The 68,632-nt window shown below is 33.7% G+C and overlaps 5 protein-coding genes and 1 long non-coding RNA gene across 7 annotated transcripts; all 6 read right to left on the bottom strand.

Annotated features, from left to right (window-relative positions):
* Positions 1-15,714: 15,714 nt before the first annotated feature.
* LOC128195474 (uncharacterized) lies at positions 15,715-19,705 on the bottom strand. The gene is made up of 3 exons (XR_008247059.1): positions 19,383-19,705; positions 19,179-19,290; positions 15,715-15,910 (listed from the first exon to the last, which is right to left on the bottom strand). It is a non-coding gene; the product is annotated as an uncharacterized LOC128195474 (long non-coding RNA).
* A 17,209-nt stretch (positions 19,706-36,914) lies between these two features.
* Positions 36,915-38,228, bottom strand: LOC108327305 (F-box/kelch-repeat protein At3g23880). The gene has a single exon (XM_017561022.1). It carries the CDS (start codon positions 38,226-38,228, stop codon positions 36,915-36,917), a length of 1,314 nt encoding a protein of 437 aa, XP_017416511.1.
* Positions 38,229-42,577: 4,349 nt separating this feature from the next.
* LOC108327306 (F-box/kelch-repeat protein At3g23880) lies at positions 42,578-43,923 on the bottom strand. Its single transcript, XM_017561024.1, has 2 exons — positions 43,905-43,923; positions 42,578-43,767 (listed from the first exon to the last, which is right to left on the bottom strand). The coding sequence occupies exons 1-2, from the start codon at positions 43,921-43,923 to the stop codon at positions 42,578-42,580; spliced, it is 1,209 nt and encodes a 402-aa protein (XP_017416513.1).
* A 1,118-nt stretch (positions 43,924-45,041) lies between these two features.
* Positions 45,042-45,830, bottom strand: LOC108327307 (protein BIG GRAIN 1-like B). Its single transcript, XM_017561025.2, has one exon. The coding sequence runs from the start codon at positions 45,828-45,830 to the stop codon at positions 45,144-45,146; it is 687 nt and encodes a 228-aa protein (XP_017416514.1). The 3' UTR covers positions 45,042-45,143.
* A 10,510-nt stretch (positions 45,831-56,340) lies between these two features.
* LOC108327308 (PRA1 family protein B4) lies at positions 56,341-57,251 on the bottom strand. The gene has a single exon (XM_017561026.2). The coding sequence runs from the start codon at positions 57,126-57,128 to the stop codon at positions 56,460-56,462; it is 669 nt and encodes a 222-aa protein (XP_017416515.1). The 5' UTR covers positions 57,129-57,251; the 3' UTR covers positions 56,341-56,459.
* A 7,201-nt stretch (positions 57,252-64,452) lies between these two features.
* LOC108328018 (uncharacterized) lies at positions 64,453-66,546 on the bottom strand. 2 transcript variants are annotated; one of them, XM_017561785.2, is made up of 4 exons: positions 66,328-66,546; positions 65,026-65,226; positions 64,885-64,943; positions 64,453-64,710 (listed from the first exon to the last, which is right to left on the bottom strand). In XM_017561785.2, exons 1-3 carry the CDS (start codon positions 66,436-66,438, stop codon positions 64,890-64,892), a joined length of 366 nt encoding a protein of 121 aa, XP_017417274.1. In that variant the 5' UTR covers positions 66,439-66,546; the 3' UTR covers positions 64,453-64,710; positions 64,885-64,889. The 2 variants fall into 2 exon arrangements, with proteins under 2 accessions (XP_017417274.1, XP_017417275.1); XM_017561786.2 differs by lacking the exon at positions 64,885-64,943 and having other exon boundaries at positions 66,328-66,531.
* Between the last annotated feature and the right edge of the window lie 2,086 nt (positions 66,547-68,632).

The raw sequence follows: 68,632 nt of genomic DNA, 5'->3' as shown, positions 1-68,632 counted from the left end.
TTGGTCTTACTTCCTGCAACTCTTCACTTATCCATATCTCTCAGCCTCTTTATTTTCTATGCTTATTTTTTGTTTTGTTATTATAGTAATATTTTTTAATTTTATCGTATTTTATTTTTTCTAAAATACATTCGTATAAAGTACATTCGTTTAAAATTTTGTTTATATTTCTTTTTATTTTTGAAATATAATATTTTATTATTAAAAGATGGTGTAAAATGGAAGTTGAAGAAAATGTGAGTGTCAAAGTATACTTTTCATCTTCATAGTTCTACTTTTCGCAGTAAGTTATAATATTATTAATAAACTTTTTTGCTGATAGCTTTTTTCAATCCTGCATTTATCTAACAGAACTTTCAAATAAATTATAGATTTAGATTGGAAAGAAGCTTGAGTATAAAATATTAATTTTAATATTAAATATTTTTAGCTATTGAATCATGTATTTAATTCCATTTCAAACATTTATTGAATATTTAAAAAATTTAAAACATATTTGAATATATGAAAAGAATAGAGATATATTATTGTGATGAATATGTATAAGAGTTATTTATTATAGTATTAATCACTAGTTAGATAAGTATTTTTAATGGCTAATACTCTAAGCACAAATGAATAATTTATAATAATATATGATGGATTCTCATTTATCTTTTAAATATAATTATTTTCTTCGCATGAGGTGAAAATCGTTTCATTGAGTTTTATCTTTCCTATGTCAAACATAAATAAATAAATAAATAAAAATATTTTAAAAATTGATTTTTAATTTATAAAAACTGTTAGCTATAATATTTGATAATAACTCAATTTTAAAAAATATAGTTTTTTTGGGCTACGTAGATAATAGTTACAATATAGGTGGGTAAGTAAAAAGGCTAAAGTAGTATATAAATCAATTCACAAAACCTTATGAAATATCTTTTACATATAATGTTTCCAAATCGATTGAAGATAAGTATTGTTAAATCTGATGTACCTTATCAACAAAATAATCATTTATGTATGTCTTAAATGAAGCTAATCATATTATTTTTGAAAGAAAAATTCTTTTTCCTTTTTCTTTCACAGTTTCCTGTCTATCTTGTTATTTTTTCACTCTTTTGCTATAAACTATATTCTAAAGTTTAAAAATATTATTGATTAGTTGTTCTTTTTAGAGTATAAATGTTATTTTTCCTTTACGTGTATCATTCTTTTATAAACTCTAGTTGTTTTTTTTATGAACGTGGACATGCTAAGCTGGCTGTTTATCCTGATGTTTCGTGATTACTCGTCCTCACGTAGAGGAGGGTAAGTCATGTGTGAGAACGGCAGGAGGTCCTAGTCTTTATGGTTAATTTGGACAGATAGGACTAACCTTAGGTGGTAACTGTTGAGGGTATCCCAATTACTACATCACCCGGGTGCACGAACGTTGTAGCTACACAGATTTTATACAGTCCGGACAGTCAGTCTAGTATTAGGCTTTGTATGAACGAATGATGAATTTATCTTGTTTGGTTGATTGTGTGAAATATATGTTTATACATGAATTAAATTACATAAGCTTACCCTATTTCCTGTCTTGTCATGTATTCCCATTCGTTCGTCTTTGTCATTGCGATGATCACCCTGTGGGTGGGAGCAGAAGGAGAAGAGTTGCTGGAAGAAGCATTGGAAGAGGCGTTGGAGGAAGATAACTTAGTAGAGGTAGAAGTTAAGACCGAGCAGTAGAACCGTTCAGTCAATAGTAGTCTGATAGTAAGGTGATCGCTCGATCACCTTTTCCCCTTTGCTTTTGTTTTGACCGTTCGGTATAGGTTTTTGTAAGCCGTTCGGTCAGAATTACTTATGTCGTTCGGTTTTTAATTTTTCTAGTCTTTCTGTAAGGCCGTTCGGCCACGAACGTATGTTCTCTTTAATGTAAGACTGATCTGTAATATTATTCAATGTAATTATTCTATTATATGGTTTTAGACTGTATTTTTGGGATGTTACATTAATGATATCAGAGCAGTTTTGTTCCTTAAAGAACACTGTAGGTTATGAGTACACTATGTTTTTGCTGTGTGCTCAACGTTCGTTAACGAGTATTTCAAAATCTTTGAATTAGGCTAATGATTACTTTCTCTACTTCTCAGAGAACTAATGGCACCGAGACCTCCTCCTCAACCTGTCGATCGGGATGCATCTGATAACACCAGGTTGCTAGAGTCAATGATAGAGACTCTACAACAACAGAACGCTGCTCTAGTACAACAAAACACGGTCGCTCTACAAAGCTTGGAGGCTACCAGAGCGAACGTTGAAGTAACCCAAAGACAATTGATGGAGATACTAGCAGCAACTCGGAATACAGCTAGAGCGTCCACTTCATTTGGGAATCATCCGAATGAGTGGAGTTTGGAGAGCTTTCTCCAACACTATCTTGCTAAGTTCAATGGGAAGTGCCTCCCTGATGAGGCCGACCAATGGCTACGGGACATGGAGAGGCTAGTCATTGGTGGACAGAGTATCTGCTGACTGAAGAGGCTAGTCATTGGTGGACTAGCATGAAGATGATCTTAGCGGACGACCAGACTCCCATCTCTTGGGAAGTTTTCAGAACTAAGTTTTATGAAGAGTATTTCCCTAATAACGTTCGTTTCGCTAAGGAAGTGGAGTTTCTTCAACTGGTGCAAGGCGGGATGTCCGTCTCGGAATATACCAGCAGGTTCAAACACATGGTTCGTTTCAACACCATAGCCGTTAGTGAGGAGTGGCAGTGTAGGAAGTTCGAGAATGGGCTGAGGAGTGATTTGAAGTTGTTGATCTCCAGCCTGTGTATTAAGTCATTTCCTGCCATGGTTGAGAGAGCCAAGGTATTGGAGAAGAACGTTGAAGAAGTGGAATAGCAGAAGAAGCAACAACAGACGGCTAGGGGACCGGTCTCGTCTAGAAGCAATATGAATTTGAGAAGGAATCCTTACGCTCGTCCAACACCACCATCTACTTCTGGTGGGTCTCAGTCACAATCCTTGGATGCTGCCGGTCGACTTGGACAGCAAGGGACCGTGACTTGTTTTCAGTGTGGACGACCACACTATCGATCGTCATGTCCTCAATTGGTGGGAGGAAAATTTTGCACTTGCTGTAGGAGGAACGGACATTTGGAGAGCGAGTGTAACATGGGAGGACAAGCGGTGATGAGGCCACCAAATGCTGGAAGAAATCAATCAAGGAGTGGTGGCCGAGCACAGGTGGTCGATCAGGTTTATGCTATAATAGGCATGGAAGCGGCAAGCTCAGGTACACTTCTCACCAGCACTTGCTTATTGTATGGACTGCCTTGCTATGCGTTGTTTTAATTGTTGTGAGAAGGAAGCTGTTTGATTTGGTGGTGTAAACACCAGCAATTGGGTTAGTTTAACCTATGAGATAGATGTTTATTATTATGTTAGTAAGAGTGTTATTTTCTAGAATTGACTAACTTACGAGATACTTCACGTGAATGGTGTGTCGACGTTCGATATCTATTAAGTTAGACCTTTCGGTAGCAAGAGGGTAGCCGAACGGTAATAGTAAACGTTTGGATTGTTGAGTCCTCCTGAAGAGGCGCCAAGGTTATCCACACAGAGTAAAGTTGAGTCTCTTTTGCACTAATGCCAAGTGTTAGATTAACATCAGTAACTTCTTACAGAGTAGCATTAGCGGAGTAGATGAAACTCAAGAATCAAAGTGGAACATTTGAGAGCATTGCTAGGAGTGTTAAGGATAAGGAGAGTTGTGTGAAGAATTGTTCGAAGTGTGAATTACTAGATGAGTAAAGTACAAATACTAGGGCGTGTGTAAGCAGTGATAAACCGAGAGTCGAGTTTAGTTGAGAGTTTCAGGGACTTAATATTATAAGTGAGGATACGAACGTTATTAGGGGCCTCAGTTGGAAGTAGAGAGTGAACCGTTTGGTAGAATCGATCGGAAGTGAGCAAAGAAAAGATTTTAAGTTAGGAACGGACAATATCTTGAAGATTCAGCTAAAAGATTGTGTCCTTTATAGTGAATTGAGAGATTGATTTTTAGAAAGGTCATCACCATCAATTTAGTAGTTAGGTTTATAAACAGAAGTAGCTCGGTTTATGTGTTATAGTGTAACATGTCAAAAGGTGAAGGAAGAGCTTCAGACACCGAATGGAAATGCTATAACATTACCATAAAATTCATCACTAACTTTCACGATCGGTCATACGGCTAAGATACTATTAGAGTTACTGAGAGTAGATTGACCAAGAATGTTTGCTTTATAGTCATTGATTTGAGAAGTTAATGATAAGGATTGGTTCAACTCTACAGCAGGGAAGTGGTTTGATTGCTTAGAATGCAATCTAGTAGCAATTCAGGTAGAGATTTTCAATTCATCTCTTGGTTTTGTGCAATCATTGAAGAGTAAGTTGGGCAACCAGTTGAAGACTTGTTCAGTTATCATTCTAGAGGAACGACCAGACGAAGAGAACGATTCAGACATTCGAAGATTTGTATGAACGACTGCTTTGAATCAATTAGGGGTCAGAGATGAAGTCTCGTTTTCTCCAATGACCAAGAAATCCAGTCTCTGCCTAAACCTAAGATATTGGATACTCTTCTTCAAAACACTCAGCAATTATCTATACTCTCTTCCTCCAACAGTAACAAACTTTTCCATTAAATCTTTTTCCCTTGGAAGACTTGTGACTCTTTCTAATAGTAACTTTTCTCGTTCGGTATTTATGTTACCGATCGGTTAACCTTTCAAAGCCATTATCTTCTTATTTAAATGTTAACAACCAATTCCTTACCTCAAAGTTCTTCTGTAGTTCACTCTCTTCTCTTAACCATTCAGCCTTACTCAAATATAATCGTTCGGTATAGTTGAAACCAGTCAGCATTGAAGATTTGCTAAGGACGTGCGTGTGGGCAGAGCCGTTTGTCCTAAGAAGCTGTTTCCCAAATTCATTGGCCTTACCAAATCCTAAGGAGAATCGAACCAGTTGCGTACGAGATAGCCTTGCCTCCTCAACTTTCCAACCTTCACCCCGTTTTCACGTATCTCAATTCTGGAAGTATATTGGAGACTTGTCTCATGTGCTAGAGCCAGAAGACGTTCGTATTCGTGGAGATGCAACCAGTGCGTATTGAAGATAGCCGAACCAAGTATTACAAGAGAAAAAGCCATCAAATTGGTGAGAGTGGTTTGGGACAAGAAGACGGGCGACTCTACATGGAAAGTGGAAGATGCAATGAGAGACTTGTACCCTCATCTATTTTCTGGTAAGTCTTAATTTTCGAGAACGAAAATTTTTGTAGTTAGGGGGAATGTTAGAGCCCATTTAAAACGCACTCAGGATTCGTTTTAGTGGAGTTCACGTGTCAAGAGGGGGGGCTCGACACTCAGATGACGGACGCCAGGTGTCAAGCGAAGAGGATCCAGAAATCAGATAGTGGAAGGCAGGTGTCGGCAAATGAGCGGACGCTCGTTTTTGACGTTGGAAGGAAAACTTTAAGTTTTCAGAAATCCACGCCATTCTCTGCATGCAACCTCTCCTCCAAACTCTGGAACTTCGTTTTCTCCTCCTTCTCTCTAAATCTCATTCATCTTTTCTCTACGAAATCACACCCTTTCTCTTCTCCAATCTTCGTTCAGCCACCTAGAAGCACTTCCGACATCAAGAGCTTCCAGATAAACTGTTCGGTTTGTGAAGCTGAGCTGGTAAGTCTTTCTTTTCACCCAGTCGTTCGTTTTCCTAGACATGCAAACCCAGTTTTGGTTTCATGTGTTGATCACCATTCTCCAAATGAGTGGTTCTAAGAGTGTTTTGGTTTTACTTGGTTTAGTTGGAAAATTGTCGAGCGTTGAGGGTAGAAGAACTGGTAGTGGTGAACTGTATTCTGCCTCTGTGAACGTCCGGTCACGCTCAAAGGTAAGGGAAGCTTATGTAATTTAATTTGTATGTTGCTATATTGCATGAACGTTCGTTGATTTGATGATTTAAAGTGAAATATGATTGTGCTATGTTATGATGTATGAAATATATGAAATTCTATGATATGGATGTATGAACTTATGTAAATAAATGTTGAGAAATTGAATTGAGATAAATGATTTCTAGGTATGAAATTTCCCCTATGAAAGTGTACGTTCGTCACTGAACGGTCCTTGACCGTTCGGTTTTTCTAGTGAACTTGGTTGGAATTGGATTCTTTCATTTGGGAAGAATCCTAGTTGAGGACGAACGTCTTCATTTCGTAATACTGTGCATGAGCGTTCGGCCAAGCATAATTGTTTCTTGGTATTCGGTTATGAACTTAAGTATATATATATATATATATATATATATATATATATATATATATATATATATATGTATTTGTATATTTTCATTTGTTCTTAAACACTACTCCAAATGGTATCTTATTATATTTATCAAGCCTTCTACTATAAGTTTAGTAGTGATCGGTCTTACACCAAGCGCTCATTCTCTTTTCTTTTTATAATCTATCTTGATGAAAATAGCGTTCGTCCAACTTCAATAGAGTTCTCTCTCTACCGTGTTCGGTCATTGACTGACATTCGATTTTCTTGATGTTAAACTCAAATAAGTTAAGTATTTATAAGTGTTCGGTTTATTCATGTGAATTCTTCTAAGTATTATTCCTTGGATGTCTTGAAGAGTCTGTATCCAATGGTTTCGGTCTAGAGTATTAGCACTTGGCATGGTCTTTTCGGTGTTTTGTTTGAGCTCACAAGGGTCAGTTCATTTAATTGGCCCACTTTATAATTAACGTTCGTTCCATTCGTTTCTTGCGATATCTATTGCACTCGGTTTCTTTCTCAACCTGATAGTAACCCTCCCAGCCTTAGTCTGTTCTGGAACGGGAGACCTCTCGGTCACACTCCAAGTGTTCGGTCTAGTTAAAGGTTAAAGTTTAACGTTCGGTATTTGGTACCCTTAGTGATCTTTGAACGAATGGTTTAATTGAGATGATTATTAATGAAAGATGAAGAGAATATGATATGGATGAAATGTTTTGGATTATGGACGAGCATTCTGGGGAGGAATGATTCATGAATGTATATTGGAATTGGTAAAGTATGAATGTGGGCATGCTAAGCTGGTGTTTCATCTTGATGTTCTGTGATTACTCGTCCTCACGTACAGGAGGGTAAGTCATGTGTGGGAACGACAGGAGGTCCTAGTCCTTATGGTTAATTTGGACAGATAGGACTAACCTCGGGTGGCAGCTGTTGAGGGTATCCCAATTACTACATCACCTGGGTGCACGAACGTCGTAGCTACACAGATTTCATACAGTCCGGACAGTCAGTCTAGTATTAGGCTTTGTATGAACGAATGATGAATTTATCTTGTTTGGTTGATTGTGTGAAATATATGTTTATACATGAATTAAATTACATAAGCTTACCCTATTTCCTATCTTGTCATGTATTCCCGTTCGTTCGTCTTTGTCATTGCGATGATCACCCTGTGGGTGGGAGTAGAAGGAGAAGAGTTGCTGGAAGAAGCATTGGAAGAGGTGCTAGAGGAAGATAACTTAGTAGAGGTAGAAGTTAAGACCGAGCAGTAGAACCGTTCGGTCAATAGTAGTCTGATAGTAAGGTGATCGCTCGATCACCTTTTCCCCTTTGCTTTTGTTTTGACCGTTCGGTATAGGCTTTTGTAAACTGTTCGGTCAGAATTACTTATGTCGTTCGGTTTTTAATTTTTCTAGTCTTTCTGTATGGCCGTTCGGCCACGAACGTATGTTCTCTTTAATGTAAGACTGATCTGTAATATTATTCAATGTAATTATTCTATTATATGGTTTTAGACTGTATTTTTGGGATGTTACAAGTTCTCGTTTTTTCAACTGTCTCAACTGGGTCCATATATTTGCAAATTGTCTCAATTTGGTTCAAATATTTAAAAAATTAAGCCAATTAAGTCATGTCCGTTAAGTTTCTACATACGGTGTTAAAATGCGATGACGTGTTCCACGTTGATGTAAAAGTGTTTTATTGTGTGAGTTTTTTTTTAAATTAAGAGTTTTTGACGTGACAAAATTTATTATGAGAATAAGGTTCGTTCCTTCTCCTTCACGGCTACTGTCTAGGCGAGCTTTGTGATGACGACGAATGAAGATGGTTCGAAGAGTTGCAAGGAGAAGGTGCATTGTTCTGGGTTTCTGCAATTTGAGATTTTTACGAATGGGGTTTTGTGTTTAGGGTTCTTTGTGGTTTCTGTTTTCTGATGCAGCGTTGGAGTTCACGATTTAGGGAAGGTGAAGGCGCGAATTGGGGCTGCACGATTCTAGGGTTTTTGTTTCTGATTTTGGGATGAACTGTGTTGATTTTCTAGGTTTACAAATTAAGAACCGCCAAGGAGAAAACATGATTTGCGCGAGATGATGGGGACACTAGATCGTTTCTACGTCGCTGCTGATTGCTTTACCTGGATTGAAGGAATAATAGAGGGAATAGTTGAAAATAATAGAAAAAAATGAGCATTAATTACTTTACCTGTATTGAAGGTAGATGAATAGTCAAAGGACATGTCGGCTACATTGTGGTGGTCTACACATAGAGTCTCTGATTGAAGACCAGAGAAACTTCTCAAATTCCTATACTCTTCTCTTCCATCAATCTATCTATATACTCCCACTCCCTCTACAGATCAGTCACTACCACGAGAATCCAAAAATGGAGCAAGATGAGAAAAACACAATGATTTGCGATATCGCGCTACAAGTCTTCGTCATCTCGATCGCCATCGTCTCCTTCCTCTGGATGCACTACATTCCCCAGCGCCTCTATGCCAAGCTCCGCCACCGTCCCCCAAACCCACACGTCGTCCAAGCAAAAAGCCATTTTGTCAAAGGCGCGCAACTTGTCTCGCAAGCCAGAAGATCCAAAAACGCCTCTGTCACAGTCTCCCTTGCAAACCTTAACAACATCACCATGATGTCTATGTTCATCCACTTCGAGATCGTACAAGGCTAGAAGCGGGGTTTTTCTTTGGGCACGGGCACGACCCCCAAAAAGGAATTGTCTTCCAAGCCCAACACAAAAGGCACTTCTTCAACTGTTGAGCCGGAAACCACCAGAAAATATCTGAATCCATCACCGGTCGCTACAACCAAACAAAACCCGGCCCGTTTGAGTCCCAAATTTGCGCCGGAGTTGGATGGGATACACTATTTTGAAACTATCTTGCCTTGTTATATGTCATCTTGTCTCTGATTCCTATTGATCCCCGAAATATCTGCATTTTAGGGCTTTTACGGTGATAAATAGAGGAGCGATGGTGAATAGAACAGGAACGATTTAGGTTCGCCATTTTGGGGTTTGTACGGTGCTGGATGTCAAAGAGAGGTTGATCATGATGATGGCTGATGAAGTTAACGGAGGATGACATGCTCTGTGGGTGAGGATGAATGAAGCTTCTAGGATTTTTTGAATGTTGCTTCCATAATTATTTTTTCTTAATTTACTAAATTGCATGTCATAATTTAATTATTTCCACGTAATAAAATATTCACCTCAGCATATTCACTATCATCACATTTTAACGCCATTGGAAACTTAACGAATAAGGTTTAATTGGCTTAATTTTTCAAATATTTAAATCAAATTGAGACATTTTATAAATATATAGACCCAATTGAAAGAGTTGAAAAAATAATGATCCACTTGAGATTTCCAACAAATATGAGAACGATCCAATCCGAAGGTTTAAACCTCTATATATATATATATATATATATATATATATATATATATATATATATATATATATATATATATATATATATATATATATATATATATATATATATATATATATATGATAAAGTGATTGTAAATAGAATTGAAATCGTACTAATGATAAAAAAAATAAAGTTTAAGTTTAATTTAAATTTATAAAACTAGTTTATAAAATAAAATTTATATTTATTTATATATTATCAAATTATCTTATTTTTAATTGGTCATGGGATTTCAACCAAAAAAGAAAAGAAAAATAATATTTTTAAAAAATAATATTTTTAAAAAATAATATAAAAAATAAGAGAACAAGTCATTTTGACTAGAACAAGAGAGTTAAATATCTCTAACGATTAGAAAGTAGATATTATTGATAGTTTACTCATTGGATTTAAAAAAGTAAAAATATGAATTGTTAAATATTTTACAGGTTCAGGAAAATGCATCTACAAAAGAAGTTATGCATCTATAATGAAAAAATCATAAAATTGAAAGTGAATAGACAAAAGTCAACATTATTAAAGACAGGTAGGAAATTAAACATTGCTTATGCAATTGGTGTGATGAGTTAATTTATGTACGTTCCAAGATAAAGATACATTAAAGTAGTCAACAAAATTATTGTTCAGTCAAGGAAAGAGACTATAGTTTAAGAACAAAAACACTTCGATCGTAAAAAATTATATTGATGTAGCTCATAACCTTAAAATAAAGGTTGCTATTTTACGAAGTGGTATTATAATAATAAGTTGATGATAAGCATTGCCAATAATTCTCCAAACATATTAAAGAACTACAAAGGTATTGTAATTAGAACTCATTTTCACTAATGAATTTTAGGATGTTATAAGTAAGTTGGAAATTGTCCCTATTCATTTTCACTAAATTACAAATTACTAAAAAATGCACCCTGAAGTTTTTCGTACGTTGTTCTTTTCTAGTTTTGATTTTAAAATTTGATTTAAATATCTTTCTAAAATTTTCAAAATCTAGTTCTCAAATTTTCAAAATTCGATTTACAAACTTATTAAATTTCAAAATTCAGTTTAAAAATTCAAAGAATTTAAAAGTTTAATATAAAAGCTAACTAAATTTTGAAATCTAATTAAAAAATTTATAACATTAAAAAATTCAATTTTTATTGTTTTTTGATTTTAAAATTTGGTACTTATTGCTCTTAGATTATAGTATTTATTTTTCTCAGAGTTTGAAACCAATATTTATTTTTCCAAAATTTCGCAATAATTATTACTCCTAGATTTTAGTATCTATTTTTCTCGAATTTCAAATTTTTATAATTATTTCTTCCCAATTTCGAAATTTAGTATTTAATGTCCCATATTTTATAATTATTTCTCTCGAAACTTTTAAATTCGGTATTTATTTTGTCAGAATTTTGAAATCTAGTATTTATTGATGTAAAATTTTGATATTTAGTTTTTCTAGATTTCAAAATTTGCTATTTATTTCTTTCGAATTATAAAATCTGGTATTTATTTTAAAATCTGATTAACTATAAATATGAAATTCGGTTAACTAAATTTAAAATATTTAATTTTTTTTATTAAAATTGATTCCAAAATTTTATTATTAAAATTTCAAAATCCTCTTAACATATTTGTTTGAATTTTATTTTAAATTAAAATTTAATAAATATTTTAATTAATATAATTTTCTTTTATATATTCATTTGAATTAACATAAAAATAAATTTTATGTTATTTGGATCAATTTTAATTTAATAAAAATTTAAATAAAGTTTACTAAATATTTTAACTAATTTAGTCTAATGTTTTAATATAATTTAATATATGTTAGTATTTTAATATTCTTAAATGTAATTTGTTAAAATAAGTAAAACACATAGAATTTTTTTAAAAAAATAATAGTAAAATTAATACCAATTTTAAAATATGGAGGAAGTGTTCACTGAAATTTGAAATTTGGAAAAGTAAATATTATATTTTAAAATTTGGAAGAAATGAATATTGAATCTTGAAATCCGAAAAAAGTGTTTATCAAATTTTAAAATCCAAAAAAATATTTTTTTAATTTCAAAATCTAGAAGATTCTTCATCGGATTTCAAAATAATTTTAGTTTTTAATTTTGATTTTGAAAGCTAATGAGTTTCTAAACCTGATTTTGAAATCCAGTTAAGGGACTCACTATATTTCAAAATTTAATTAACGAAAGAGATGTGTGAGTTGAGGTTTAGGTTAAGAAAAAAATGAGAGTAAAAGTGGGTGGTAGATTGGTAGGATAATTATAGGAGAGAGAAATTATCCTTGTTAGAAGGATAGTTTGGACATTAAGAGAAAGTTTGGAAGCCAAGGAAGAAACTTTGGAGATGTAAGGAGAAGCTCAATTTTTCTAATAGCTAAAGAGAGATACCTAAAAAGGTGATGTTAGACATCAATGTAACTTTGCCGTCTAACACTCAAAAGTCTATCAATTATTTGTCATCACATAAAAATTTATTAAAAAAATAAAATAAAATAAAAGAATAAAAAACAGGCAAATCACACCATACTCATGATAAAATTCACACTTCAAAAAATATAAACAAATTACACTTATTATAAAAATGTAAATAAATACATGAAGATAAAATATTAAACTACTTATATTGTATACTATAAATGACAATTAAATTAACTAATTTATTAACACGATTATTTCCTCTACGGATAATTATAAAAAACTTTAAAGTGAATATGTATATAAAAATGCAAAATCCAAATCATCTTCCTCTAAAAAAACTATTTGTTGACAAAAAAAACAAATTAGAAAATAGTGACTTTTCAACAAAAGTTTTGGAAAACCCTGCTTCCAAACAAACATGTTTCAAAATATATATAACTTCGATAAATTTAGGATAAATAGAAGTTTGTAAATATGAGAGATTATCTTTTGATTTTTTTATTAATATTTTTATTTATTTTAAAAAATTTGATTGTTAGAAATAGTGAAATATCATTTGTGTGACTACAGGAAATGTGTGTTTTTTCGGCGACTTTTTACCCACGGCCTAGGAACCCTCGGTAATGCAGTGATAAATTCAATTATCGATGGCTTAGAGGTCTTCGGTAATGTTTTCGAAGAATTTTAAGTTGTTTCTTCTCTGCAATTCATTTTTCACCAGCCCTAGTCTTCGTCTTGTTCTTCGTCGTCCAAAACCCTTCCTCCAACCCTTCTCCTTTACTCTTCCAACGATACCAAAGCCCTAATCTTCCTCTCCTCTGCCCAAATTTCAGAAATTCCCTCTCTCCTCTGCCCAAATTTCAGAAATTCCTCCAACGATACCAAAGTCTTAGTCCGTTTTTGGTCACCCTAAGGCGTTCTCCCGCGAAGTTGTGGTCGTTGGTGGCGTGGTGTTTCCGGCAGAGTGGTGGGTCGTGCTAGTTGGCGTTTTGCGACAGTGGTGGTGGGTCATCGAGGTTGGCTTGACGACAACGTTGGGGTGATGTGGGCTTGTTAAGTTCGTGGTCGTGGTCTGTAGAGGCTGGCATCTTCGTCCATTTTTCTTTCGAGGTAAGTTTATTTTCAAAATTGAATTTTTGTCGAGAAGAATTGTACTTGAATTATGCTTGCTTTCTTTCTTTTTTTTTGTTTTCATGTTGTTTTGTCTCTGTCATTGTGAGTGTGGTAGAAATTGTGTTCTTTTTGTGTGGCCTTGGAGTTTCTGAAGGTGCCAACATTCGTTGGATATTGGTCGTTGAGGATATTTGAATGAATAGATTCTTGGATGCTTAACTGGAAACTGCAACTACAACAAGAGTTGGTATTACCGACGGTCAAATGTCGTCGGTAAGTTATATATTCCGTCAATAATCAAAATTTATCGACGGATTACCGACGGCCCGTCTACCATCGGTAATACACGTGTCGGTAAAAATTAGCGACGGATTGAGTCCTTCGGTAATATTCTTTTGTGATGGAGTGAGCTTAGGGGAGGCCATATTTGTTTCAACTTGTCCTTTGCGAAAAGCTTTTTTGTTTCGTCTAAATGGGTGATCACTGCATAAGAATCTTCGATGGCAGTCGAACCAAGAACTTTTGCGACCATAACTCAAAAAGAATTACTTTGTGTGCTCCATGCAATGCGGACAAGCTAATCAACCATGCCTGCTCCAACCAGATAACATGCCATATGCGGGGAAGTCATTAATAGTCCACATCAAAGCTGCTCTCATCAAGAAATTTTGCTTCCTAGAAACATCATATATCCAAATACCACTCTACAACTTCTTCAAATCATCAATCAATGGCTCCAAATAAACATCAATGGATGCCTTGAGATTAGATGGACCTGGAATTATACACGTTAAAAACATGTAAGGTTTTGTCATACACATCTCAGGCGGAAGATTGTAGGGGGTGACAATCACCGGCCAAGATGAATATGGTGATGCGGACGCCTGAATGTAAGGAGTAAACCCATTTGAACATAGACCAAGTCGCACGTTACGAGCATCACTAGTAAAGGATGGATGTTTAAGATTGAAGTGCTTCCAAGCTTCACCGTTAGAAGGATGACGCAACACTCCTTCAATTTTGTTACCATCATGCCATGTCATGTGTTATGCTGTTTGCATTGAAGCGAACATTCTTTGTAATCTTGGAATGATAAGCAAGTAGAACATGGACTTGAATGCAATTGGTTTTCTTTGCCTCCGTCCCGGATGCAATGTCTGAAATCGAGGATACAAAACTTGCACTCAACCAACAATGCATCATTTTTCCCATTCTCGTTGTCATAGAAAAGCATACATCCATTCAAACAACAATCAATCTTCTTTGTTTCCAATCCCAACTTTGAAACACCTTTTTGCTTCATAAAAATTCTTTGGCAAAGAATTGTTTGGTGGTGATAACCTTAAAACGAACTTTGTCATGAAGTCCAAGGCTTGATTGGGAACATTCCAATTAGATTTACAAGCCATAAGTTGAATGCACACTAACAATTTTGACTCAATTGACCTTTCAAATATAGGTTGATTTGCCTCTGTCAATAAATTATAAAACCGTTGAGTGATTTCATTTGGAGACTCCTCAACAGGACAATCGTACGCTTCTTCTTGATCATGTCGACCAAGAGCATGGTTGACCATCTCTTGCATATTATTAATGTCATCTATCTCATATGAACGTACAAAAGTGTTCGAACCTGAAGCCAGCCAATTATCGTCAGCAGTCGAGGTAGAAGGTATTTCTTCTCCATGAAATGTCCAAATCTTGTAATTTGGCAAGAAACCTTTCTGGTATAGGTGAACTTTGACGACATCATCTTTCAAAATTCGTGTACATTCGCACTTCAAGCATGGACATCGAATCCTCCATCAACAACATAATATTTATACTGTCGAGCCTTGTGAACAAACTCTTCAACTCCTATTACAAAAGTTTCCTTCAAACCCCTTCTACCGCTATAACAACGGTCATACATCCACACCCGGTGGTTGGGATCATCGGCCATGTTCTGTGACAAGCTAAAAAAAATGATGTTTAACCACACAAAAGTGAGTTCACATTCATTTACAAAATAAGTTCTACAACTCAAAATGAGATGTACCCTTATGGTTATGACTGTACAAAGTATACTTTCCAATCAAATTGGTCAATCCTATTCAACAATGAAGGACTAAATTATTCTCTATTAATAATAGAGTGCAAAATCTGTTACCTATTGAACAAAGGAAACATTTTCTACATTTCAGATTCATATAACATGGATCTGTTATACCTATAACCAAGTGTCAAACAACTATAACGGGTAAGGTATATAAAACTCATGCTTGAGTCATTTATGTTTGCCTTCAAACATAAATGGGTATGCTCTTAGATGATTTAAGCAGCAACATGTTCACAGAGGTAATTTAAATAATAAACATGTTATATAAAGCAACAACATTAGTAGACTATGAAATATAAAGCAACCAATATCAAATGAAGTAGGAGTTTGCAGATGAATTTAGCATCAAACAGAACATTTATAGTTGCATATATTCATTTGAACCTAAAATAGTTTCAGAGTATCATCTAACATACCTAAGTTGGTACAAAATTAACCAATGATTCCAAAACAATACCAAATTTACTGGCTAGACAGCAAAGCAATAACTGCTTCACTCAGGTGTGATACCAAATATCTGCAAACAGAAAATAAAAGCAAAACAAAGCACTTAGACCAGAATTGATAAAACCATAGTACCCACAATGTGACATAAGACGTAGGAGGCCATTCATCCATGGTGAAAACAATGGATGAGCTTCTTTTCTTTACACCAACAACTTCAAGCAACTCATGATCTTAACAACACAACACATGACTGACAATTTCTTCAATATAATATGGAATGAGACAAAAATTGTTCACGTGTTGCTCACTCTTTGAAATTTTCAAAATTTATTTATTAAATAAATATCAATTATTAATTAGAAATAGACATAAATAATATAATGGCTACAAAATCATCATATCAATTTAAAAATCATTTATTAATTAAAATATCTTTCCATTTCATAAACGAAATATAAGTATAATAATTCCTTTTTTTTTCAAATGTCAAATGGATACATCTGTACATTATGTATGTTCAATCCAAAATGACTAAAATTATGGTAATATAATATACTGTTCAATAACCGAGGCAAACAACCACAAATTATTTGATAACGATTGAAGATTTTTAATATAATATATTACACATATAAAAAGTATAATGCAATTTTACATATTACACTATAAATAAAATAATTTCACACTTCAACAAAATAGTTAGCCATTTATATTTAGACATAATAAAGGTGAGATACAATATTCAAATACAATAAATAAGCCCTTTAATTGTACTTTTGTTGCTAACGTGTGACTTTAATATTTCAAGTGTAATAATTGCAATTGGATTTCTTGGATATAATTAATTGACATTTTAGTCCTCCAGGTTCTAAGTGTAATAATTAAGTTGTAATTGTGTAATTTTAGATTTTTTTCATTAATTAAAATTTGCTACAGTCCTAATATAGACTTATGATGTATCTAAAGGATTAAAACTACTAAGTCCTGAAAGATCTAATTGGCACAAAAAAAAACCAAGACCTAAACACATTTAAGATACCTGAAATCTAAATTAAACAATTAGAATTAATAGATAAAAACATTTAAAATTGAGACATATGTTTTCTCTATATTCCAGTTTGTTTATGAATTTAAGCAATTGGGATTCTCTTTCGTATTGCAGAAATATGGAAATTATGAAGCTCTAACTCTAAACTCTTATCACTGTGAATCATGCTGTCACAGAATTCCATTGTGGCATTTTCTGATTTCAGGCTAGTTAGCACTTATCTTCCTCTCTTTCTCACATATTTAATGTGTATGGCAGTAAATTAATTGTTTTTGAGTTTTGACAGAAGTGGGGAAAAGTGTAATGATCATACTAGTGGCAAAAATATGAAGAAAGTAAGGTTTAATTTGAATTTAAAGCTATATCAGCTGAACCTCATTGAATATCAAATTTTAGATAATGCGAGAGAAAAAAGTGGCAACACTTATAGTGAAGCAGAAGGGTCTGCAGCTTTGACAATGACATATCCTTCTAATTATAGATGTTACAATTACATAGAAGACTGTGATAACGAGGAAGATATAACAAATGAAGATCTAATGACGACAACAACAACAATGAATTTGATGATGGTGATGGTGATGGTAGTGAAGAGAATAAAGAGTTTGAAGCATGTGATCAGAACACAAGACATAAAGAGTTGATTAAGCTGTATTCCTTGGTGGCAGAAGAAGGAATAAAGAATCAATTGCCACTAGCTCCCACTGAACCTTACTTGAAATCATACTTATGTGGACAAAACAGAAGCAAGTGTCTGTCTACTGTAATGTGCCCTATAATTATAATTGAGGGTTTGAGTACTCAATCCAATATAAAAGACTTATACTAGAATATAGATATGGTAAACTCGTGATTCTCCATATATATATATATATATATGACACTACTAGGTTTCTATGTTTTCTTTGACTCTATCCATTACCTTAAGAACAAGACTCTGGAGTATACAGATTCAATAAGAGTAAGTAGTGGTGCATAATAATTATTTGACACAAAAAAAACAAATGAACATAAGGTACAACTCAATGATCACTCTCAATACTCTGCCTCCACCTGCCTAAATTTGAAGAAAAGAACAATGAACATAAAGAACAAAAAGAGAAAAACAGGATATTCATTTATCTCACAAAAAAGAGCCTAACAAATGGAAATGCTATAATCTATGTGCTTCTTTTTGCTTTACATCCTAAATAGACGAAGCACTTTCACTCTTAAGCTTTGAAAGTATAAAACAAATTATAACTTCAACCGGTACATATAAATCTAGCCAATTACAACATTCTAAACAATACAATTTTTCTGACAAAAAATGAATCTTTATAGCCCAATTGTATGAGAAGAAATCCAGGACTTTGGTGCAAATGGGTACATAGATTTAGATTCCTTCCCGGCTTATAAATGTAAATCTCACCCTTCTTTCATATCCTCTGATGTAGGTGGCTTTCCTCTCTCAACCACAACTCAATATGGTAAGTGTTTGCCTCTAACTTCTAAGCCATACAAGGTTTAGTTCCAGAAGGTTTAATACTAAATATTGAATTTCCAAATCTTAATGAGCAAAGTGTAAGGCACTACTTGCACTTTTCATACAACATTATTCTCATGTTGAGTTCCATGAACTCAACCATACATAATGAATAAACAAAAAAATTTCTTTTCTATTTTGAGTCTTTTTAAGTTTGTTTGTCATTAGTTTATTTGTTAAAAAAATCTTTGCTAAGAATGCAAACTCCTAAAATAATTTTTGTACAAGTATTTTCCTATGAGGAATTAACACTACCGTTATGGTTGCAAACTCACTTTAATCAATCCTAAACCCACAATCCCTGAGTCCAACCTCATCTCTCGGTTTTGTTCTTTTTTTCCTAGCCAAGTCACTCAAATAGACCTCACCAGCACCCCTTTGCATAAAACAAACACTCATTGCTCATCATCTCTTTCCTTTTGACCACCTTTTCTGTCCCTCATTCCATTCCTCAGAACATATCTCCATGTCACTCATCCTAACCACTTATTCATTAGTCTTCTTATCCCCACCCTAAAGCCATGTCAGTATATGTATCCCTTCCCTTATAGTCTCAGTTATTGAGTTTCAATCACAAAAATAAGGTACACCTCAACGATCACTAGGCTAATTTATTACTCCTTGCTGACCAACATTGACGATATTAGGAACTCCTCTGCCTTGACATTTCAAGGTTTCACAAGGATTAATAGTGTCAACAGAAGAATTTTTATTCCTCATCAGGGAAATGAAATGCAAAATTTAATTGCAAAACATAAAACTTACTTCCTGGACGGCCTCTGGATAACCTGCCTTGATGGCAAGAATAGTAGACCACGACAGCCAACAAAACCCTACCACGGACCCTCCACCTTAGTCCCTCAACCAACACCCTTACCTGCGTTGTGAATGACCCTATAATAGCTTGTAAAACGCAATACACCAACAGAGTCATCAAAGACACACATTATTGGGATAGGACACACTTACAAGTGCCACCCAACAACGACGTTTCGCCCGAAGAACCCACTGATTGAAGAACCCACTAACGAACGATAATACTTACCACTAGCCGCGAATGAGGGCAGAATGGACGACGATCCACAACAGCAGGAGGGACTCCGATAGCTCACACACACTGAAGGAGGAAGCACTCACACTAGTGAAGCCTCTGTGAAGGACGAGAAGTGCACTCACACTAGGGTTGCGTAGAAGAAGGGTTCTAAGGTTCTGAACGCTTCTAAAGCCTTCTAACTATGGGTTCTGTCGAAGAGGGAAAATGAACGTCCCAAATGTTTAATTTAATTTCCTGACCCCTTACTGGCGACCCCAATCCTTTGCTAATGATCGCTAATCATATCATTGCCTTTACCGGCGGGCCAAGTCCTTCGCTAATGTCACAGCCAACAGTCTGTCAAAATATCCTTCGGTAAAACAACAAAACCGACGACACCAAATCCTTCGGTAAATATCCGCCGAAAATTTAAATATTTCTTGTAGTGGATTAAATTCAACTGCTTCCTTTTTTAGACACCACTAGTGTGAGTACTAATATTTTCATTATGAGCTTAGTTCACTAGTGCAAAATTGGGCTTTAACGTCACCCCATAGACGTCAGACACCCTCCTAACCAACGTAAATTATTAACTGGTGGCATTTTCGTAAATAAGTTGGACATGTAGACGTCTGTTACGAGGGTGTCCGACGTTTAGGCTATTATAGACGTCGGTCCCTCCTGTAACAGAGGTCTATACATTTGACAGGTAGGTGAAAAGTCATTTTTTTCTGCCATATAGACGTCGGATCCCGCCATCCCGACATCTATATACGACTATAGACGTTGGCCCCCTTGTAACGGATGTCTATATAGCTGACAGGGTAGGTGAAAGGTTAGCCTAGACGTCGAGCATCCTCCTAACAGACGTCTATATGCACCGCGAATATTAATTATTAAATCTGAAAGACGTCATATTAGTGAGGGCCCCGACGTCTAGGCTATTATAGACGTCGGTCCCTCCTAGCGCCCGACGTCTGTAGCCTTTTATACAGGAAAACGCGAACCCGCGGGGAGTTACGCTTACAAGAAAACGCGAACCCTCCATTGAGTTTTTAATTTGCTAAGAAGGTTAGCTTACTTGTTGAAAACTTTTTGTGTATGGTGTTATTGGCTTTTGTATGCATTTTATTGGCTTTTATGTATGCATGTTATTGGCTTTTAGGTATGCATGTTATTGGCTTTTAGGTATGCATGTGTTATTGGCTTTTGAATATGCATGTGATTAAGTTTTCTTGTGTTAGATTGTTATGTTAGATTATAAGTATCAAATCATTGATTTTGTAGTTAAATAAAAAATTATGGTAGCTCAAATAGTAGACAATTGTGGTGATTTTAAGGATATTGGTTCAAACTCTTTTCTACCTTTTTGTTAAAAACAATGGACAGAGAGACTTTCAGTGATTGAAGTAGCGAAACACCAAAACATTTTTCGGTGATTGAAATGATGATTAAAAAAAAAGGATGAGACCAAAATTTTGGTCTATAAATAGCCAAAAGGGGAAGGGAATTATGCACAAGAAGGAGAAAAAATTCAAGTTAGAAAGGAGTGGGGAAAGAATTAGAAAGAAAGGAGAGTAGTGGGGAAAGAATTAGAAAGAAAGGAGAGTAGGAAGAAATTTTAGAGTGAAGATTCTAGAAGGTTTATGGGAACAAACTTCAATCAAGAAAAGAATTATGGAAAAGAAGTAGGGGGAGCTAACTCTCTTCTTGATGCATAATTGTATATTTCTGGTTTATGAATTTGCTATGAGTATGTTGGATTTTTGTACCGTTAGCCTACATGTTTACCTGCACAGGTTTTGATTGTCATTGACTATGTTTTTCGTATTTTTCATTTTTGGAGTTACCATAGTAAATACTTAATCCATAATTTGTTTACTGTTAGATTAAGTTCAAATTTTGATATATGATCCATGAGATATATTATTCTACTTTGACCGTTCAAAATTTTAATTTAAGGTCTGTAATTAAAGAAATGAATTTCACAATCTTGATTAAATTAACCACCACTTTATTTTTGTCACTAAGTTACTTTAGTAAAATTTTAATTCTCACTTAATTTACCGTTAGATTAAAATGAAATTTTCATGTATGATTGCTGAAGGATCTTACTCCTTTTTGACCGTTCAGAATTTTAATTAGAGAACTGTACTTGAAGGAATAAATTTTGCATCTTTGAGTAACCTGATTAACACTGTAATTTTGTCTTTAAGTTACCCCAGTAAAAAAAACTTTAATCCTCACTTTGTATACCATTAGATTGACCTGATAATTTGATATATGGTCCATAAGATGCATTGAATCATCTTGACCGTTCGGATTTTTAAATGGATGACTGTGCTTAGAGTAATTAATTTCGCATTTCGGGATAGATCTGAAAATCACTCAAATTAGTTTTTTAAGTTACTTCGGTAAAACTTCATTTTCAACGTAGTTAATTGTTAGATTAACCTAAAATTTTAATATGTAGTTCCTAAAACATAGTTAATCACCTTGACCGCTTGGATTTGTAATTGGATGTATATATATTTAGAGAAAATAATTTCGTATTTATTAGATAATTTAGTCTTACCTTAAATTATATTTTTGAGTCAGCTGAGTAAAATTAAGATTCCCACTTCATTAACCGTTGGATCGAACTAAAATTTGTACAATAGGTTCTAAACGTGTTATTATTTATTTTGATTGGTCAGATCTTTAATTAGAGGCTGTAATGAGAATATTCATCCTATGAAATACTATAACTGGTTAAATTGCTAATAATATTTAATTATATTGAGTAAAATTTTGAGCAATTTTATTTACTGATCTGCATGTCTGATTATATCGTTGACTTGAACATTATTATATGTTAAGCTATGAACATAATTCTGAATCAAATATGTATTGTATGATGAATGGATTGATGAATATAAATATGATGTAAGATTGGTCAAGGGTCTTGTGGAGAGACTCTATGGTTGTAATTAATTAGTTTACACGTTGATATTGAGGGTCTTGTTGTTGGAGGTTATCTTGATACTCTAATAATCATCCAGTCTCAAGTAGAGAAGGATGAGTTATGTGGTGAGAGGGGCAGGAGCTCCTAGTCTATGTGCTGGTTTAGGGCATAGGTATTAACGGACTAACCTTGTGAATGGTATGGAGTATTGTATTGGAAGTGTATTTGTAAAGAGAAGTAGAGGTCATCACAAGTGCATACCCTCTCGTGACTGCTCATCAACGTATCATCCGGATGAGTGTCTTTGGTGTGATTGTTGTATGATGGGATGAGTGTGTCTGGTATAATTTTTGTATGATGGGATGAGTGTGTATGGTATGATTATTGTACGATGAGATGAGTTTCTCTAGTATGATTATTGTACGACGAGATGAGTGTCTCTGGTATGATTATTGTATGACGAGATGAGTGTCTCTGACATGAATATTGTATGATGTTATAGTTGTCTTAGTATAATTCTTGCATGATAATATGATTATTGTTATGTGTAGTACTATATTTATGCATATTGGATGAATTATTTGTTACATGTTAGCTTACGCTACTTGTTTGTGTTTGTATTTGTGCGATGATCATATAACTCATGTTGTTGTACTAGAGCTCAGATAGGAATACTGATGATTTTGGAGCTGATGATTGACGAGAGAGGGGATTGATGATGGGAGTTTTATTTAACTTTTTATCTACTGAAAATTTATAATGATGTTTTTATAAATTCATGACATTAATGTATAAATGGAAAACGAGAATTTCTTAATAAATAAAATGAAAAAAAATTCCCGTAATACTCCGAGAAGGGTGTTACAAAAGTATAAATAAATATAACTTCAAGAGGAAAGTGAATGGAACGACAATTATATAATTATTTCAAGTTCCAAGAATTGGTGGTTCTGAGAATGAATATTTAATTTGATAAATCCATCTGTTCTTGTTTAGTATGTTAGTCACATGTTGTTTAGTGATAAAATTTTGAATTTGTATACATGTTATTCTAATTGAGGAATATATTGGGTTTATGTAAATCCAAGAATTTTATAAGATGTATTATTGGCTTAAGTTAGAACTATTTTAGTGTTGTTTTTATATTTGGTATTTGAAAGTTTTATTATTTAATAGGTTGATTGTACTTAAGTGTCTAAGAAAATAATAAAAGAAAGTATCACAAAAAAGAAGGGATTTACCCACGGCCAAAATCCCTCGGTAATGACAAAAAGTCGTCGATAAAGTGTGTTTACCGCGGTCTGGCGACGTCCAAAAAGCTGTCGGTAATATGCGTGTCAGAAACATTACCGACGGCTTTTTGGCATTTGGTATTACAGAGGACTATTGGCCTTCGGTATTACCGATGGGTAAAAGTCCTCGGTAATACTGAGGGGTAAAGACCCTCGGTAATTGAAGGTGAAACTCGATCCTTTTCTTAATTTGAGCTTCATGCTCAGCTGCCCACTGCACCTTTTGCTGTTACAATAGATAATGTTAAAATAAAGCAAATGAAATTCCTATTTGAATATGGTGATGCAAGATGATTAAGTAACACGATGTTTTACCTTAAATCTCTACTTAGTGGGCTTAAAATTTCCAACATATTTTCTCTCTAATTATATTGAAACTACATAATCATTTTCTCTCTAATTATATTTTCTCTCTTAGAAAGGACAACGTGATTGGTGTGAAGAGTGTTTCAAAATTTCTCTCTTTTCCTGGAATTAATAATATTTTGTTCAAAAGGTTTGAACTCAGGAGTTGCACCTAACCCTTTCAACTTTAATCCCTCCTTCCACTATTCAAAAAAAAAAAACAAAAAATCACGCAAATTTTATTCGCAACAGATCCAATGTGGATAAAATTTTATCCATCATTAAAGATATATTCAACTGGTTGATCCAATATCATGCTACTTTAATTATATCTCCCATCAAAGTCCAAAGGTGGCTTTTGAATTACAGAATATGCAAATAAAAAACATAGCTTAACTTCTTAAACTAAGTTTGAAAAATCATTGAAACAGAATCAATGCTAATCAGCGCTAGCATATGCATGGAGCTTAAAAATTAATGATATAAGAAATAATAAGTTTGTAAGAAAGATGTTGATTTGATATGATAACATGCAATAGTTTATTTGAAGTATGAGGTAGTTTAATATGATTAGCTAGCACAATCTTTTTTTGGTGTCCCTTTATGCCTATGATGAATTGAAATGCTGCATCTAGATGCACCTTTTACACAAAATTATTGGTCATCCTTTTTCACTTCCTCATATAGATTTTTATACTTTATGAACCTAACTTTTGAACATTGCTCTATCTCCTACAATATTGTCCTTCTTCAAAGAATTATTGAGACATTAGATACCCTTTTTCTGTCTAAACTTTTACAATTCATTTCATCGTTTTCTTTCCTATACCACCCACACACCAATATTCACTTTCTCCCCACTTTTACAACATGGATCATCATAATATATTATCAAATTATTCACGTATACTGGTCTATTAGACAAACTATACCAGATATAATAAGAATATGCATAAGATACTCTCCCCAAAGTTCAGTTTGTGTTATTTGAATATACACAAAAGAGAAAATCGACAAAATTATACCACACAAAATCTGCATGCTCAAACACATGTCACCTTTTACTTAAGGTGTTAAGAAGATATGCATGCAATAACACAATTAACACGAAATATATATAATTTCAGTTTGGTAAAAGATAATTCACTAAGTGATGATGATGGTGAAGGATTTGATGTTCATGCAATTAAGGAATTGTTTTCCTATTGTCCTTATCTTTCCATGTGGCTTAATAATGCAAAATTTATCATGGAACATCCTTCTCATTCATTCAACACCAATAAAGGCAAAAACTCCTTATTCTTATCACTGTCACCATGATGCCCTTGCCTTTGTCTTTTCTCTTTTGGATTTTTCTTCAATTTCAAACAATTCAACAATTACTTTAGAAACAAATTGACTTGTAGCTTCCTTGCCAAAAAAGGATCTTTAATCTCAAACGTACATATATAATTCTACTGTCATTACAGAACAACTTTGTATATCATTACCAGAAATGTACTCAAATGAATGATTGCCTTCCTTTTTTATATATTAAGGAATGTACTCAATGAATGATTCGAGTATTTTTCTTCATTTTTCTGCAATATCTATTAAACTCGAGTGAGCTATTGAGTTTTTTTTTTCTTTTATTTTTGAAGATATTTTTAATTACTCTCTCATCAACCAAAACATGACATGTTTTATAGTAGTATATTTGCAATAATCACACAAAAGAAGTTGTCTTCACTCTCAAACACTAGGTTAAAATAGGAGTTCATTTTATTACTCTGTTTTGTCCTATCCTCATCAACAATTCATATTTTATCTACAAGGAGAGTTTATCAAAGAAAAAGTAAGATAGAATATATATTTTTTCATCCTCATCCCACAACTCACTTAATTAGCTTTCATAATTATTATCAATTTAATCTTATGATGGAATGAATCATAGCAATCTAAATTGTATTAATTTATTAAAATATAAAACATAATTATGAAGCATGTGAGTATTATAGTGCGAAAGAAAGGGGTTGCTTAGAATGTAGAGGAGTGGAAAAAGAGAAAAAGCATTGCAAAATGAGATAATTGGATATGATTTTTTGCAATGATTTGTGATGTCGATCCTTATCACTTTGTGATGGAAATAAGTAATTTGGTAGTTTGAGAAGGAAATAAAAAGTAGAATGTGAAAGGATGTATCCAGAAGCAAATACAAAACAGAAAAGATACTCATTATATTTGATATCACATAATCGTGGAGAATTAGATTTGATAAGAGATGATTGACAGAAGGACTTTTGTTTTTTGAGGTCAGATTGAATGAAAAAGAGAGGGATATAATGATGACATCACATCAACTGTGAATGATAAAAAGAAAAAGAAGATTTGATATAGAGACTGATCCAAGATTTCTAGATGAAAGAACTGAGAAATTTGAAGTGGCACGCTCCAGCAAAGAGATCTTCATATTTTTACAAAATGAAACAGATTTATGGATGGAAACAAGATAAATTGGATGCAAGCAAGCCCCTACTCCATTGTTCTCAAGCATAAGCTATAGGAAGATAAAGTAAAACCTACAGTAGACAAAAGAAGGAACCAAAGATGGCTGGAAGACTGATCTTGTTTAAACATGGCCAAGGCATATAGCATATTCAGTTAGTCTCATTAGTCAATTCATGCTCAATGCAAGAGAACCTCATCTTCAATCTGCAACATACAAAGTTTTAAGCACTTCACAAGGGAACCCCAAAAATAGTCTTATTCAAGAATAGTGAAAAAGTGATGTTAGGATCCAATTGCAAAGTATTGGAGTTCCGTCCCATATTTGAAGTAAGGATTCTAGTATGGACTGTCGGGTTCAATGGCTCTTCAACTACAATAGGAAGATTTTGTGGTATGATTCACCAAAGGTTCTTATTAATTAGTACAAGAGCGTCGAAAATGTTTTTCAACATCAAACAAGCTAAATAGGTATTGCACTAGTCACCAGGGTAGTCAAAGGGAAAGTGCATAACAAACCAATATGATCATAATGGAGTGGGATGGGATGTTAGAACCCAGTTGGTATAAGACTTGAGTCCTACAATCGACGTAAAGGATTTTAAAGTTGGGTTAGCTAGACCTTGTTGACCTTTCCAACTACAACAACTAACTTTTTATGGTGTGGTTCTCCCACGATTATTATCACACCAATGTAGACTATATAGGTTCACTAGTGGATAGAAGATCAATGTTCACATATTGTACTTTCCTACAAGGAAATTTAGTTAAATGAAAAGGTAAGAACACAACACAGTAGCTAAATCATCTACAGAATAAAAATTCAAATATATTATTCAATGAGTTTTTTTGCATCTATGGATAAGAGTTATTCTAGATGACTTGGAACTTGGAAGCCAAGTAAGTATGTCTCATTAAGCTCCATTATAACCAGAAGTTGGCAATTAATAAAACTCAGTCCTACAAGCATGATAGGAGTATAGGAAAAAGCATGATGAAATAGATAATCATTTTACACGTCATCATGGAAAAGCTATAAGAAAACTTAGTGTGTTTCATACAGAGAACAAATAGCTCATGTCCAGCACAGGGGCTGAAAGGCTCCGGTTTCAATGATCCAATTACCCAGCTAAGAATGGGAAGACTTATATTAATAAAACTGGGGGAGAGGGGGTGAAGCTGAAAATGTGGATATTGTAAATTAGATGTAAATCATTTCAGTGTATCATGTTTGAAATCCCTTGAATCAAAGGAATCTGTAAAGGAGTCTGTCCAGGAAGCTAGACCTGATTATTATGATATAATTTCTTATTATTGGGGTGATTTATTTCCTTACATATAGCCTTGCACTATGCTAGAAATACCTATGATATTATTTTGAAATATCAATGACATCATTCTATTCTCTTTTCAAATTGCAATTTTCCAGTTATTGAAAGTCAATACTAACATTATACACAGAGCAATAAAATCTCTTAGCACTACAGTAAACAATAAATAATGCAATATACTATTTCAAAGATGACACAATTCATAAAAACAATGTGTGAATAGAACCGCAAATTGTATGCAGGAAACCACTAGTGTAGAAAGGGCTTTTAACGTCTGTTATTTTAGCCTTTTAACGTCAGATCCCGACCTGACGTCTTTGTGGGTGACGTTAATGGAACGTCGGACTGTATACACCAGACGTCTATATAGACGTCAAACTTTATACACTAGACGTCTATATAGACGTCGGTCCGCATAAACCAAATGTCTATATAGACGTCGGTCCGCATAAACCAGACGTCTATATGGATGTCGGTTATAAACGCACCAGAGGTCTATATAGACATCGGATGTATCTGGGTTCGACGTCCGTCGATAGACCTGGAACGTTTTGTCCACTGTAACTCATTGGACGTCTGTTTCTGCACTGACAAATGTCTATAGACGTCGGACATGGCATTAAAAGACGTCTATTGGGTTTTTTTTTTTAAAAAAATAATTTATTTTTACAATAAAACCACACCTGAAAAACATAAAATTGTTCTAGAACAGTATACTATAATATATATATATATATATATATATATATATATATATATATATATATATACGCGTTTCAACTAAAGAAAGTTCTAATTAATCTAAAATACAATCCAATACCAATACTATCAAAATATAAACTTAAACTAAACCTAAGTAATGTTCAACAGCAAATATAAGTGTTCCTAGCTCCATCTTTGCAGAAGATAAGTTGTCCACTCCTGCCTTATCTGCCTAATTGTGTCCTCTAGTATAGGAGATGTACTCTTGAAGCGCTGCAAAATGAAGAAAGATTCAATATGGTTTCATATATGTTCAAAGATGAATTTGATTTGTAATGTATTGAAGGTATGCATCATTACCTCATTCCAGTCATCTGTAATGGTAGCTCGAATGATGGTCTTAATCCAAGGCATGACATAGAAGTCACATTCCCATGAATCTAGATGCTTGTTACACTAAAATGACAAACTAAATAGTCAAGAATTTAGATAATTCAATAACATAGAAAATGAATTAGAACTATAAATGATTTACAACCTTTGGATACAAAACTTGAACTAGTTGACCTCGAAATTTATCCATAACTCTATTTAGATTGAAAACACAAAGTAAAATTAATATAACTATATTTATGATAAAAATTTAAGGTCAACATAAAATTCAAAGTCATTTTTGGAGAAACACTTACCCTTGAAGCATGCTTCTCAAGTCATTTTTCATCTTCCTGTGCAGCGAACAAAACCATATAATTTTATCTTGTTTGGGAATGATGACCATCAGCTACCAGTAAGACCTATCATGAATCATAAATAGTTAGTAAACTAACTAAGTAAACTTTAATGAACTCTTACATAAAACAAAACATACCCATCAATGTATGGCACAAAGTATATGTCTCTATTTGACTCAGCCATCCATGATTGCAAATAATATTGTTTGCTTTCAAGTGTGTTACCAGAAGCTTGAATGGTCTGAGGTTCAACAAATCCGTACATGAAAGACCGACCTTGGTCTACAACGATTGTGTCCATGTACCTAAAAAAAAAGTTAAGTTGTTAGAAACTAGGAATCTAAATAAAACTAATATGGAAAAGAAAATTAACTATCTTACATGCATCATAGTTGAAGGATGGAAATATTCAACATCCTGTCTCCCCCAATGATCTCCAATGCATCATTGAATGTGATATATAATGGCACATGGGGGGGGGGGGGGGGGGGGAGGAGACCAAATACTCTCAAATCCCAGTATATTTCTAATGGTCCTCTCTTCAACCTGGGTAATCTTGTCATTAGCTTTGATAGAGGATCATCCTCCGCTTCAACCATCTCATCATCTTCATCTATGACTGGTTCATGCATCGGCTGCTTCTGAGGACGTGTGAACTGAAGATAAGAATTTAAAAGTTATCAATAAATATTTTTAAATTTAACATACAAATACTAATAATAAAAATATTATACCTATGGAGTAGCAATATGTGACATGATCAATGCTCTAGGCTAGGCTATAAATGATCCTATGGCCTCCCCGACAAAATGAATTTCTGGAGTGGGTACAGGCACTTAAGCCTAGGGATCCCGAACCTCGTTAATCGTCACACGCACGTGCTGGGTAATATGGGAACACCATGAATAGTTTGTCCTCCCTCAAGTACTCGTTCGACAACCACAATGCGTGAGGGATCCCCATCAACCAACAACTCATATTGACCACTATACTCAGTAGGTTCTACAGCAGAGCATGATCCTCTAGTGCTGACACGAAGTGCTGTGGGAGCTTCAGTGGGCAACCCCATGGTGTCCTGCGTCATGGAATGCAGCTTCTCGTCAAGCGCTCTTTGTATTTCTTTTTGTTCTTGTAGCTGCTCCATGAATCGTTGCTCCATTGATCTCATGCTTTGGTTGAGTCTTTCCTCCCACTGAAGATTCATCTGCCTCAGTACGTCTTGACTCGCTCTTTGAGTGTTTTTTTGTGTCGGGCCAAAGTAGTCACTAAGACTAATCGCCCTAGGAACTCCACGTACACATCCTGGGTGCTCGGGCTTTCCAATGGTCGTTGTTAGAATGTCGTCCCTACCTTGGCAAGCAAATGTTCCCTGAGTCTGCTGCTCAACCAACTCATCCTGCACATAAAAAAAAACTTTGTTACTTAAAAGACATGTTATGATAAATACACAATCAAACAATGTTTAGAATTTGAACTTACAATTCTTTGTGAGATCAAGACAGTTGAGAAAGATGTCATGTTCCCATCAGATTTAGTCCGAGCAGCCTTCCACAGCTCGTACCTAGCAAGTGCAGGTGCTAGGTCGGGGGACTCAAGCCCCAAGGCCTTCGCTCGACTCTTTCTAATTTTCTTCTCAAGTTTTGCATAACCACCTCGTGATAACAAGTGTGGTGCATCATTTAGCCTTTGCCTTTCTTGGGCAGCTAACCTTTTACCCTGTGAAACCATGTATATTCGTAAGTGTAAAATCATAATAAACTTCATGAAAGATTTTGTAGATGTTAAGAAACATATCTTCCATTCCTCAGACTCTTTAGATGTACGAAACTGCATCCACTCCTCCTTTGTGAAGGTATAATGCTGACATGGATTCTCATGTTGTCTGTCTCCAAAGACATATAGACGTGTCAACCTTGTCTTGAAATCCCTCCATCTGATCGCTATATGTGATAAAACTTTCTTTCTAATATGTCTAGTGTTTGGAATATCATAATGTTGTTGTTTAAAACAAAGAACATGTTAAATGACATAATAAGATCAAAGAAATAAGTATATCAAATTTCTTTTAAGTAAACATACCTGAATATCTTGCCATAAGAGATTCTTCTCGACCTCTGAGACGTTATCCCAAGATGCATGAACAATAGAAACATGACTTTTTGCTAACTTACCCATATAACTCCTAAACCTATCAGCATTTGGCCCTGATGGCACACCTGATCTGGGGTCAATGTCAACATGTCTCCTCTACCCATCAACTCGTCTGGATGTCACATCTGTCAATCGTGTGACGCCTCGACCACGTTTGGTCTGTCCTGATCCAGAGTCTGAGGTTGATATACCTGAAAAATATATACAAGGTTAGTACTAATTCAAATATGATGAATAAAACTACATAAAAAGTCATTACAAGAAATATCACAAAACCTATTCAGATATTGTTTTCTCCTAGAGCCCTTCAGTGTGATCACTACGAATTGCGTGGATGTCATCGGCAACGTCATCAACTGAGTCTTCAATGGGTCTTGATGCAACAAATGTTGTCTCAAGTATATCAAGAGAATCTTCATCATCATATCCGTGTATGTTTTTTCCTTCCAAAACCACTAACAATTTTTTATTCGCTGAATCATTTACGTAGAATATTTGTCTTACTTGACTAGCCATAATAAATGGTTCATCAGTGTAATTCATCTTGTTAAAGTCTACCAATGTGAAACCAAAGTACTCTGTCATAACACCAGAATTTATATCAACCCATTTACACTTGAAAACTGGGACTCTAAAATTGACATAATCAACTTCCCATATTTCTTGTATTATTCCAAAATAATTCATGGATGCTATGATTGGATTTTTGTCTTTAGAACTAGCAAAGTGCACAGCCTCAACTTGTAGTGTAACCCCACTATTTTGAACTCTACTTTTGTCATCTTCTACCTTTATCTGGAAAAAAATATTGTTTATATAGTACCCACCATATGTAATGACATTTGTGTTTGGCCCACGAGATAACCTCAACAGACTTTCAAAAACATGTGGAGTCGCATAAATATTTTTCTTAAACCATTGTAAGAAGGTTTTGACATGTTCATTAAGATGTCATTTTTCACTCATTCTTGGGTGTGATGCCTTTATTTCATTAACGTGTTCAGAAATGTAAGGAATCACATCAACAATGTTGTTTAAGATATACAAATGAGCTTGATCAACTTCTTTTCTACTAACACTTTGAATTCTAACACCTCGAACACCCTTACCTTCACATTTTCCTTCATGTATGCTCTTGGGAAGACCCATTAGTTCACAACTTGGCATATAACTTGAACAAAATTCAATGGCTTCTTCTGCAACGTATCGCTTTATGATTGAAACTTCTGGTCGATACTGATTCTTGACATATCCCTTTAAGATCTTCATGTATCTTTCAACAGGGTACATCCACCTTAAGAAAACCGGCCCACATATTCGAATTTCTCTAACTAGATGAACAATCAAATGAACCATGATATCAAAAAATGAAAGGTGGAAAATACATCTCTAATTCACATAATAGTCTTATTCCTTCATTTTCCAATTGATCTAAACCTCGAGGGTCAACAACTTTCTTATAAATGGCATTAAAGAACAAACTCAGACGTGTCAGAATACCCCTAACAAAAGGAGGTGACATGCCTCGAATAACAATTGGTAACAACTGTTGCATCAATACATGACAATCGTGAGACTTTAAACCAACTAACTTTAACTGTTGCATAGAAACAAGGTTACTAATATTTGAAGAATAACCTTGTGGAACCTTCACACTTCTTAAAGAGTTACAAAACCTTTGTTTTTCTTTTCTAGAAAGAGTGTGACAAGCTGGGGGCAGATAGGTGCGTCTTCCTATTGTCTGTGGATGTAACTCAGATCGGATTCCCATGTCAGCCAAATCATGTCGTGCTTTTATTCCGTCTTTGCTCTTCCCATTCACGTTTAATAAAGTTTCGATGACACTGTCACAAACATTTTTTTCAACATGCATCACATTAATACAATGTTAAATATCAAGTTTACACCAGTATGGAAGATTAAAAAATATTGAACGTTTCTTCCAAATGTTTCTTCCAAAGGTACTTTTATGATGCTTTTCGAACACAATGTCGATGTTTTTGACTTCGTTGTACACCTCTTCACCATTCCGGGGTCTAGACACAACCTCATCCTCAGCACTTCCATTAAATGTTTTTTTCAATCTACGATAAGGGTGATTACGAGGAAGGAATTTTCGATGTCTTGTATATACTGTCTTCTGACCATGCTTCAATTGAAGGTAACTAGTGTTTTCTTCACAAATGGGACATGCAAAATGACCTTTAACACTATAACCGCTCAAGTTTCCATAGGCTGGGAAATGATTTATAGTGCAAAACAAAATTGCATGCAAACGAAAATTTTCTTCAACATGTGAATCGAACACTTCGACCCCTTCTTCCCACAACAATTTCAAATCATCAATTAAAGGTTTCAAGTAAACATCAATGTCATTTCCAGGTTGTCTAGGACTCGATATCATCATGGACAACATCACATATTTTCTCTTCATGCACAACAAAGGAGAAAGATTGTATATCATCAACATAACTGGCCAGGAACTATGTTTGCTACTTAAGTTCCCATAAGGATTCATACCATCAGTTGCAAGTGCAAGTCTTAAGTTTCTTGGATCTGCACCAAATTCTGGAAATGCTTCATCGATCTTCTTCCATTGTGGTGAATCAGCTGGGGTCGAAGAAGATTATCGCACTTTCTTCTGGCATCGTGCCATTTAATGTTCTTTGCATCTTCTTTAACAAAGAACATACGTTTGAACCTAGGTATTATAGGAAAATACCACATCACCTTAACAGGTGCACCATCATTACCTTCATCACCAGTGTTTCTGTCAGATTTCTTTTTAAAACGGATAAAATACATGTTGGACAATACTTTAGCGAAGCAAACTCCTTTATGTACAAAAGACAATCATTAGGACAAGCATGTATCTTTTGATATTCAAAACCCATTGAACATAAAAAAAAATTTCCTTGTAATTACGAATAGATAGAGAATTATTTTCTAGAAGCATCTCCTTCAACAACTCCAACAACTCTGTGAAACTTTTATCGGTCCATCCATTCCTTGCTTTTTTAAACAACTTCAAAGTTGCAGACAGACGTGTAAAGTTCGAGCATCCTGGGAACAACGGTTGCTCTGAATCATTTATAAGAGAATCATACAAATTAGCTCTTCCAAAATTATCTTCACCAACATCACGTATCATGTCCTCTAAATGATCACTCATCCATTCCTCTACATAATTCGTTCCTCGTGACGTGGTAGGTTGGTCCAGTACTTCTCCATGTCAAGTCCAAACGGTATAAGTTCTCATTATGCCGAACATGAATAGATGGTCACGCACATTGCCTAAGTCTTGCCGTATTTGATTAAGATAACGAACACAAGGACAAAAATATGTCTCGTTCACAGACTTTGCATTTTGTTGAACATATTGCAAGAACACCGAAACACCCTTCTCATATTCTTCACTGATGCGACGTTCCTTCATCCAGCTTCGATCCATACTATGTTCGTAACATACTTCATCAGTTTCAATTTTTTAAATCTCACAAGGTTAGGCCCTACCAATTCAAAAAAATTATTTTTCATAATTTGCTAAGTCACGTGCAAAGAAGCCTAACATGATAAATTTGATAAAATTTCGACAACATTTCACATTGGTCTCCGAAATACACGAAATGAGAGTGGTCACAGATGACCACAATCAAATATGCATATGGAGAACAACACAAATAATCTTAACCGAAATTTTATCAATTTTATCCATAAACTCCAACGTACATGTTATAGCAAATTATGAAAAATAATTTTGTCCAATCGACAATTCAAAATTTAATACAAACGATTAAAAGATTAATCGTTTGTGTTAAATTTCAAACGGGAACTAAGTTTCACGTTATTAATATTACCGACGGATATTTACCGACAGATATATATGCGGTAATGTACTACTTCTTGTTCGCAAAAAGAAAGAAATTCCCACCATGAAGACACATTTTTCTCTTCCAATAACTCTTTCAAAAAGTATAAAATAAAGAATGACATCTAGGATTAAATTAGAATACCATAAAATTATCAATTAAAACAATAATTTATTGAATACTATCTTATCCTACTTTGGTTCTAAAACAAGTTATAAAATGAATTCTTTAATTTTAATTGATAATATGAAATATTAGAAACTACCATGCTTCTCCCGTAATATAGGAATTTTAATCAAATATGAATATATTTGGTAAACTTTTGAAACTTATCATAATATTATAAAAGAAAGAATCTATGTTCTGGTTATTGATAATGGAGCGTGACCTTTTCTTTTATGAGCAAGTAATTATATAATTACAAACAAAATACTTGTGCTTCAACTCAAGTATATGATATATATATATATATATATATATATATATATATATATATATATATATATATATATATATATATATATATATATATATATATATATATATATACAACATCACATTACAAATGGACTCTTAAAAACATGTTATAGTCAATCTCCCACACAAATCAAATTAAGCTTTAACAACAAAGTCTTTTTTTGTTTACGAAACCCTAACCCTATAGCTTTTAAGCTATGTTTATTCCAAACACGCCCTACACTTAGAAAGACAAAATGACTTTCTATTTTCCAAGGTTGCACACTTACAACGTAAATTACCCTTAAATTCTCCTTTTTGATCACACTATTTAATAAGTCTTAACTTTGATCTGTTTTGAAAGGTTTTAATAAATTTTGAATATTTTAATCAAATATGATTTAGAGTAATTTTCTGGAAAATTAATTTTAAGTATATCTACAACTAGTATTTTAGCTTCATTGTACAACGGCTATTTATATTATTAAAGTTATAGAAAATAATTAATTTTTTACTGTTTACTAATTATACATCTATTTTTTTGTTTACGGCATCTATTTTTTTATTATTATCAAATAAACTTTAAAAGTAATTCCTATATTCTTGAATTGATAAAGATAACCACTATCACATGTTTAATATGAATACCATATATCCAGGGATAAAATACATTTGTTTGAAAATATGAGATAATTAGCTTACATATTGATATTAGGTAGCTAGAAAAAAAAAGGTATGAGATGAATATGCGAACCCGAACTCACAAGTTTAATGGATGTATATGATATTTTAATGATTTTTATTGTATTTAAAGTTTAATATAATTTTAAATTGAATTTGAATTGAACTTTATTTAAATTTTAATTAAAAAAAATTATATTTTTTTAAAATTAAAGAAAATATTGTAATTAAATGAGCGATCCTGTTTAATCCATCTAAACATCTAAATTTAAATTTTTTTAGCTCATTAACTCAGTAAAGTAAGGTAAGTAGTAAAGTGATTAAGGCGTGATAAGCTGGGATAAATAATATGTTTTATTAGCTCTAGAATTTGAATTGAAAAACCAACCAACATAGATAAAATTAAAGCAATGATCTACGAATTATACTACTACTAAAAAAGGGAAATGAAAGAAGCACGTAAAACCCGAAAAAGTGGAGCTTCATTGCAATGAAGCTGTTCCATTAGGTTCCTCAGAAAGCATTTCAGGGGAAACCAAGCTTTCAACATAATCCATAGGATAGATCCAACGTAAGTTGTCAGCCGGCTTTCTGTAAGTCACTGTCTTTTCTATCAGATTATAAATAATTGTTTGCACCACACAACCTTGAAATGAATTGTGAATGATCACGATGTCACGATCATTCTCAATCAGGCAAAGAGGTATAAAAATGCTATAACTACTAGAGAAATGTTGATTTCTTACTACTGAAACCCTCCATAGGTGATAATCGTAAGTGAAAGTCGTAGGTACTCGTCTGGTGTAAAATCCAAGATCATGAAAAGATGTGTTCAACAAGATTGTCCAAGATCTTTCATTCCCAAACTCCTTCATCTGCCATATGCTTAGATCTTTTGTGTTGCGGTTATGAAGAAAAAGACTCAAACAACCATTCAAAACTCCAATAAGTGGAGCTTCATTGGAATGAAGCTGTTCACCAGGAAAGCAGAAATCTCCAACGAACACCCCATTAAGTTCGCGAGGAAGCAACATCTCTGTGTACGTCTCAGTCTCAAGATCAAGCGAAACGATCGCCACTTCATCAAATGAAATATCACTGCCATCTTCGTCATAGTCCGTATAATATATCCCTAACCAGTTAAGACTGTTGTTTATATATATTCCATCAGCTTCCACCGTAGTAGTATAAGCAGGAAATTCTTCAATTTCTCTCCATCGAATCTCGTCTTTCATGCTTAAAATTAAAGATCTAAAATCTTCATCTTCGTCGAAATTCTGAGGGGCAACTATTACAACCACTTTGTAGGTATGCGTTGAATTATCATAGCCAAACCCTAACATAGAAGGGTACTCTTTCTTGTCAAGATTTAACGGAGGATGCGGGTTATCATATATTTCTGTTGTGGCGGGGTTCCAAAAGTCAAACCTGATTACCTGTTCGTCCCCATTAGTCAAACAGACCAAGCCATTGCATGAACCAAGAACTCGATACTTTTTCCTCTCAGAATCAGATCCATGGTCAGTATCAGAAGCAATGACGGGTTCTGAATCTTCTTCAATCAAAGAACTGATAGTTGAGGGAAACACATAACTATTAGTTTTATCTTCGTTTGAGTAACTTGACAAGAAACTTGTCCTTTTTCGTGAATTTTCAAGATGCTTTGCCACAAAACGAGGATTCGATACGAGACATCGAAAGTACTTGCTCACGCACATGAATCGCATTAGAGATTTCACTGGAAGCCATGACAGAATTTCCAGCAACATATCTTCACACAACATCTTTCCCTCCATCTGAAGGTCAAAAATAATTACATCACACATATAATTTATAAAGTACAAATCTTTCTTTTAAAGAAAATTTTGAATATTTTTTATTCCATGTTAATATTTTAATAAAATATGAATTGATTTAACAAATTTCTTTTATCAAAATTACAACTTTTGGAAAAAAACAAACTAAGTATCTTAGTCTTATTCCTTGAAAATTTATAATCTGATTAACTTTTCTTCTATGAACTAACTTTTCTCCACAAAATCAATCTAATCTAATTCATAAATGATTCTCATCCTTCAAACAACAATCCTATATATCTAATCACATAATAATTGTAGAAATCAAATAATTAAAAACAAAAAATAGAAGGTATACAGAATATTCTATCCTTTTACTTCTCCTTTACAGTTTGGATTTAAAGGTATAATACAAAAAGTTTTTGAACCAAAAAGAAGAAACCTTTATCCAACATATGAATCAAGATATTACCTTTATCTTTTTCATCCACTGTGAGAATCTTGGATGACCAACTACGATGATTAGTCAATCCTCATGAACACATAAAGGGCTTAAGCAAATAGTAAACAGATAAGGATAACAAACCTCAGAAAACTACTGTTCTCAATTGTCTATATGTTAGGTTAAACTTATATATAGAGAATGAAAACCAAACTTTCAATCACTTTAAAAACAAATTTAAATATATAATATTTAATCAGGATATAACAAATTATGTCATATCAAAATCTAATTTATATATTTATATATTTTTTGTATAACTTTTTGTAACTACTTTGTTGTTATTTTTCAATAAAACAATTTTATTTTTATTCAATTGAAATCATTGTTGTTATAGAATTAAATATAACGTTCTATTTATAAACATAATTGTTAACTAAAAAATAATCGCAAAATTTTCTCATGATTTTCTTCAAATTTACTTATTTATGGCTGTTTTTCAAAAGCATATTGTGTGAATAAAAATGCGAAGACAGTAAAGAAGTATGAATTTATTAATTAAATCTTATTTAACCTGTTGAATTAATTTTATAAATTGTTAACCAGGGAAGATAGGTAGAGTTGATCACAAAGAACACTGTCATAACGGTTAGAAATAGGTCGACTTAAACATTTTTCTTACTCTGTATTTGTTAAAAAGGGTAAAATTAAATATAAACTTATTACGTAATCAGATTATCAATTTAAACAGATAAATTATGATAATTAAAATTATACTATATTATATACAAAAGTAATAAATTATTACTTTAAAAATTTCTATGTTCTTCAATAAAGTCATTACTTTTATTCTTTATTTAAATTAACACGTTTTATAACGGCTACAAATAATGTTTTTAGCGTTTAAAATAATGATTTAATTACTTGAATCATTCGGAGAGTTTGTTTTAAGTTAGTTTTGGTTTTAAAAAATTTCAATTATGTCCTAATATTTTAAAAAATATTTTAATTACGTTCTTTTTAAAAAAGATATACCAACGGCAAATCACAAGTTAAAATATGTGATTTTTTTTAATTTATTGTAAAAATTGTTGTTTTCACTTGTGAATAGCCTGATGTGCCACGATGTATAATGATTGATTATGTGTCTCATAATTGTTTACATATAATGATTTTATGTCTCTAATAAATTATTTTTTTATCACTGTCACCGCTATTACTTTCACATAAAAAAATCAAAAGTATATTAATTTTTTTTCTAATAATCAAATAATTTTATTTGTAAATACGATATATTTTATTCCATTCTTAAATCTATTTTCTTTCTGTAAATTATTTAAGTAAATGCTATATTAATATTTTTATTAAAAATGACTTTTTAATATATTAAATTATTATGTATTATTAATACAGTTAATCATAACTTTAACTACTGAATTTACATTTATACCAATAATAAATTTGATCCAATTAAAGAAAAACCAAATTTATTATTTGTACAAATGATATTCATTAATTTATTTTTGTGAAAAAAACATAGATTAATAATATATTAGTTTTAAATATTTATTTTTACAAAAAAACATTTATATTTAATTAGTTTTAGGTTTAATTCATCATTTGTTCCTAGTTTGGAGCTTTGTGTTCAAAGTGGTTATACATTTCAAAAAGGTTGATCAGTAATGTACTATATGGTGTAGACGATCGGTACTATATGATGTGGACGATCAACCGAAAGCTACCAACACACTCAACAGGAAAGAATCGATCAGGAAGTTAGCGACATTAATGGGTAATAAAGGTGAGTAATTCTTATATCATGCGAAAGACATTTATGACTAATCAACAAGTGATATCAGGCAGATTATGCTGGATATAAGGAAGTTAGCTAATGATTAGGCACAAAATATGTTGCATTAAATGACATTTAATGACATTCAATGGGCTGGACAATTACAAAGCCTATAAATACCCAACCGATAACTAGGTAAAGTTTGATTTTTCTGAGATAATTTAAGACCATGAAAGACACCTCACTGACTTGAGCGTCGGAGTGTTTTCTTACAGGTCACCCCTCGCTGAACCGATCAGAGAAAGAGAGTAGAACCATTCGTCGTGCACTTTGGTAGAGAGGAGACACGTGGAGCAGCAACCTCGGACCCATATTAAACATAAATAAGTAATGACCCATATTTCGTAAAAAATAGTTCAAAGTTGATCATTTTGGCTTACGATGTTAAAAACAAAACGATGTTAAAAACATAACGACGCTAAAAACATAACAATGCAGTTGCCCATCTTGTCAAGAGTGAATAAGGTGTCCAGTTTTGTAATACGTGGTACGCTGAGGTCAATTATGATGTAAATTTTAAAAATGAAAATTAATGACATGGAAAAAGTTGTGGTTAAATGAAATTGTGATTGTACCGTTTTGCTGCCAGTGAAATTGTTGTTGTGTGTCATGACTTAATGATGTGTGTCCATCATCTACCTTTTCTTCACCTTCATCATCATCATAAACCTCCATTCTTTTAACACAGACATTATCACATCTCACTTGTACAAATAGAAAAACAACAACCCATTATTCCTTTTTTCATCCCGAACCCACAGTCAACACACAATTCTAGCACCATCATTTTTCAAGTTCAACTCATACACAATAACACTCTCGAAAGCCACACGGTCATCATCCAAAATATTCATTCTCTTTCCCTTTCTCCTCTGTCCATGCTCGCATAGAGAGTACAAAAAATAAAGGGAGTCACCATTCCACCACGACCCAACACATTGAACGCTGCAATCACAAAGCGATTAAAAGCCGGGAGCAAGGTAAGGAGAAATTCAAAATTGCAAGATAATGAACACCAAAACCTAAAACGCGAAATCAACCCAAGAAAAGGAAACTCAATTCGCAAACAAAGAAAAGAACCCCTGGTTTAAAATCCTAATATGAAATCCTTAAAATTTGCAAGATTTGAAGCACAAGAAAAGGAAACCCCGAAATGTTGCAATCTGGAAACCCCGAAACGCTGCAATATGAAATTCCCTTCTTGCGAAACACTCTCGAACTGGAACGAAAAATGAGGATAAACCATATGTTGCGTATTCAAGTTGGAGATTTTCACAACACTGACCTGACCTATGTTGCGTTTTCAAGGAATCACCAAACCACTTTCAATTGAAGACCACTTTTACTAGATTCTTCAACCTAGAAATCGTGAATGGATTATAAGATAAGGGTAATTTCATTTAACCCCCAGTTAAACCTTGCTCACGTCATACAACGTTTTTTTTTTTTAATTTACACCTTCAAATATGTGCTACATATTGCAAAAATTGTATACATCATTCACTTTAGGCAACAGAGACAATTTCATCGTTATGTTTTTAACCTTGTAAGCCAAAAGGATCATTTTGAACCGTTTTTTATGAAATATGAGTCACTATTGACTTTTTTTTAAAAGGTAGGATGACTTTGAACACAAAGCTCCAAACTAGGGCCGAATAATGAATTAAGCCTTAGTTTTATTATTGTAACAAAATATGAACTAATAATATATAATAATACCATTATAACATTTATACAAATGAAAAAAAGAATAAAAAAGATGTATATAGATACGTAAGAACAACAAATTTTACAAAAGAATAAAAATTTAAAAAACCACCTAATATGTGTATTTTTTTTTGAGTGTGTGACGTATTCGTTTGATAATATATGAGATCATTAGTTTAAATTTTAAGTAACATGTTAACATTGTGGGCGTAGTTAGGAGGAAAGTTATGAGATGAACAGTCTTTGGAATTTGAACAGAAAAGCAACCACGTAAATAGCATTAAAGTAATGATACAATGTAAGAAAAAAAAACAATTGTTCTTAAGAAATTGTTATAGAAGGCGTAATTTATGCAATAGGGGAAATCAAGCTTTCAACATAATCAAAAGGATAGATCCAAAGTAAGTTGCGAGTCACATTTCTGGAAGTCAGTACTGTGTTGTCTCTCATATTATAAACTATTGTTTGCTTCACACACTCTTGAAATGAACTGTGAATGATGACGATGTCACGATCATTCTCAACCATGCACAGAGGCAGCAAGATGCTATATGGTTCGTCCATGTTAACTCCAAGATCTTCAAGAGATGTGTTCAGCAAAAGAGTCCAAGATCTTCGATTCCCAAACTCCTTCATCTGCCATATGCTGAAATCTTTTGTCTCGCGGTTATGAACAAAAACACTTAAACAACCACCCAAAACCCCAATAAGTGGACCTTCATTGCAATGGAGCTGCTCAAAGAAACAGCAGAAATATCCTATGAACACACCATTATTAAGTTCTCGAGGAAGCAACATCTCTCTGTATGTCTCTGTCTCAAGATCAAGCGAAACAATCACCACGTCCTTCAGTGTAAGAAAAGAGTCCATATCATCATCAGAGTCATTATAAGTTGGTATCCCTAACCAGTTAAGAGTGTTGTTTAGGTATACTGCATCACCTTCCACTGAAGTAGATACAGTTGGAAAATCTTGAATTTCTCTCCAACCACGTTCGTCATTCGGGCTGCCAATTAAGGTTCTATAAGGAAGTTGATCTACGGTATTCAAATTGCCAACTATTGCTACCACTTTGTAGCTATGCCTTGAGTTATCGTAGCCGAACCCTAACATGACAAGGTTGTCTTTCTCAGCAAGTGTTAGGTTTCCAAATTCTTTTTTTGTTGCGGGGTTCCATAAGTTAAACATGATTCCATTTTCGTTCCATTTAGCCAAACAGACTAAGCCATTGCATGAACCAAGAACCCGATCCTTTTTCCAATGAGCTTTAGATCCATTGATAATATCACCATCAAAGAAGGATGTTGAATCTTCAATCAAATAACTGATCGGTGCGGGAACGACATAGGAAGTTTCACCTCCATTTACGTAACCTAACAAGAAATTGGTGCTTTTGCGCGAGTTTTGAAGATGCATTCTCTCGAATCGTGGATCCAATATGAGAGATTGAAAGCTCTTGCTCACGCACATGAATCGCATTAGAGATTTTACTGGAAGCCTTGACAGAATTTCCCGCAACATATCTTCACACAACACACCTTCACACAATACAACATATTTGTTTCAGTATCAGAAAGAGATACTGTCGTATTGTTTTGATTTAAAGGTATAATTTAGAATGTTTTTGAACCAAAAAGAAGAAAAACTTTGCGAAACATATGAATCGATGGATTACCTTTATCATTGTTTTCCATTACGAGAATCTTGGATGATCAACTGTGTCGATTACTCTCAATCCTCAGGAACACAGAAAGCAGAAAGGGTTTATGCAAATAGTAAAGAGATGAGGAAACAAACTCGGAAACTACTTCTGTCAATTTTCTAGTGTGTCTTATATATAGAGAATGAAAACCCAAAGTGTCAATCAATTTTAAAACAAGTATAAGTGTATTTTATCTAATCAAATATGATTATAGCAAATTAAATCATATCAAAATCTACTTTAATCATTTATATCTTTTTTCATATCAAATTATATCTACTTTCTGTTATTTTTCAATAAAACAATTTTATTTTTATTCAATTGAAGGATTGAACATATATAGTACTATATTTTCTATTTATCTATACCTATATATAAAATTATTTCCTTCTTGGTGTTCACTTTTGTTTTCTTCATTTTTATCTTTCAAGTTACATATTTAAATTTAATTGATTTTTTAAAATTTAACTATTTTTATAAATTAAACAAATAAAAATCATCTACTAAATAAATAAAAGTCATTTACAAAATAAATAAAAACTATCTATTATTAAATTGTAAAAACAATTATATTTATTTTTAAAATTATAATTTCATTATTTTTTCTTATCACATAAAAAAAAATACATATTACATAATTAAAATAATTCTTAACTAAAAATTATAATCGCTAAAATATTCTTATGGTTTTCCTTATATATTTATTTATTTATGGTTATTTTTCAAAAACATATTGTGTGAATAAAAATCCGAAAACAACAGAAAGTTGTGAATTTATTAATTAAATCATATTTAACCTGTTCAATTAATTTTAAAAATAATTTTACGCATCTATGTACTAGTCATACATGGATGTTACCTACCTAATTTTCAAAATTTTACAACTAAGTAACTATACCCATCATAAAAAATTGGTTTAATCATTCACGAAGTCCTTTTTTTCGCGTGGAATCTCAATTTAGTCCCTTTGTTTTTGGAAATCTCAATTGGGTCCCAAATTTATGAAAATTGCAACAATTGGATCCTTTCCGTTAAATTGTCTCCAACGGCGTTAGTGTGTCTCTAACATGGCACGCTGTAGTCTAACGTGGATGACTGAAGAATCTTTCGTTTTCCTCTTCCTCTTTTTCTTTCTTTTCTTTATCATTTTCTTCCTCCTTCATCCAACTGCTCTGTCAGTATCTGTGTGAATGTTTGATCGTGATCGAGAATTTACACATCCCCACCTCTCTCTCCTTTTAGAACCCTACTCACTTTATAAATCACGCAGCTACTCTGAATGTTTGAATGTTTGGCTTTCTTCCCGTTCCCCAACAGAGAGCTGAGAAAAGTACTCAGCTTCCCCCCCGGAGAGATGGGTTGCTTCACTTTCTTCAGATTGTTGTACATCTTCAACGCCCTTGATTTTGGCTTTATAAGACGCTCTCCATTGCTCGCCGACGTCATCAATGGCTTGGGTCTCGAAGGAGCAAAACACGAAACTCGCGACCTCGATCCGTACAGGGATTCAGTGTCGGAGGAAGACAGTAATCCAGAGCTGGAATCCGAGCAACTCGAAGTCGAACTGAAGAACATCACCTCCCGGTCGTGATCGTGACCATGCAAACGCGATTTTGGTTTTCTCTTCATCTGTGCTTTCACAGGTTTCTCGCTTCCCTTCCCTTTTTGCACTAAACAAGAACGGGGAATGGTGGGCGCCGTTAAATCTTGTTGGACGAGGATTCTGCTCTGTTTCTTGATGATTGTCTGGGTGTGGAGTTTCATGTCGTTGGCGGTGCTCTCTCCTTCGTTGATGGAGCGGTAGATGGTGTCGAGGAGAGAGGAGGAGAAGGAGGGGGTTTTAGCGTTGTTTTGGAAGGCGAAGGTGTGTTGTGTGTGTGAAATGTCGAGGGCGTACATGTTGGGTGCGCAATTAAATTGGAACAACACGGGCGAAAGGGAATGATGAGATAGGAGAGTGAGGAACAGGGAGTAAAGTGTGGTGGGGTATAGGAAGAGGGGTAGGTGTTTGGGTTTTGTTTTAGGTGTGGGAAGTGGTGGAAGGTTGAAAAGCTTCCATGGAAGCTAGGTGGTGTAGAATGAAGATGATGAGAGTCGAGTTGTGTTGTGTTAAGCTATGACAGGGGCATGATTGAGGGAAGAAGAAAGATGATGATTTGCTTGGTTTGTAGGCTTTTTGCGTTTGTGAGAAAACGTGAACAGGGTAATTGATTCCTTGTCTGGAGAAAGAGAAAAGAAAAGAGCAATGAGAGCAGAGTGACACGCTTTCGAGTTAGTTCAGTCATCCACGTCAGACTACAGCGTGCCATGTCAGACACACACTAACGTCGTTGGAGGCAATTTAACGGAAAGGATCCAATTGTTCCAATTTTCAAAAATTTGGGACCCAATTGAGATTTCCAAAAACAAAGGGACTAAATTGAGATTCCACGCGAAAAAAAGGACTTCGTGAATGATTAAACCTAAAAAATTTGTTGACCACGGAAGATAGGTAGAGTTTGTCACGAAGAACACAGATAAGAAATACGTCGAATTAAAGAAGTTTTTTTTTTACTTGGTTTTTGTCAAAAAAAAAGGTAAAATTCATTTTTAACTTATTACATAATCAGATTATCAGTTAAAACAAATAAATTATGATAATTAAAATTATACACTTTTATATTATTTATAAGATATACTTATTATTTGTTTATCTTGTTAGCTTATTAATAAATTGTTAAGCTTAAAAATGTTATTATAATAATTGTATGTTATATCGTATAGAACAAATGATTAATATTTAAGACCGTTCAGTTCATCTCCTACATTAAAAACGGTCGACGAGGTTAAATGATTTTATTGGTGTTAGACCATAATGGGATTAGCGTTTAAAATATTATTGGACCAATAATCCAGCAGATAATGACATAATAGTATAATGATTAAAAGATATTAATTAAAGATATCTGATTAAAGGTATTGATAATGTTTATGAATAACTAACCGAATATAAAGGTAAGTTTGTTTTTATTTTATTGGATATGTACTAATTTAGGATCCATGGGATGACTTATAAATATAAGGTCAAGGCCAAAAGTCAAGTACGTTCTACTAGACCCCAAATACTCAATTGTGATAAACAATTAACTAAACTACGCCTAACTTGAGCGTCAGAGTGTCTTTTGTAGGTTTCTTCCCCTGGTCAAGAGTGCAAGCGAGCGGAGCAGGTGACTCAATGGTGACCACGAGAAACATAGAGGAACAACAAAGCACAAGAGAACTGATCAAAGACATGCAAGCATAGGTATTCGGTCATTCGGCCTTAAGAGTATTCCGCCATTCGGCCTCACAGGTGTTCGCCCACTTGGCCTCATAAGTATTTAGCCACTCGGCCTCATAAGTATTCAGCCATTCGGCCTCAACTGCTCGACCTTCCATGGCCTTAGATACTTTAGCCAAATATGGCATTAAGTCTTCAACCATTAAACTATTCGACCATTTGGCCTCATAGTGCAGATGACAGGATCATGCACACAACTCACTTGGCCAATTGAGAGCTTACCGTTCGGGCCACCTCACAAAACTCAGGGAATGTTATCCGAAAAATCCTAGTCCAAACCAAGGTTATAAAAGTTCTCAGTGAACTGTCACTCTCGTCTAGAAAACCCAAGGAATGTTATCTGGAAAACTCCTGGTCCAAATCGAGGTGATAAAAGTTCTCAGCGAACTGTCACTCTCGTCTAGGAAACCTAGGGAATGTTATCCAAAAAACTCCTGGTCCAAACCAAGGTGATAAAAGTTCTCAGTGAACTATCACTCTCGTCTAGAAAACCCAGGGAATGTTATCCGAAAAACTCATGTTCCAAACCGTGGTGATAAAAGTTCTCAGCGAACTATCACTCTCGTATACAAAACTCAAGGATCGTTATCCGAAAAACTCCTGGTCTAAACCCGAGCAACAAAGTCTCATTCAGAAAACCCAGGGAACGCTATCCAAAAAACTCCTAGTCCAAACTAAGGTGATAAAAGTTCTCAGCGAACCTAAGGAACGTTATCTGAAAAATCCTAGTCTAAAATCGAGTGGCAACGTCTCGTCGACAAAACCCAGGAAATGTTGTCCAACAAACTCCAGGTCCTAAACCGAGCGGTGGGGAACGTTCTCAGTGAACTCTCGCTCTCAACCAAGAAACGGAAGAATCATTTTCAATGAATTCCTAGTCTAAAACCGACCATTGAGGAACCTTCTTAGAATGTTATTTGTAACACCTAAATAATTTAAAGGGTATTACTGGTAGTAAAGACTAAATTAATTTAATATCTGATTTAAACAATCAAACTTTATTTCAATCCTTCCAAAGTACAATTTTCAAACTTACAAACTTTAAATAATATAGTCTTTACCACTTAACATAAATTCGAAATTAAACTTATAAGTCTTACACAACATATTTTTTTTCAATGCAAATTTATTCTATTTACAAAAATCCCTGAAAGTTTTTCCCGCATCTCTCTCATCATCTCTAAGCTTTTTCAACCGCATCTGCAACATTATCTGCTCACATATAACATGAGTTATATGATCATAGCACAAACAAATAAGGGTAAGCCAACCATGTCATATCATCATTAAACTTACTTACAATATAAATGTTTCAATCATGTATTTCTATAATTTATAAATACCATTATCCCGATGTCATTAATTCATAATTTTTTTTTCTCTTTAAAATCATCTTTCCCATTTTCAAAACCTTACAAGTATACCATGCTTACTCACGAAGCCTTATGGTCAGACCGCTCTCTGCCTGCTTCCTTAAGCCTTACCTGTATACTATGTCTTACTTTCTGAAGCCTTATGGTCAGACCTCTCTCTGTCTGCTTCTATAAGACTTACGAATCATATGTTTATGTCAAAGCCTTATGGTCAGACCACTTTCTGCCTGCTTCCATAAACCTCGGGTGTTACTTTGTTCATATCAAGCTCTCATGATATAAACCGAACATCCTACTCCCAGTAGTAAACATCATTTCATAAGTAATGATTTCTCATATCCAATCCAACATTTCATAAAATCAACAAATCATACCCTCTTATCCACCTAACTCAATCATGTTCATTCTTTAATTATAAATTGACAATAACCCGTTTTGATGTAAATACCCAAAATAAAGTAAACATATTACCAGATATCATACTTCATATTATAAACTCATTTTTTTTAAAACGAGTATAACTCAACATATTTTCACCAATCAAAGGTCGCAGAACAGCCAAAATACATCAACATGTCTTAGGAACTACATATTAAAGTTTGGGCTCAATGTAGCGGTAAATGAAATATATATGAAGTTTTTACCATGATAACTTTATGCATCTTCAATCAACTTGTTTTATTTTATTTTCATCCTAGTAGAGATCTTTCTTTATCCCAATTGGTCACCGGAGAGGACCCAGATGTCTGAACGCATCAAACTCACCTTCGACGCCAGCACATATGACTAGTCACAACTGACTAGACCAGGCCAGGGCTGCTCTATGATCAGGGATGTGCCAACTCAGGTTTTTAAGGTTCTCTATCCTACCAACAAGGAAAGGCCCTCAATAATTAACAATTAATTTATTTAAATTATCTACCCTCTTCTCTTATGCTCTAAATCTAAAATGCCTAATTTTAATATTTTCACTTCCTCTCACAGCAATCTCAAACAGTACCTGTACATCTATTTAATACCCATATACAAGCTATTACATAACCCTTACTCCAGACCTTCCAACAAGATCAATTTCAGCCAACAAACTTATTTAAAACAGATTAAATTCATCACGTCACAACATGTACAATTTTACAGTTTCAGTTATAACCTCCAATATAATAAAAGTCATAAAACAGTTTCACAAGAGCACACCAGTTCAACATTCATATGCATATATTTTATAAAATAAATTCATACAAAAATAATTAGCTCTCTTTACCATCAAAATAATCTTAATAAAAAAATTCAAGGGAAACAAGAAGTTGAATCTGGAAGAGCCGGTTAGACAACTTCTCATCCTTCCAGAAAGAAGCAATAAAAAAAATAGATAAAACAATAAAATTTCTGGGGAAACAAAAAGTTGAATCTGGCAGAGCCGGTTAGACAACTTCTCATCCTTCCAAAAATACAATATAAATAAGAAATGAAAGGTATGGGGAAACAAGAAGTTGAATCTGGCAGAGCCGGTTAGACAACTTCTAATCCTTCCAAAAATACAATGTAATTAAATAATAAGAACAATAACAGGTCTGGGGAAATAAGAAGTTGAATCTGACAGAACCGGTTAGACAACTTCTAATCCTTCCAAAACTAAAACGAATAAGGAAAACAATAAAAAGTATGGGGAAACAAGAAGTTGAATCTGGCAGAGCCGGTTAGACAACTTCTAATCCATCCAAAAATACAAAAATAAACAACTAATAACATACAAATGGCATAACATAATCAACATCATATTTTACAACTATCACACTTGGATCTAAACACAGAAGCATGTTCTCATTCAAAATTCAAGATCATACAGAAACAAGATACTTCATATTCAAAATTTAAGATTAGACAAGAGCAAAATATTGCATATTCAAGACTCAAGATAATACAAAACGAAATACTCAAGGTTAGCTCCCCTTACCTCTATTACAGACTTAATCTCCTCGTTCCCCGAAAACTTCTAGAATGTCCCCTTTGCAACTAGAATTTCTTCCAACTCTCTTCTCTCAAATTTTTTTTAAGTTTTTGGTGTAAATTTTCAGCCTCCCCCTTGGCTATTTATAGCAAAAAAAATTTACTATTCATTTTAGCTATTCATTTTTTTATTCATTTTACTATTACAAAAATAATTTTATATTTGCAATTTGATGAATTCTGATCTCAAAGCTACGTGGAACACTTATCCCTTCCAAAATTTTTTTTTTTTACTATTCACAATTTACTATTTACTATTCACTATTTATTTATTTTTTTTTTTAATCTAGTATCTGACTTACAAATATTTTCAAGGATCTTACATTATTACGATCACCTTCTTGTGTATTTTGCAGTTCACCAGATAGTAGAGCAGCTATAGCTCACCAGGGACACCTCTTAATATAAATATCCCATTTTGGGCTTCAAATGTCCAATCAAATAACAAGCGGTTTCGCTTGATTGGTCATCCGACTTTATAGCTTAAACTAGCTTGTGCAGATAGCAGAATCCTAGGGTTTACTGCTCGGACTAGTAAAAAGTTTCAAAGAGAACTTGTAGTGCCTCCGCTCAACATAGGAATAAGTTCCAAGAGAACTTTTATCACTCACCGCTCGGTTCAGCCTTGCCAGGTTCCAATAACTTTTCATTATAGAAATAAATTATAAAATATTAAAGCGTTTACTTTATTTAACGCATATTTTTGTGAGTAAAAATATCTCGCACAGGAAGGTTTAGTCAGATAACATGATCTTAGCATCTACTACTCAACATGGGAAAAAATTCTAAAAAGAGCTCCCATTAGTAGCCACTCGGCCTAGAGTCCTTCGTTCGGACCAGAGAAGAGCAATGACTTAAAGCACATTACGACCTCTCTCAAGCTCATATAAGTCCTATAATAACCTTGACTAAAGTCAAACGGTTAACTCGGACTTGGGAGGCATATGTATGATATATAGTAGACCGAACGGTTAAGTCTCAAGACTGTTCGGTCTATCCGCTACATCAACAATGGTCGGCCAGGTTAAATGATTTTATTGATGTTGGATCATAATGGGGCCAGCGTTTAAGTTATTATTGGGCAAATAATCCAGTAGATGATAAAATAATAATAGAATGATTAAAAGATATTAATTAAAGATATCTGATCAAAGACACTAATAAGTTGTTTTTGAGTAACTAACCGAATCTAAATAATCTGTTTTTATTTTATTGGATCTGTGTTAGTTTAGCATCCGGATGACTTATAAATATAAGATCAAAGCCAAAAGTCAAATACATTTTACTATACCTCAAATATTCAATTGTGATAAAGAATTAACTAAACTACACCTAGGTTCAACCCTACCAATATCCCTAAAAAAAGAATAACTTTTTACGTACAATAACAACCATACACAATTATTATATAATTACACAGTGGAGTTGTGTTTTTATTTTATGGAGGAACCAGTTTTGAGACTTTCAAAGGTTGGAGTACTTGTCATGTTTCCGTGGGTGTATAGACAATTTCAGCCGTGCGTTAGTAGTATATAAGGTAATTTTGAAATTAAATTTATAGCAATATTTTCTTTCTTTTAATTATTAGTGATCTACAGTTTTTTATAAATATACTTTTTCAGAAAACATAAGCAGGTATTATTTTATTTGTTTATAGTATTTATATAATTACAATTTTTATGTAAAAATTTAATTAGAAATTATTTAAAAATGATAATATTACATATTTTAATATATTATAAAATATCTCTAAAATATTTAAAGATAATATCTTATAAAATAATAATTTATTATCAGATTTTATTATATATTTCAAAGATATTATGATATAATAATTAATTATCTAATATCTTTAAAATATTATGATATAATATAATATCTCATTATCTTTAAAATAACAAAATTTGTTTAATATATTTATTTATTCATGATATATGGAACGTATAAATATAATATCTGACTAAAGGAAATATTTGGTCAACATTCAACTGAGACTCAACTTTAATCATAGATATATTTCTCATCTATTATTACTCTAATATTGATCCAAGTAAATCTTCCTTCTATTTCCCTTTGAAACTTGGGATTCTTTACCAATAAACAATAACACATCGATCAGATAAATAACATAAATAAGAAAGATGCTTATACATTTATTAAAAAATGCCACGAATATTAGAAGTGTGATCTATTCAACAAAAGAATTACATATAATTGTTACTTTTTGACTCTTCACTGTACATATTCACACAGTTCAGCAATCAATTATTTTATTAAATGGATGAAGGTAGACTCTTTATCAATCATCACGGCACAACAAAAGCACTACAAGAAAAATCAATTTTACCTACTATACTAAAAAATGTCAAGTAACACAAAATTCATAGGTAATCTTCAAAGACAAAAAAACCTATATGTAAATTCATTATAGATAATCATTACATATGGATTTACAAATTTATAAATAATTATATACAAATTAGTGATTACATATAGATAAATTTGTGTATAATTAGTTTGTAAGTAATATTTGTAAGTAATATGTACAAATAAATTAATAGGTAATTCACAACTTCAAATTTTACAAATTTTCAAGACATTTAATTTTAACAAAGTAACAAGGGTGATAATTAATTAAGATAAGTATTATCAAAACATAAGGAAAATTGTTCAAACGCAATAAAATTATCAATCACTGAAATATATTTCATGAAGGTTGTTCTCATGCAAAATAAAATGTATCATTTTCACATTTTATTTTAGGAAGATGTGACAATTATGATAGTACAAATAAAATAATACAAAAGGATAACAAGTTAGCTTTTCATCCTAGTACAACTGATTTAAAGTATTCAATATATTATTGACCTGTACTATTACTATACATGTGTTTTTTTCCAGACAATATCATTTTAAGTTAACTACAAAAAACAAAACTTTAAAACCACTATATTTTGTAATTTATGAAACTTTGGACATCACATTTTTCATGTTGGATTTAAGATACAAACGACTACAACACTAGTTGAATAAGGATAATTGCATTTAAATCAACCTTAACTGCAAACCCAACTTTCCTCATATGAACATATATGTCAAACTAAATTTTTGAAACAAATATTTAAATAAAAATTATAAATTAGCCACAAAGGACAGAGATTGAGAACAGTTTATAATTATGTTTTTGACTGAATTAAGTTACAAATGACAAAGATTGGAAAAGGATAATTGGTCGCAAAGCATATTTCAAACAAGTGAGAACATGAAACACAACCATGATACACAAATAATTGTATATAAAATTAAAGGCTATGTTTTAGATTCTAAACTTCCACTTTAGAGTTGGAATTAGTCCATCATCAAGTGCTGAAGAGGATGAAGTGGTTGTGTGAAAAATAGAAGGATTAATAATGAGTTGAAAAATGACGATGAAGTTAGAGTTGATATAATTCAGTGTAGACGATGGTGGAAAATTATGAAATTAAAAGTTCAAAAATAAAAAATATATTTAATTATAAAATTAATATATGTTAACTCACATTTTGCACGTTTAATGACATTTTGGTGTTCAGGAAGAAGAAAAAGTTCTTCCTCCAATATGCATCTATTGACGCCTTTACCAATGCATTATTCACTTTAATATTATTTCATGGATATCTACAAGAAAAAGGCCAAATCGGATACGGAAAGAAAGTAAGAATAGATGATTGTGTCACAAAAATTTCAAATCTTTCTTTAAATTTTGTTTCTTTAATTCAAATTTAAATTCTTTGAAATGAAGAATGAATTAGAAAAATGAAGAGAGATATATCTTATCATTCAGTTGATGAAAATAATATATTTTGAAAAGTCTCACGTTACTTTTTGAATTTTTTACTAGAATTTCTATTCGGTTTTCATTTTTTAAGTAGTTTCAATTAATATTTTTTTAATATGTAATAAATAAGTCATTTTGTTAATTTTGTTAATCAATTTTGAATAATTTAGCTGATGTGTTCACTTATCTACTTTTAAGTGATTGGTTTCTTTGTCTTAATATTTAAAGATTAATTGGTTTCTTCTTTCATTGAAAAAGGAATGTTTCTTTTCTAAACTTGCTAATTGTTAAAATTCATAGATTTTTTTTATTAATTACTCCTACTAGTTTCAACTCTTTTCACAATTTCTGTTTTTAGTTTACTCTCTTGAAATTTTGAAATTGGATGATATTTTTCACTATTGTGAGTTTTGTAGGTTTAGGTAGTATGAAATGAGCCCTTTACTTAGTTGAAGCCCTCTCCGTTCTCGATACTTGACATTTTTGAAAGATTTTCAATTTTCTCCTAATTCCTACATTGTACCTTTGTGTCTTCTGATTTAGTATATTATCCATTTTTTCTAGAAATGCAACACCGAATCACCTACCATATCAAACTCACCTCAATTACCGTCAACCTTTGATCATTGATGAGTGCTAAATGTATGTTGAAAATCTCGTCCCCTAAATCTCTAGCTTTGTTGGTCTTATTTTAGTCTTTTGTTGGTCTTCAAAACCCTAATTAACCATGGTCACTATGCAACAAATCTCTAATTCTTATGTTAACTAAATTGTGCAATTAACCAATATTCAATTCCACATAATAAAATAATCAACATCATCATGTTCATTGTACACCATCGTTAACGTTTACACAATGTTAACTATTTGAGTCACATTTTCAAAAAAAAAAAGAATCCAATTGAGACTATTTAAAATCGAATTGAAATGATAGTATTCATTCCCAGTAGTAAAAAATATATAGATGTTACTGTATGATCACTGGTCAGCCAAGGATCAAGCAGACCATTCAACAAGGAAATGATCGACCGATTTAGAATAGTCAATAATGACAATTAATCTGAGCAATAATAGCTACTAATGAACGATTAATGAAAATAATAGTCATTGATTGACAATTAATAGCAATAATGTCATTTATTGATAGTAAATAAGTTTGACCTAATGGTAAACTCAATATAATATATGTCTGGTAAAATGGGCAGGAAGGGAGACTCTGATTACTCTTTCTTATTATAGGACTTATTTGAGTAAATGACAACTCTGAATCCTTTGGGTTAAGATTTTCAACCCCTAATATACATGTGTTATTCTACGTGTAAACAGGACAAATATTTAAGTGCAACACAATTTGTTACGTGAAAAAAAAATTAACACCATTAAGAATTTAAAATCATTAATTTTGAAAATAAAAAGCCCAAACATATTTCGAACATGAACAATTTACAATTATATATCAGCCTTTCTATTTTTATAGAAAACTAAACTTGTACGTGTTTCTTTCTCTTTTATTTCTTAGAAGTTAATTTGTACTTTCTCGTTAATCTTGCTTAAGCTTTCACATAGTCATGTGTTTGCAAACTTCTTTATTTCTAATTTGGATCACCACCGCAATCCATTTTATATGTTCTAAATATCTAGAGATGTTATTTGATAGAAGCCAGGAGGAAACTAAAAAACTAAAATATTTCATAATAATAATAATGTTCTTTGCTTAAGATTTTCAAACATAGCCCAAAGAAATACCCAAATTCGTAAGGCTAACTTTCACATAAGAAAATAATTAACAAGTTACTTAATAATAACAACTCATGGAAGTTCAGAAATGAAAGTCACTGTTTAAAAAAAGTAACAATGGGTGTGGGTAAGAAAAAAAAGAAAATAAAATAAAAAGTTTTCCCTCCAAAAATATATCATAAAAGAGAAAACGTGTCCAAATTCCCTAACCAAACGTATAAACAAACATGTGAATGAATGAATCCTTGAAGGGTGCAGACAGGGAGAAGCTCCGATCAGCCGCGGCTGGGGACGGGTGGGGGGACGGGAGGGACGTTGACAGCGGCGCGGAGGATGGAGAGGAAGCCGGCCGGCTGGGTGGAGTCGCGGTCGTCGAGGAAGAGGTCCTCGGGAACTCTGAATGCGGCGTGGGCGGCGACGAGGGCGATGGAGACGGTGAAGGCGGTGACGAGGAGGGAGCCAAGGGGGGTGAGGAAGAGGAGGAAGAAGGAAGCGGCGGCGAGGAGAGAGAGCGTCTCGAAATCCGTGAAGGTACGGCCGAAGAGGCGGAGGGGGCGGTCGGTGGGGCGGAGGAGATAGAGAAAGAGCCAGGAGGCGAGGAGGGAGACGAGGAGCACCAGGGAGAAGGGGCTGGTTAGGAGCGACACCGCCAGGATCAGCGAAACCACCACGTAGTAGTTCACGCGGAAGTACGAGACATTGTGCCGCACGCGCAGCGTCGCCTCCGAGAATGACATCGGCTTCGCCAGCGCCGAGCGGTCCATGAGCTCCGGCCAGGGACGGCGATGCGAGAGGCTGTGACGGAGGGAGTCCGAGAAGTAGGATATGATGGCGCGGACTGCGGGTTGCGGTGGCTGCTGTTCCTCGGTGGTGGCGGTGGTAGTGATGGTGGATTGAGGATTTGAGACGGGGAGAACCTGTGGGGTGGGTGTAGGAGCTGCCATGTTGAAGAATATGAGAAAAAACAGTGAAGCAATGATTTCGATGAAAGGAAATGAAAATATGAAAAAGGAAGAAAAGAAAAGTGAATTATGGACTTGTTTGTTTTTGGCTATTCTAATTTGGCTACCTTCATTCCTATTCTAGAATTATTACTATAAAATACTACAAATCGTTTATTTTTAACCCAATTTTAATTATAATATCCTCTCCACTTTACACTTTTTTCTATTTTTCTTGTTTTCACCATAGTTCGACAATTGTACTTCATACAGACTCAGCTATGCTCATGATATTATATCATTTTTCATATATTTTTTATGTTGTCTTTACCTTTCTCAGACTTTCTATTCAAGCAAATATAGGTTCGAGTAATGTTTAATAAAACTTATATAACTTTTTTATTTTTTAATTATATTTTATATAACTTAAATTAATTTCATTTTTATAATTAAATACTAAGTTAATGTTGGAAATTTGAAGACATTTTATTGATATAAAAAAATATTTTTTTCTTAGTACTTTAATCTTATACTTGAATTTAAGGTAGTTTAGTTTTAAGATTTTCATCACGCTTTCTTACAATACTCGTTTTAAATTTAGACCAATATCACTTCAATTTGATAGAAATTATCAAAGGACGTGCTTGGTTTGTTCACTGTCCAGTTTCAATGGTTGAATTGAATAGGGTGTATAAGTGTAGCCACTATTAGTTTTGTAATTCAAGCTTTAATGTTTTGTTAGTTTTGTTAGTTAAATACCGTTTTACTGTTGTATGTTACATATATAAACATTCTGTAACTCTTTGTTAATATAGTTTTTCTCTATTACATTTCTTTCACAATCATTGTTACATCTTCTCTGCTTATCTCATTTCTGCTACCAGTTTCTCTGGATCATCTTTTCTGCTATCAGTAGTATCAGAGCTTTGGTCGAGGAAGGGCCTAAGGTGAATCGTGGGTTAATCCGGGTACAGTGCGGTTGTACCACGTGAGTTTGAAAGATCAAAGAAAGAAGTTCTTTGGGCAGGAAAGAAGAAGGATCATGGCTGATTTTTCTATGACAAATCTCCCCGTTCTCACAGATAAAAATTGGAGCAGGTGGAGTACATAGATGCGAGTTTTGTTTTGAGTTCAAGACGTCATCAGTGTGGTTGAAGGACAGGATTCTGCGGTTGATTTCCACAGTTCAGAGGATCAGAAGGAGATGCATCGAAAGAAAGATGATAAAGCTTTACTGATAATTCACCAATGGACGACACACATTTTGAAAAAATCCAAAATGCGAATACAGCAAGGGAAGCGTGAATATCTTGGTCCGTTGTCATGCTGGAGGGGAGAAGATTAAGAAAGTAAGATTGCAAACACTGAGAAGACAGTATAAATTGCTACAAATGGAGGACAATGACAAGGTCAGTGAGTATTTCAATAGAATTTTGTGTCTTACCAATCAAATGAAAGGTTGTGGTGAAAAGCTCACTGATTTAATGATAATGGAGAAAATAATGAGATCATTACCTAGACAGTTTGATTTCATTGTTGTTGCAATCGAAGAATCTAAAGATCTTACAGAGTTAAAGATCGAAGAACTTTAGAGTTCTTTAGAGGCTCATGAGATGAGACTTTTGGACAGAGATCCTATCAAAGCTGATGAGCAAGCGTTGAAGGTCCAACACTTCAGAGGAGAAGGAAAGAAGAAGTATAAGAATTGGAAAGGCAAGTCTGCTACACAAAAGAAATGGAAGAATAATGACAATTCAGATGATCATGAAGAAAAAAGTGAGTCATCTGAGAGAAAAAGTGGTTCAAGGAAGAACTATAAGAAGAAAGACAAGAGGAATATAGAATGTTTCTCCTGTCATAAGATGGGACATTTTGCTTCTGAATGTTACTCGAATAAGGATAAACAGCACAAGAAAGAGTATAATAAAGAGGTTCATCTTGTCAAGGAAGAATCTGACTCAGAACCATTAATTCTGATGGTTACAACGTTTCCAGAAGATTCACCATCGTTGAATAAATCTTGGTATTTAGATTCAGGATGTTCAAATCACATGACATGTAATAGAGAGTGGTTGATTAATCTGGATGAATCTAAGAAAAGCAAGGTAAGATTTGCAGATAACAGCACATTAAGAGTAGAAGGAATTGGAAATGTTACTATAAAGAAAAAAGATGGATTGCACGGGACTATAGAAAATGTTCTGTTTGTGCCAGAAATGAAGTGCAACTTACTGAGTTTGGGTCAATTGATAGAAAAGGGCTTTACAGTGATCATGGGAAACAACAATCAAGTGGAAGTGTTTGATAAAAACAAAAATTTGATTTGAGAAGTAAAATCTCGAAGAACCGCACGTTTCAAGTCTGTATGGATATGGTTGAAAACTTACAGTGTTTGTCTACGGTAAAGGAAGATGAGAACTGGAAATGGCATTTGAGGTTCGGGCATCTCAACTTTCAAGATTTACAGAAGCTAAGTAAGAAAAATATGGTTTTTGGACTGCTAGGTATTATTCTACCAGAGAAATCGTGTGAATTATGCATTGTTGGGAAGCAAACGAGAAGACTGTTTCAAGCACAATTGGAAATGAGATCCAAAGAACGACTTGAAGTTTTACACTCAGATATATGTGGACCTCTAGAAGTGCCAACGCTGGCTGGAAATAGATATTTTTATCACTTTCATTGACGAATATAGTAGAATGATATGGGTTTATCTCATCAAATTGAAAAGTGAAGCTCTTGAGATGTTTAGAAGATTCAAGGTCAGCGTAGAAAGAGAGACAGGAAGACAGATTAAAATTCTGAGAACAGACGGTGGGGGTGAATACACTTCATCTGAGTTTGAGATTTTTTGTCAGAGTTACGGAATAAAACACGAGGTAACCGCACCTTATACGCCTCAACACAATGGTTTGGCAGAAAGAAGAAACAGGACCATAATGAATATGGCCAGGTGTATGTTGAGAGAGAAGGCAGTGCCACGCGAGTTGTGGGGAGAAGCTGTGTCAACGGCTGTCTATGTGCTCAACAGGTGTCCGACGAAAAGGTTGCCAGGCAAGGTTCCACATGCAATTTGGACAGGTATGAGACCCTCTGTAAAACACTTTAAAGTTTTTGGATCTTTGGCATTTTGTCACATTGTAGATCAGAAGAGATCGAAGCTTGGAGACAAAGGAGAGGGTATGGTGTTTGTTGGGTATCATTCAACCGGTGCATACAAGTTCTTTGATCCTGTAAAGAGAAAGATGTCAATTAGCAGGGATGTGATCTTTCTTGAAGACGAAAGCTGGGATTGGAACTCCAATCAATCAAGCCTGAAGAAAACGGCAATTATGATGCATGTACCAAAGTAGGATAGAGTAGATACTAATACAACAGGGATTTCTGAAAGCAGCATTGAAGATGAAGATTCTGCAGAAGTCTCAGGAAGACCAAGAAGGCAAACGACAAGACCTTCCAGATTTTCTGAATACGAGATGTACTCAGATGCAGGAGTAGATGAAGAGGGTGATATCATTCACTTGGCTTTGATGGCTGGAAGTGAACCGCTGGATGTAGATGAGGCTCTTGCGCAACCTATTTGGAAGGAAGCCATGATTGAAGAAATTAAATCAATTGAGAAGAATAATACGTGGAAGTTAGTCAAGTTGCCACTTGGAAAACAATGCATTGGAGTGAAATGGGTTTTCAAGAAAAAGTTAAATCCAGATGGCACAATATCAAAGCATAAAGCCAGACTCGTGGCAAGAGGATTCCTACAGAGACGAGGAATAGACTTTACAGAAGTATATGCACCTGTGGCAAGGTTAGAAACAATTTGATTGGTCATTAGTATTGCTTGTGCTAGAAAATGGACATTATTCTCACTTGATGTCAAATCTGCTTTCTTACATGGTCCTTTGGAAGAGGAGGTATATGTCCAGCAACCTCCAGGATTCAGCAAAGAAGACAAGAAGCATTTAGTGTATAAACTGCATAAGGCTCTATATGGGTTGAGGCAAGCTCCCAGAGCATGGAACAAACGAATTGATGCATTCTTTATCAGTCAAGGGTTCAATAAGTGTGTTGTTGAACATAGTTTGTATCTGAAAGATAGTGACAGCGGAGGGAAAATGATAGTCTGTCTCTATGTGGATGATTTGTTGGTGACTGGGTCAAGTTTGAAGAAAATTGATGAGTTCAAGCAGATGATGAAAGCTGAGTTTGAGATGATAGATCTCGGGAGGCTTAACTACTTCTTAGGGATGGAGTTTATGCATACATCCACCGGCTTAATAATGCATCAAAAGAAATATGTGAAGGACTTGTTGGAGAAATTCAACATGAACTGCTGTAATGAAGCCAGAAGTCCACTCGAGGTAAATGTGAGACTAAACATAGATGACGATGAAGAAGGCATAAATGAAACTGATTATAGACAACTTGTTGGATCTCTTCGTTTTTTATGCAACAGCAGGCCAGATTTAATGTTCGGAGTTGGTTTGATTAGTAGGTTCATGTGCAAGCCAAAGAAAAGTCACATGACAGCAACCAAGCGCATGCTCAGATATATCAAAAAGACTTCAGATTATGGCATACTATTTCCTTATGGTATGAAGCAGGAAGAATTGAGTTTAGTTGGATACACTGATTCTGATTTTGGTGGAGATCAGGTTGAAAGAAAAAGTACATCTGGGAATATATTTTTTGTGAACAAGGCACCCATATCATGGAGTTCTAAGAAGCAAATTGTCATCGCCCTATCCAGTTGTGAAGCAGAATACATAGTCGGTTGTGCTGCTGCTTGTCAAGGGGTGTGGTTGAATGAGTTGCTGATGGAATTGCAAATTCAGAAAGGAAGATCTGTAGAATTGAAGATGGACAACACTTCAGCTATCAGTTTGGCAAAGAATCCGGTTAGTCATGGGAGAAGTAAACACATTGAAGTTAAATACCACTTCTTACGTGATATGGTTAACAAAGGCAAGATTGAACTGGTGCATTGCAAAACTGATATTCAGCTGGCAGATTTGTTTACAAAAGCTCTAGATACTGCTAGGTTTGAGTATCTCAGAAAGGAGGTTGGAGTTGTGACACTAAAAGGCTTGAATTAAGGAGGTGTATTAGTTTTGTAATTCAAGCTTTAATGTTTTGTCAGTTTTGTTAGTTAAATACTGTTTTACTATTATTGTTGTATGTTACATATATAAACATTCTGTAACTCTTTGTTAATACAGTTTTTCTCTATTACATTTCTTTCACAATCATTGTTACATCTTCTCTGCTTATCTCATTTCTGCTACCAATTTCTCTGCATCATCTTTTCTGCTATCAGCCACCACCCTTAGATTGGGATTAAAATATTCATCCTAGTAAGTATTAATAAACACTGGCATTTACTCAAAATAAATATATATTCTCAAAAATATTAATAAGTTTTTAGATTTAATAGCCTATTTTGTCCCAGTTTTATTCAATAATGTCAATTCAGTCTCTCGTTTTAAAAGTGTTTGAAATTGATCCTCTCTTATTAATTTTTGCGTCAAAATTGTTCCTTTCGTTAAATAGAAGCAAATAGGCTGATAATCTGGCAATATTTAGTGATAACATGTCATTACACGTTGAGGTGGATATTAAAGATATGATTTTTTTAATTGGGAAAAAATTGATTTAGAGTATTTTGATTTGTGGGAAATTAGGGCATTTCCTCAACAGAGTGGAGAAAGTGCGATGGAGAAGAGACTTCGTTCTTCTCTGCAATCATCAGCGGAAGAATTCATTTCCTTAACCACCAAACAAAACCTCAAATCTTCAAAATCCTAATTCAAAACCCTAATCCATTCCATTAAACCCTCCTCTCCTCTATGTACCTCTCTCCCTTCCACCCTCTCTGATTCCATCTTCGCCTCTGTCCAATCCTTCTAGAACCTTCTAGGGTCCAACTCGAACAAAACACTATCTCCCCTCATTGTCCTCCCTTCAAGCGTTGCCGAAGCTCCTCCCGCTGCTCCGAACCTGAACTAGTTGACGAGAAACATGGACTTATCGCGTGCCTCAAAATTCTCGCCCACATTGCTCTGTTGTGCTTTTCGCATCCAAGAAAATCGTTCCTGCTCTCTACTCTGCTTCCCGGCATTCAGGCTAAATCGCTTGCCTTGGATCGCTGAAGCTCCATGCTAGAACCCTCTACGCCTCGATCTAGTTCATTTTGGAAGCGGAAAACCCAACGTACATGTCAGTTGACACATAGTTACCAATGGCGCCACCATTACGTTGAACAGCAGATTCTGGCCATCAAAATCGATCCAAGCTCGGATATTCTAGCCGGTTCGTATGCACCGGCATGAACCCTCGGTGGAATTGTAGTAGCCGACATGGGTGGAGAAGGTGGATTTGATGTTGTTGAGGTCGACAGCAGCACCTCAAACATGCTCAAGAACACAACCAACGTCGACCAGCAACTACATTGAATCGCACCTCCATTAACGCACAAGAACAAGAACCACAACGTCATCCAAAACCCCAATCGAAAAGAACCCCAAGTTGTAGAACTCTAATCACGTAGAAACCATCCCCACCGCGAGAATCCTCATCGCGCATCAACATCATGCCTCCTTAGACCTGCAAAGCAAGAGAACCAAACCAAAACAATCATGGATAAATCGCAACGCAGCCATTTGAAAATTTGGGTTGGCGAGAGCATAAGAAAGAGGAGTTTGGGGGGTAGGGGTGGTGATAGGGTGTGGGAGGCGGAACGGGGCAGAAGGGGAAGTGAGAGAGAGAGCAAGTGGGACAAATATTCAATGGAGGAGTAGGACGCCGTTGCCGATTATCCATTGCTAACTGCAACACTCTTTTTGGAAGAAGAAGATTTGATCAAAAAAGTGGAAGGCCATTGCTAATTGTCACATTAATTATAATTAAAAGTAATTAAAAGAAAAAGATTAATGCAAATTAATTATAATTAAAAAAAATACTAAACGCGTCACCACACATACAATTTAAAAATGTCACGTCTTTTGCCCGATCATCCATCTTTAACGCCGTTTGTTTCTATTTAACGGAAAGAACAATTTTAATGCAAAATTAAATAAGTAAGGACCAAGTTGACACTTTTTTAAAACCAGAGACCAAATTAACATAATCGAACAAAACTGAGGACAAAAGAGACTATTAAGCCTTGTTTTTATTGATAAAAATTCACTGAAAAATAACAATTTCAATCATATTTGGGTAGCATTTCCAACTCCTAATCTCCTTTGAAAATAGCAAGAATTTCTCATTAATTTTACAATAGACCACAGTGTAATTTTCTGAAATTTATGGAGACATTAACCTAATTGCGCCATTTAAAGTTCAAAGTTTCAAGTTTAACCTCTAAAAAGACACTCATCATAAGGTCAGCACATAATGTTTGTCGAAGATAACATCATTAAATAATACGATAACACCATGTCAACAACGGGGTTGTATGAAATTCAAAGTACTTGTATATAGAGAGAAAAAAGTTCTGAAACAGAATAACGTGTTCATCAGACATCCATGGCATCTTTACCGCAATAACTCGGAATCAGAATGTAGATCCATTCCATCCAAGGTTGGAACCCTGCAGAACACACAAAACACTATCAGCATTCTGAGCAAAGAATATGTGACTAATTTATTCAATGGCATAGAAAGTTTTGGAAGTTAGCATCAAAAAGAAACTTAGTTCGATTATCAAGTATACACAAACTTATAGAGGCTACTATGAAATCTAGAATGGTGAGGATTTATTTACGTGGCCTAGTGCTGGTGTAAAGCATGCAAACATTGTGCATATTCTTGACTCTGATGGGCCTAAACAAAAAGGAAGAATGGAATAAGAGGATGCAAGGTAAGGCCCTTATTTTGAGGAGAACTCTCGAGTGTAGATACTTGCCTTAGTGTCGTAAAACTTCAAGAAGTATCGCGACTTTGGAACAGACAATTTGGTTTCAAGAATTGTAGCAATGGCGGCACTGAGTTTCTTGTTGACATCAGGGTTCAGACCACCAATGGACACCAATTCACCATAAGCCGCTGGCTGCTCATTTCCACCGAAAGATATAGGTACTGATCCTTTCAATACAATCATCACATACTGAAAAAAAAACGTAAAACAGAATCGAAAAGTTCAAAGACAAACCAAATAAATAAAATGAAAAAAAATCTTACAGCAAATCAAGAAGAATACAGTAGAAGAAATAGAAATATCAAACTTGATCGTAATATACATCAAACCACAAAAGGTCCACGTTATATCATATCTATTGACTATCACTCCACCGTAGCAACATCTCCCAAAAAGCATCCATCAAATACAGAATGGAAATCACAAAATATAACAGATTATATTGCTGCCATTGACAAAAAATTAATCCTAAAGGGTGTGTCACTCGATGTTGCTGAATATGTTCAACATAGAACTAAGAAGCTTAACTTGACAAATTACAAACTACAGCCAAATTAGAAACAATCGCAATATAGATATAATTCATGTAGAAAAACTAGCCTCATAACATCTTATTATCAATTTTTAAGTACGCACGAGGTATTTACTACTTTGTAATTACAATCATACAACACTAGAACCACCAACTCAATTTAATAGAAAAGAAACTACACCGAGCAATCAAAATGTTAAAAACAAAACAAAACAGAGAACTACAAAACATGAATATGGCGATCAAGTATCAAAATATGCTAAGAAAAAGCAAGCGTTTCTATCCTTTTTCATTTCCATCTCATTCGTAGAAACAAAAATTCCATCCAGCATATTAATTTTGCACATTACGTATTACAAACACGGCGAGAGTAAAGTTGAAGTCTCAACCCAAAATCAAACCCCGGTCTCGTAACAAAAACCATGACTTTATATTCAAATAACAATAAGAAGAAGAACCCTAGACATGGAAACGACAAAAGAAAAGGGGAGCGTTTCTGAACTAACAAGCAATTTGCACATATATATATATATATATATATATATATATATATATATATATATATATATATATATATATATATATATATATATATATATAATATAGTTGCATAAAAAATAAATTGAATTGAAATACTGCACTGAGAAATAAATCGAAGCGTAAAAACGAAAACCCAGAAAAGGGATTTTCAAAAACCGAAAGCACGCGTAAAACGACATGACAGAAGCGTTAAATGGAGAGTGAGGAAGTTAGCGTACGGCTTCGGGTTTGCCAATGATCCTTGCGACGGTTGAGGTGGCCTCGGAGAGAATGGAAGAGGTATCGACGCCGTCGAGGTTGACGTTGGTGGAGAGGTTGAGGCACGGCATCGTTTCACTCTGCAGCTCTTGCTCTGTTCTTCTGCCACTGATGTGAAGTGAAACTGAAAGGTAAAATCTCTATCTTTGTTACTCTACTTCGTTTTATCTGCTCCCAATACTTCACAATCCCCACAATACCCTTATCCTGAATCAACCTTTTCTTCTTACTACACCTCTCTGTTACTTTGGTTATTTAAACGAGAAAGAGGATATGAATGTCCAAATGAACAAGTTTCATGGACTGTTCAAAGAGTCCATTTCAATTGGGCTAACTCAATCTGAAAAAACAAAAAAATGGGTGTTGAGCCTGCACTTCCCACCTTTTCATCTTTCACTTTCAATTTTCTAAAATATATATAATTAATAGAGTGATTATTTATTAATTTTATGTTTGTTGATAATTTTTGCGTTAAGCATTGACTACACCCTATTTTCTCCTATTATGAAACATGCACCCCTGCACTCCCATGAGAAACCCTACACCCCATTGTACCCCATTTGAATTGCACCCGTGACAATCTTTTCTCTTCCTTAATATTTTTTCTCTTAATTCCATTTAATTTATTTTGGTTGAGTGTTTTCCTCACCAGGTCATATCAATTGTTATCCTTTTGAGTGAGGGTGTCTTCTAAGTGAGTGTGGTCTTCAGAGTGAGTGTGGTCTTTAGAGTTAAGGAAGATTTAAGAGGGATTGTTAGTGTTTCACTGCAGCTTGAAGTGGTGCTTCGAGCAGGTTTGGGGTGCTTCCTGTTGGTGTTGTTGTTGGTGTTGTTGTTGGTGTTGTTGTTAGTTACGTTGGTGGGAGATTGTTGGTTGCATTGCTGTGGAAGGTTAGGATTTTATTTTTTTAATCAGTTTCCATGAGATATAGATATAGAGAAACATCAATCATGAATCGGATATGGAAATTCGAAAATCACAACATCAAAGGTCGAGATCCGATGTAGATGAATCGGATGTGGACATCCAATGTTTTGATTTTCATATTTTTATATTCGATTCGTGTTTGATCTCTTTCAAATTTTTAAATTATATTCCTTATTTAACTATTATTATATTAGTTTATAATTATTTTAAAATTTATGTATGAATTTGTATGAATTTATAATTTAATTATATAATTTTTAATTGTTATAAATTAATTTGTATCAATTTATTAAAATTAATAAAACTATTTTAGAATAAATATAAACTAAACATGTTCGCATCAGATATGAATATCTGAAAGGGAGTGTATCGGCTCTCTATATCCGATTATACCTATATCGATGGTGGATATTCTATATAGGTAGAATCAGATACGGAGATCTCATTCACACCCTTTTTTAGATATTCATATCTAGTGTATTGTGCTTTGATACGCGTTAATTATTATATGTTGTGCTTTTGCAATTAACTTAATTTTTATAATTATTATATTTTGTTAATATAAACAATGCATTTTAAATGTTTAATTTTTATAATATAAAAAATGCACATTTATAGTTATTTAAATTATTTATAAGTTGATTATATTATTTATAAATGTATAGTTTATAATATTAGTTGATGATTTTATAATTTAATTATAAATATTTAATTTATTGTATTAGGTTTTTATTTTGTTAAAATTTATGTGTAATGACTTTTTTTCAATTAATTAAAAAAGTTTGGTATTTAAAATTCATATAAATATGTGTAATGACTTTTTTTCAATTATTATTTTGGTTATTTTTTTAAAGTTTATTATAATATTTATAAATTTATAAATGCATAATTTATTCTATTAGTTTATGATTTTATAATTTAATTATAAATTTTGAATTTATTGTATTAGTTTTTTAATTTGTTATAGGTGATTATAGTCAAAATGGACGTTGTGGGATGAGTTCTGAAATAAATTCTAGCTGCTATCAGAATTTCCGTCCTATATAATGAGGTTGCTGAGGGAGATCTGACCAATCATTTCACAACAAATGAATTTTTTTGTGAAAACTTGATTGAATGAGTAAGAGATATTGCATATGATCTAGGATTTGTTGTGGTGACTATAAAATCTGATAAAGCTACCCGTCAATCTGGCAGGAAGCCGTTTGTCTTGCAAGGATGTGAAAGAGATCATCTACTGTAACTTCCCTACAAACTTTCTGACAAAGTGCTTCACTACACCCTTCATTATAACAATGACATACAATTATATAAATAATCACAATAAAATTATATAA

This window comes from Vigna angularis, chromosome 2, assembly GCF_016808095.1.
Source record: "Vigna angularis cultivar LongXiaoDou No.4 chromosome 2, ASM1680809v1, whole genome shotgun sequence".
Lineage (NCBI taxonomy): Eukaryota > Viridiplantae > Streptophyta > Magnoliopsida > Fabales > Fabaceae > Vigna > Vigna angularis.
The sequence above is the reverse complement of the archived record's forward strand: the minus strand, read 5'-3'. Positions and strand labels throughout refer to the sequence as shown.

Coding starts and splice junctions, on each gene's coding strand:
- LOC108327305 (XM_017561022.1), bottom strand. CDS start 38,228: ATGGAGGGAAAGATGTTGTGTGAAGATATGTTGCTGGAAATTCTGTCA.
- LOC108327307 (XM_017561025.2), bottom strand. CDS start 45,830: ATGTACGCCCTCGACATTTCACACACACAACACACCTTCGCCTTCCAA.
- LOC108327308 (XM_017561026.2), bottom strand. CDS start 57,128: ATGGCAGCTCCTACACCCACCCCACAGGTTCTCCCCGTCTCAAATCCT.
- LOC108328018 (XM_017561785.2), bottom strand. CDS start 66,438: ATGCCGTGCCTCAACCTCTCCACCAACGTCAACCTCGACGGCGTCGAT. Junction 65,227..66,327: donor TCATTGGCAAACCCGAAGCC/GTACGCTAACTT, acceptor TTTTTTTTTCAG/TATGTGATGATTGTATTGAA. Junction 64,944..65,025: donor TGAAGTTTTACGACACTAAG/GCAAGTATCTAC, acceptor CTTTTTGTTTAG/GCCCATCAGAGTCAAGAATA.